At 41.3% G+C, this 72,089-nt stretch overlaps 6 protein-coding genes across 6 annotated transcripts; 5 read left to right on the top strand and 1 right to left on the bottom strand.

Annotated features, from left to right (window-relative positions):
* Positions 1-2,739: 2,739 nt before the first annotated feature.
* MELLADRAFT_109962 (uncharacterized protein) lies at positions 2,740-4,324 on the bottom strand (the record flags this gene model as incomplete). The annotated part of the gene is made up of 5 exons (XM_007413968.1): positions 2,740-2,811; positions 2,913-2,928; positions 3,029-3,555; positions 3,728-4,042; positions 4,118-4,324. The coding sequence occupies 5 exons, from the start codon at positions 4,322-4,324 to the stop codon at positions 2,740-2,742; spliced, it is 1,137 nt and encodes a 378-aa protein (XP_007414030.1).
* A 10,969-nt stretch (positions 4,325-15,293) lies between these two features.
* Positions 15,294-17,608, top strand: MELLADRAFT_57105 (uncharacterized protein; the record flags this gene model as incomplete). The annotated part of the gene is made up of 2 exons (XM_007414029.1): positions 15,294-15,516; positions 16,913-17,608. One exon carries the CDS (start codon positions 16,996-16,998, stop codon positions 17,212-17,214), a length of 219 nt encoding a protein of 72 aa, XP_007414091.1.
* Positions 17,609-28,299: 10,691 nt separating this feature from the next.
* MELLADRAFT_66188 (uncharacterized protein) lies at positions 28,300-30,989 on the top strand (the record flags this gene model as incomplete). The annotated part of the gene is made up of 6 exons (XM_007414030.1): positions 28,300-28,318; positions 28,388-28,567; positions 28,786-28,914; positions 28,993-29,237; positions 29,335-30,304; positions 30,373-30,989. 6 exons carry the CDS (start codon positions 28,300-28,302, stop codon positions 30,987-30,989), a joined length of 2,160 nt encoding a protein of 719 aa, XP_007414092.1.
* A 1,102-nt stretch (positions 30,990-32,091) lies between these two features.
* Positions 32,092-32,888, top strand: MELLADRAFT_38424 (uncharacterized protein; the record flags this gene model as incomplete). Its single annotated transcript, XM_007414031.1, has 3 exons — positions 32,092-32,363; positions 32,459-32,597; positions 32,670-32,888. The coding sequence occupies 3 exons, from the start codon at positions 32,092-32,094 to the stop codon at positions 32,886-32,888; spliced, it is 630 nt and encodes a 209-aa protein (XP_007414093.1).
* A 2,769-nt stretch (positions 32,889-35,657) lies between these two features.
* On the top strand, positions 35,658-38,623 carry MELLADRAFT_49754 (uncharacterized protein; the record flags this gene model as incomplete). The annotated part of the gene is made up of 9 exons (XM_007414032.1): positions 35,658-36,038; positions 36,154-36,222; positions 36,317-36,383; positions 36,445-36,655; positions 36,732-36,960; positions 37,035-37,337; positions 37,417-37,755; positions 37,847-38,238; positions 38,326-38,623. 9 exons carry the CDS (start codon positions 35,996-35,998, stop codon positions 38,338-38,340), a joined length of 1,668 nt encoding a protein of 555 aa, XP_007414094.1.
* A 31,008-nt stretch (positions 38,624-69,631) lies between these two features.
* MELLADRAFT_31902 (uncharacterized protein) lies at positions 69,632-69,787 on the top strand (the record flags this gene model as incomplete). The annotated part of the gene is made up of 1 exon (XM_007414033.1): positions 69,632-69,787. A coding segment is annotated over one exon (156 nt), but the record flags the coding sequence as incomplete, so codon positions are not given.
* Between the last annotated feature and the right edge of the window lie 2,302 nt (positions 69,788-72,089).

The raw sequence follows: 72,089 nt of genomic DNA, 5'->3' as shown, positions 1-72,089 counted from the left end.
GTGTTCGTCGTACCAACGATGTGCAGGAGGGGTAAGTTGAAGCGATTAGTCTTGTAGGTACAGTCCATGCCGATGACTGTTGGAAATCGACAAGCCAATTCTATACCACCGGGGCTAGCAAAGAATAAGGACTGTAGAGTCCCATCTGCTGAGGTCTTGGTACGAAATGCCCAATCGTTTTCGATAATTAAGTCAAATAATCCTTGAATCGGAGTCCTTCCACCTAGCCATACATCCCTTTGTCGATTGAGGGCATTCCGAATATCCCTGGCCAGAGGTTCTGAGCCAGGAGCAAAGTGTAGAAGCTCTCGGATCTGGCCTGCGCGGCAACCCGCTGAGGAGAGAAGTGCCATCTGCTGTAAGACATCGTCAGAAAATCGTCGATTGTTTGAGTAATTGTGGGGTTGATCGAATGGCTGGTGATTGTGATGATGTTTGGTGATCGTCTTTTTGTCTTGTTGGACTACCCATCTGTCGGAACGTGAATGGTAGTTGAGGGATACCTCAAATGGACACTTCGTCATTTTGGTCGACGTTTCGCGAACCTCGGCAACTGAGTTGACTGAGCGGCCAAGTGAGCACCTGAAATACACGCGAACCTTCTGGTGGTTTTCAGTTTTGTGACTTTTTATAGCTATACCGTATCCTTGGTGTCGTGCTACAGCATTGAGGTACATGATCCCGCTCGCAAGCGCCGAGAATTGTTTCCCATACATGGGAGGATCCATGAGGCGAACAGGTTCAGCACCTATAATATTCAAAGATTGATTTCAGATTCAATGAGCAAAATGGTTAGAAAAAGTGATATATGGGCTTACCGATAGGAGGCCAGGTATCATCGCGCTCTGCTTGAAGGTCGAAAAGCTCATCGTCATCCACAGAATCTTTGCCGGAGTCATTGGCATTAGGACTGGAAATAGCAAGTACTGCCTCATATGGATCTGGTTCGGGAAGAGCAGGAGCTGGTGTGATGACTGATTGATGATGGTTCTCTTCCGCTGGTATATCGACACTCAAATTCGAAGTGACAGTGACAGTATGAGGCAACTGAGTTGCCTTTTGATCAATCTCGGGTGTTGAAGTCGACGGTTCCATCAAGGGATTGGGGTTTGGTTGAGCAGGAGGTGCCGAAGTAGAAGTTTCAGACGGATGGTATGCGACATGTGGATGATTAGGTCGGGTATGTGAAGTTGAGGTTTCCGTGGAGCGAGAGTGATGAGTACGTTGAGGAGGAGGAGCAGTAAGTTGTTGAGGGTACTGTTGGTATGGGACATGAGGATAACTAGGTGGAGGATATGGATAAGGGGGAAAGTAAGGATATCGCCAGTACTGGTCCAAGGGCATCTGATTAGCAGTTGCATGATAACTTTCTGTAAGATGTGGGGGTGACAGGTAGTGAGCTTGAGCTGGAGGATAAATATATGGAGGGTAGGGGTACGAGTGGCCTGTTAGAGATGGTGGTGGTGGTATAGGTGGTCTTGGATGAGGTGGATTGGTGTGAACTAGTTGTGCAATAGTGTTTGCCAATCGTTTGGAAACGGTGCCTGATGAAGGTACTTGATTGGACATGGTTGAGGTTGAAACGGTCAATACAAAGGTCCGATTGTTGGTAAGATCAACAACTGAGATGGTAAGGAGCGACTAGAAGAGAAGAGCTTTGTCAGTCAGGTTGTTCTTTGTTTCGGAGGTAAAATGAGGGTAGAAACTACTAAGACAAGATAAGATAGGTGAAGGTGAACGACTTACCATCTTTGGATTCGGACGGATTGGGTTGGGAGGCGTTGCTTCTTTGGGTGAGTCCAATTGGGAATTGGAAGTTGTACTTAGGAAGGAAGTGTCGAAGCAGCTGAGAGAGAATGTGTCGAACGAATATAGGTAGAGAGAACACTACCTATACTGCCCGGTTTGATAAGGTACAGCCCGGTTTCATGAGTGACAGCCCGGTAAAAGGGTATTAGAGCCCGCTTTCTTGATATGACAGCCCGCTTTGTGATACAGCTGCGGCTGCGGCCAAATTTGGCCTGGAGGCACGGTTGATGTACCGAAAAAACCGGGCTTCGGGTAATTTGAAAGCGGGCGCCAAATAGCGCGATCCTTTACAAAATTAATACCGCTTATGAGATTATTGAACAAATAATGTGGTAAGATAATCCGTGTTTTTGGGCTACCAAACGTGAAAAAATAGTTGCAATTATTTTACTGTGGTATTGGCATAATCGCAGTAAAATGATCGCAACCAAACGGGCCCTAATTGTATTACATGATTGCAGAAAATTCAAGATATGTGATTCAACACATGACTATTTTTTGTACTTCCAATATTCTAAAATGTTCATCCTGAGTTTGGTCACTGTTATTGGTTCAAGTAAAGCTGTGTGCAACAAAATTGGAAGTGGTCAAGCGTTGGTTGAATTCATAGAGATTGTCAACTCAGACATAGACCTCATGTAGCTAAACTTCCACAAGCAATAGATTCAAAATCCAGTTGTAAGAATGATGGTCTATTTGTGTCTGAGGATGTCGAAGTGTTTGTGTGGACAGAAGGTCAGGCAGGGTGTCACTAGCATATGTAATGGAAAAATGAAAGCTGATATTGTACTCTTGGTAGAGATTGGCATACGCCAGACCCTGAAATCAACATCATGTCTTGCAAATTATTCTCGTACTTGGCCTCTATGCCATAGTCATGTTGTTGTACAGCGGTGTACACAAATAAGTGTTGTCAGTGAAGTTTGATTTTTAAACAGTTTCCCGACCCTCTCGAAGTGCCTTAATCAATCCCAATGCTTCCTGTGCCATACCATAACTTGACTGAAGGAAAAATGAGTGGCAATTGTTTCGCACCCACAAGCAGAAAAAATATGGTAAATTCGGAGGACAAAAGGGCCATGAAAGAGAGGGACATCTCTTACCTGAAACCCAGCACCACTGTAAGAAGCGATCAAGACATGGCTCAGCAGTAATTCACTTGAAGGGATGCATAGAAAGTGTATGGAAGCCTTGACCACTAAATAGACAAGGGACGTACCCAATTCCATAGCAATGTACAGCATGCTTGTTTTCCCCAGAAATGACGACTTTCTCTACCTCAAGTCGAGCTCCATCCTTTCTAGCAGGTCTAAGCGCTACAACCTCTTTCAATACATGTATTCCCTGTAGGGTACCATCACTACTTAGGTCTGGCCGTGTCTGGAAAGCCTCACACAGAATGTGATTAGTCAGATCGGGGTCAACTGAAAGGTCAAAATTATCAGCCTGGTAGCACCCTCCTAGTATTACTTCCTCGTCAATCTCCGGGTCAACGGAAGGACGAGAGATGATGTAAGTCTTCCTTGAAGAATCTCTTGTCGAGAAACATATTGGCTGAGGTGGTTTGACTAGAACTAGCTGGCCACGAATGGGATGTACAGATTTGTCTTCTACACCAAGTAAGGTAGCAGCCCCTAGACCTGACGCATTGATGACGATGTCAGCGCGCGGAATTTGAAGAGTGTTATTGCCTTCGAAGGCTTCCGCAAGCGAGTTCAAGCGATGGTGAACGATTCGAACGCCCATCTTGGATAATTGAGTATGCAGAAAAGTTAGATACATCATCGGATTGAGTGAGATCGTCTTGAATGAAATCCCTGCTTGTCGGGGGCGGGGCAGACTTGCAAGCTCTGATGAGGTTAGTCGTCGAAACTTGTGGTTGGGGATTGAGGGTAGTGGCCATTAGCTTTTTGTTTACCTGGCATAATTGAATCGCAAAGACTTTAGCCAACCTCTGGACACAAATCGGTGTACCAAGGTAACTCATGGTCACTAAGTTCTTCATCAAAATATTCGTGACAATCGGTTTGCTGGAATAGTGTTGAGATGTTTCAACGAACACATCCCTTGGGCTGAGAACTCCAAGAATCAAATATTTCACCATCACAATTGATTTGTCCGTCTCTGAGATTTTCCATAATTCTTTGAAGGAAGTTTTCTCCCAATCTTGTAATCTTTTTTCGTTGAACGTCTTAGGATCTCTAGTCGCTACAAATGATTGCCAATATGCGCCCTTGAAAGTTCAAGGCAAAACTTGAACGAAAGTTAGGCAGGAGTACAGATTTTGGTTCGATGAGGTTTACTCAACTGCCCAAGGTGAAGCAAAGTCCTCGGCGACTTTCTCAATTTTTGGTGGAGCCGATGGTGACCAAGTGGATGAATCGGCATCCGCAGTGATGATGGTTATAGTGTAACGTCCTTTTTCTTTCGCTATTTCTAGAGCGCAAGTGAGACCGAGGACTCCTGAACCGATGATATTCAAGTGCTCGCTCTTATGCTCTGGATTGAAGCTCATTGATACTATCACGCTTTCGAGCGATTCGACTAGAAAGAGTCAAGTGAAGTCAAGTAGTGTCAAGTGCCGACAGGCTGTAATGGTATGTCGCCCTGTATGCCACGGATGTCCAAAAGCACGACGACTTCCGAATGTTCCCCGGACCCCTGAGCTTGGGAGCGCGGATAACTCCCGTGAGCCGAAAAGTCGCAGACCCGAGTACCGGGCCGCTCAGATATTGGTTGGAAATCTCAATGCGCGCTTTTCGTATACCGCGTATCACAAGTTCCAGCACACACTCAATAGCTCTTAGAGAATCCACTATGGTAAGAGTGTTTGATCGTAAATTTTGCGTTCCTCAACGCAAAATTTGAACATGCATGTTTTACCTAAGTTGGTAACCACATGAAATCCACTATGGGTCATCTGCTTTACCTAGTTCCTACTATAAATCAAGTTGTAGGTGGTTGTAGATTTGAACACGCAGGGTGCAAGATTTGACAAAGTTGTATGGACCGCAGGTCTAAGTCAGGTCTAGAGTGGACCTGTCTGTATTTTAGCAGGAGACTGACCCTAAATCATGTTGTTAACACAACCATAGTGGGTGCTCTTGGAACACAAATCCTCAACTTTTTATATGCCCTCCCACCTTCCCCAGAGCCCTACTGGAGGAGAGCCTACTTTTGGGGGTAGTCTACAGCCAGATGCCCACCCCCAGACACATAACTGAACAACATGAAAGTAAACAGACTATCAGAAAAGAGACAAAACGCAGAAAATGAATTATTTGTTAGAGCTTTCAAATGCACTTCAAACAAATGAAAGCCACTACACATATCTCACACCATTCACATGGTTATCAAAGCGGAGACATCACACACAACTTGATCCTGAAAAGATTAACATCCTCAGATACCCACCCAACAGGTATTTTTGTCAAAAATGAACTACATCACCAGCCCAAACATCACCCAGGGACTATTCATAAAGCAGCCAACTACAACCAGCTCAAGTCACTTGCATCAGAAGGAACCAAAACAAAATGTGCCTACCTAATAGCACCATGGGCAAAGTGCATAGGTGAAATATTCAACAGAGCACAACAAAGAAGCAGCATCAAAGCACATCCCTGTAGAAATTGATGATGAAGAAAAGTATTGAAAGACAGTAATTATCTTCACTGAAGGCTCAGTTACTCAAGAGGAATGGGGTGCAGTGGTGGTAACCAAGATAATTAGCCCAGCCCAAGCAATTGTCTGTAACAACAGCCTTTCACACCATGAAACCAAGTTGCTTGGCCTACTATTAGCAGCCAATTGATCTAGCAATCTATTTGAAGTACTAAGACCAACTCCTACTGCCCTTTCCATTTTCAGTGATAATCAGGGTGTCATAATGATATGCCCAAATTAAATACAGTCCAGCGGATCCTAATCCAGATACACATTTGAAAATGTCTAAGAACACCAGTATCCACAGTTATTGGACACAAGGCCACAAAGGCATAGAACTGAATGAGCTGGCTTGTAAACCAAGTAGCAGGCAATACAGCAAAGGAACAGGACTTACCAATAGGGTGGTTCAAGAAGAGCTTTTACACCCCTTTTTAAATTTTATGTTTTGTTCGGGTGCTTTAAATTTTAAGTATAATTATAAGTTCGCGAACCACCTCTAGAGGTGGTTCACAGTTTTGCAATCACTCAATTTTGCTTAAATTTCTTATGACTGTCAGGTCCGAATGATGAAAAAAGATCATCTTCCATTTTTGTTTTGTTTTTTGGTGTACCTGGATGTGAGAGTTTTTTCTCATTAGCTATGGATTCTTTCGCGAAAAACTCCATAATTGACTGCTAAAACAAGCCGTTGAACTTCACCAAGGCAAGTAGAAACAGGGCAGAGGACTAAAGAAGAACCGTTGGGTGCAGAAAAAAAAGGAGGTATGAGCGTCGGAGTACGTTGGCCCTTTTTTTAAAAGGCCTTAAAACTTAGTTTTAGAGCGTTTGTGACTGAGTGATCAAGAATTTTAAGGAGTGAGCAACCTTAAAAAACTTGATTGCGACTCTGCGTCACGTTGCTCGCATTTCTCAACTTGAACCGCCCTAATGACACTGTCAAAAAATATAGGTTCTCTGAAAAGGTGTGCAAAAGGAAACCTTGACATTAAAACTTTTCCCTTCAATTTAGGTATAAACCCTTTCTTGACAAAGCCCAAGCAAATAGTGAAAGGACTAGCCAAACTCAAGAAAGCCAGTGCAACTGGTATCTTCCAACTGAGAGCAGGTTTGAGTCCTCTAAATGCTCATCTCTTCAACAGAAAACTAACACATTCACCACTATGTAGAAACTGTGGATTAATTGAAACCACCAATCATTTTTACTCTATTGCATACAATACTCAAAAGCTAGTGAAATAATGCAGACAAATCTGAAAGAAGAAGGAATATGAGTAAACTGGAATTATGCCAAAGAATTACCAGAAACTCCCAATTTTTTTCTTAGAACTAAACAATATGTACACAACTCTTCTTATTTACAGGGACTAGACCAAGGCACTTGGCCACCAAGAAGAGTAAAAGTTGTCAATCTATGAAAAAAGTACTTTGTGAATAGCTTTTAAATCCCTTGTAACAGGGTTCTGTTGAACAACATCAGCGGCAGCATACTGTTAGCTCTTGTTACAGATTCCAGAAGAGACTACCCTTGTTACAGTAATCAAGAATTGTTAAATTCTCATCATTGGGTTTGGGCAACACTACAAGTTCAATCAAGACAGATTCTTTGCCACTTCATATCTCAAATATCATATTTTATGGATACATCTGGAATCTTGGTACAGCGCACCACTGAACCCTACACCAAAAGCAACTGCCTTCCTCCCCTGTGACTTTGGTTTGCGCCAGGTTAGGGGGTTAGTGAGGGGGTTCAAGTGCCTTCTCAGCTCCATGGAGACCACAAGTAAAGACTTGCTATACAAATTGATCTCTACCAAATTCCTTAACTGGGTGTGTTTGCACAAAGGTGTGAAATATTAAAGATTCTTGAATCACAAAAGTTGTTTTTTTAAAGAAGTCAAGCAAGAACATCTTAGACTCAAAAGACAACAAAATCCTTTGCTTCAATTAGATGGCCAAAGTGTCCAAGTTACATTAGTCCCTACTTTTTTAACATCTTTAGACAGTGTTTCATGCAACAAAGCCTTTATGCACAAAAAAACACTCTGCCAACCAAGACACAAACATGAATAATTTGGTTGCTTTTGCTTGTTTTCCTATTTGATCATCACAGCCAGCATATTTGGCTTGGAGGCACAAATTCAAGGAGTCCTTGCATTTTGACTGTGAGGGAAGCTCCTTCTAAGGATCTTATCCAAGTAAATCTTGCCTCAGACTCAAGAGGCTGAGAATCTCAATGCTTGGTTTCATTTGGCAGCATTCATAGTAACATCATAAATGATATTTTTTCTCCACCCCCTGGGTGTCCTAACAGCTCATCAAATACAATCAGTCAGCCATGATAGATCATCTAATCTTGATGATTTTGGGATGTTCTTAGAGGAACCCTCTGTAAGGTTTTGATGAGAAACCTTCACTAGCGTCCGGATAAGGTTCCGGCTCGACTTCTTGAGAGAGCACAACGGGACAAGTAACTTGGAACTTCGATATATTAATTACGAACTGGTTCCAGAAAGTCCAGATAAAGGCTCTCAGAGGAGTCAGTGACCCGCTAAATGAAAGAGAAACATATGAAAACAATAAGAGAAATGCACACCTGGTTCCAGAAAGTCCACATAAAGGCTCTCAGAGGAGTGAAGACTTTCTAGAACCGGGCGTGGAGCTGGAAGATATAATCCTGCCTGTTTAATCCCATAATCTAAACCCCATAAGTAAAGTCTGTCCTTGTGTACTCCTTACACCCTTCCCTCCTAAAAATAAAAGTTTAACCGTCTTGAAGGTAATAATGATGAAAAAAATTAAAAAAAGGAAAAAATTGAAAATAATCCAAACAAAGTTGTTGGCATAACTCGCCCCTTAAAATGATGACCATAACTCGTCCCTGAGAAAAAGAAAAAAACTTAGTGAGAAAAGTAAAACTGAATTTTTTGAAAAAGAAAAAAAAACAAGAGAAGAAAGAGAAAAAATGATGTTTGGTTCTTGGTGAAGTCATAATGATTTGAGAAGAAAAGATTTTTATTGAAAGAAAAAATTGGATTGATGAGGTCTTGAATCTTGCGTCTTGAAGTAAGAGTAAGATATGTTCTTGAGTCTTGTATTTCGTGGCTTTGAATAATCGTTGCGCGTATCGTCGTTCGTTAAGTCTAATGACCTGTTATGTAGGAGATAATTTTGCTTGCTAGCCGTTTCATGAAGGCTGACTGAGAAAAAGTTGTAGCAAACTCACATTGCGGGGGTGTTATCGCATCGATCAGATGCACACCCCCTTGTCAATTGTCGTAGCATGCCCCAGTGGCTTCCGTGTTCGGTCCGAAAGGGGGTTTTTTCCGCCAATGACAAAACCAAGTTGTTGGCTGCAAGTGATCGTCCTTTCGGTTTGTCGAATAAGATCTTGCTGTCCTAATTTCGTATTGATTCTTAAGGTACTGTTATTTGGGAGATGTAACTGCTTGCCAATGTTTTCTTTAATACAAGGAGCGTAAGAAATAAAAGACTCACATTGCGGGGGTGCTAGCGCATCAAATTTGATACACACCCCCTTGTCACAGTTCGTAGCTTGCCCCATGGGCTCTCCTCAAGAATCTCCTGGGGTTGGTTCCGGTTGTGACGAGACCACTTGTATGGTCGCAACATCCGCGGTGTCGGTCTTGTCTTGGTGGTAGAGTTTGAGTTTGGAGATATGAAATACGGGGTAGGTGAGGTCGTTAGGATTTAGGCGTAGTCGGTAATCCCGACCTGCGTTCAAGACTTCAATCACCTCGTACGGTGTGGTGATCAATTTATGGGATCAATTAAAAAATTCACAATTACCAGTTTACCAGTTTATTAGCAGGATTCAGCAGGAAAGAAAATTCGAAATGGAGGTTTTTGATCAATTGAAGCTCTTGTAGGCTTATGTATTGGTCATTAGGTCAACATTACATCATTTTATTTCACATTATATATTAAGATCATTATAGTTTACTTACAAATTTATTACAAAAAGAAAGAAAGAAAAACATAAGAAAAATTCAAAATTATAGGTATAAAGGTTGGAAAATGGTTTTTAGGTTAGTAAAAATAAAGTTATGGGTATTATGAGGTTAGAATATGAAAGAACAACATTATATGATACTATGACAATTTTAATCTTCAAGGTTGATAAGTAGAAACAGAAGTTATTAGGAAAAAAGCACTTTTTCGAAGTTGGTAAACAAGAGGTACACGTGTAGTTTGGTTGTGTAATAGTGGTAGTGATGGAATTTAAGGTTGCCAAGAGGATTTTCCGGGATTTTTAAGGCTATAGATGATGATGTCATATTACATGAGCAAGAAAAAGATAGTAGTAGCTGTGAAAAGTGAAGAAAATGGGTGAAATTCGTGGAAAATGGAGGTTTTCAGCTAATTACATATGTCAAATGACGTCAGAATAGGTTGGTAGATGGCTCATTCAACGCAGAAGAGTGGATTACATAATGTACAAACTTTAAATCATTAGTAACGGAGGTGTGTGTAAAAAGTTATAAGGTAAATAAAGAATTGGTGTGAATCTCGAATTTACAGTCACAAGTCATATGTAACACTAAAAACCTTAACTTCACAACTCAATATCTTACTCATCACTCATCAGAAGTAGGTCATGTAGGTGTCAGAAATGATCAGTAACACGTGGGCTACAAGATGCACTTTAGTAATCAAAAATTGGAGCACATCTGAAAAAATTCGTAATCTCAAAAGTTGGTTTTCAGCTAGTTTACAAGGAAAAAATCACCTGTATTCATCATAAGAAGTGCTGTACATCATATTATTGCGTCATTGATCACTTTTAGCTGTGAAAATTACATCATTTATTAGTAACAAAACCATTACATTGCGTCATCATAGGGTTTTTAGGGAATTTTGGGCGGATTTGATTGGTTTTGAGGCTGTTGACCATTGTAAAAGTTCTAGTACATTGTTATATATACTTTGAGAGGGTTTTGGGACTGTTGTTCCCCTTTTTTTCTTTATCATTTACGCCATTATTATTTTGTTTATCATCATAAACTTATTTTAATAGTACCTGGTCACTTAAATACGCCCTTTATTACAGCTATAAAGAGAAATTTACTTTAGTTTTATAGTCATAAAGACTTATTGGGAATAATATCAATCAGATATTGCTTATTTCTTTAGTTATCAATTGGGAATAACACTATAGCAGTGTTGATAGTAATACAAAGTGTGCTTTTGAAGTTAAATTACGTGTGAAGTTATATTTCTCTGGTGCCTTATCAGTACTCAATACAACAGAGCTCTTTCTGATTGTGTTGTTTTAGAAGAGCAGTCCTTAGACAACTTCTACTAGTCATTTTATTAGTAGATTATCCTCTTCCAGCTCTGTATAACCCTTGTTGGGTTATAAGTTCTACAACGGGCCGTCGTAACGTGCTCGGAGCTTAGCGGTGCCTCTAGACTTCCCACCGACAATTTGCTGCCGGTCAGCACTGTCAATCATGACATGGTCTCCAGGTGTGAAAGGTTTCCCTTCCCTTCGTCAAAGGTTGTACTGCGACGCCTGCTCTACCCGGCTGTACCACACTCTATCTCTCCAACCTGCCCATTCTGTTTGCCGCCTTTCTATCCAATGCTTCACATCGTCTGCTTCATCTTCGAGAGGGGTCTGAATTGGGAAAAGACGCGGGATACGGCCATAGACGAAATGGAAAGGAGACACGCCCGTAGAGATGTTCACCGCTGAGTTGATGGCGAATTCCGCCGCCGGTAGAGACTGGAACCATTTACCATGTTTCTCCGCCGCGTAGTGGCGTAAAATTTGCCCCACTGTTTTATTCGTGCGTTCACTCCGTCTGTCAGCTTGTGGATGATAAGATGTTGACAAATTGACTTTGACTCCAAGTAATGCATGCAGGTGTTTCCAGAACCGTGAGGTCCATGCCTTATCTCGGTCCCCGATGATCGATTTGGGTAGGCCAAAGATGGATGACCATGCTGTATACAATCTGGTGGCTGTACGTTCGGCTGTGTCTCTTTGGGAAGTAGGAATTAGCCTAACAAAACCGGTTAGTCTGCATGTACATGACAATATCATGTCATACCCCGAAACTTTAGGAAATGGTCCTATGAAATCGATTGCTATTGATTCCATCGGACTCTCTGGTACATCAGTCACTTGAAGTTTGCCCGCTGAAGAAGTTGTCCTTGCCTTAATTCTTTGGCACGAGTCACATGATTTCAGTAGTGTTTCGGTTTCCTTCGCCATGTTCGGCCAAAAGAATGTGCTACGGAGTCGCACTAAGGTTTTTAAAAGGCCCAAGTGGCCTAGAGCTCTGTGTGCTTGTGAAATAAAATCGCGACGCAGACTACAGTGTTCCGGGACGACCAAGCGTCCATCAAGGTACAATAAGCCATCTTTTAAAACACAGTCTTCACGTAAAGGTACAACCTTCTGAAGCTTGAGGCAGAACTTGTCATCTTTATAACCATCTTGGATCATCCGAATTTCTTCTTCCCTGAGTGCTGCTCGTACTTCACACAAAGCTATATCATCTCGTCTTGAAAGTGCATCAGCTACAGAATTGTCCTGCCCTCGTAGATATTTAAAATCGAGATCAAACTGCGAGAGGGTCTCCAACCATCGTGCTTGTCGTCGGCTGAGGTTTCTCTGCGTCAGGAGGTTTGTCAAGGAGTGGTGGTCTGACATGACGTTGACCCGCATTCCTAGTAGCAGTAATTTCCACTTATTTAATGCGTTAATCACCGCAAGGAGCTCCTGCTCATGCACCAGATAGTTTTTCTCCGCGGGATTCATGGTCCGGCTTTTGTACGCCACTGGTGAGGCTGTGTCCCACTTAGTTCCTTGAAATAAGGCAGCGCCCAATCCATTTCCGCTAGCATCTGTGAATAGCCAAAGTGGTTCGTTGGAATCGTAGTCTAGGTTGCGAAGGACCGGGAGTGTTGTGATAAGCCGTTTGATGTTGTTGAAAGCAAACTCTTCAGCCTCTCCCCACTGGAAAGGTTTCCCTTTTAAGGAAGTACTTGTCAGCGGAGATAGTGTTCCAACGTAATGAGAAAGTCCATCGATGAACTTTTTCATCCACTGCACAGTACCTAGGAATTTCAGCAATTGCTTTGCATTAGTCGGGGAAGCCCATTTGGATATCTTTTCCACCTTCTCGTCGTCCGGACAGACTCCTGCTTCATTGATGATATGACCCAGGAATTTTATTTCACGTCTGAAAAGTTTACTCTTCTTCACTGAGCAGTACAATTTTCCTTGTCGTAGCCTTTAAAGAACTTGACGTAGGTGAATCTCATGTTCTTCAACCGTCTGAGAGAAAATCACAATGTCATCAAAATAAACTACACAAATTTTTCCTACTAATTCACCTAAAATTTCTTCATTTCGAGCCTGATGCGTCGCAGGTCCATTTGTCAGCCCCATTGGCATGACCACCCACTCATATAATCCCCAGGGAGTTTTCACCGCCGTCAGCGGGATGTCCTCCTCTCTCATTCTATCTTGAAAAAATGAATTTGTTTGGTCTACCACAGACCAAACTTTTCCAGTGGCCACCAATCTAACTGATTCGTCGACATTGGGCAAGGGTGCACAATCTTTAACAGTATACTTATTCAGTGTCCTGTAATCACACACCCACCAAGGTAATTCCGTTGGATCCTTCTTCGGAATGATCATTGACGGAGAGCCGTATTGGCTCTGGGATCGCCGTATACGTCCGGCACGCAGGTGTTGGTCCAGTAGTTTACGCCAAGACTCTCGATGCTTTTGAGGGTAACCATATTGTTTCTCATTGATCACCACATTGGGATCAGTGAGTATGATCTTATGGCGGACCTTCCTGCTCGCTTCCGGCAATCCCTCTGGAAAAGTTTCATCCGGCGGATCACCCTCCTCCACTGGAGGCAGTTCCGCCGGGAAAATATCTTCAAAATCCTTCAGCACAGACAACTCTCGTTCGCTCATATCACGAGCTTTGCTGATTTGTTCAAGGTTATGAATGGCACATAGGACACGATTCAATTCTGATTTCATGGCCTTTTCGTACAAAATCTTTCCAGTAGGAGTATGTAATACACATCGTCGGTGAAGAGAAATGTCAAGCTTGAATTTTGATAGGAACGGGGAACCTAAAATCATATCATAGCTTCCTCCTAATGGTGCCAACTTGAAAAAAACCGTTCCAAACCGAAGGCTGGGGTCGTCACACTTGAGATTAGCTATCGCAAACTCTTTCAGAATGAGAGGTTCGCCCTCGGTAGAGATCGCTAAGCGTACCTCAACCGGCGCCACCAACGGTCTCCGTACCACTCGTAACTGCTGTGCCATTTTGTTCGACAAGAGGTTCGTACCAGCTCCTGAATCGATTAGAGCGCGTACAGATTTTCCGTTACATATCAGCTCCAGAATAATCGGCGAAACAGATGCAGAGTTTACGCACCTTTCGGCACCCTCAGCGTCCTCCTCTATCATCCCCATTCGATGTCGATCCGCCTCCTCGTAAGCGGCAATGTCTTGGGTCAACATATCAGGGAAGGTGTCTATCGCGGCAACACGAGATTGAGACACAGTGGTGGATGGTCGGCCTGCTGGACGTTGCGTTGAAACTCCTGGTGGTCTGGTTTGTGTAGTCGGCGCTGACGTTTTTGTGGGTCGTGGTCCCGGGTTAAAGTCAGAGGGTACTGAGAGGAATCGGGTGTTCTTCTTAGTGCAGGCTGCGTTACCACACTTGTCTTTACAGACGGCACAGATACCCGAGGCACGGAGGTATTCGTGATACCTCCAGGCATTGTCGGCCTTTTCTTCATCTGAGCGAGTTCTAGGTTGAGTTAAGGTACAAGGTTGATATGGTGTCGTCAAACCCAAAACTGCAGGGGTTGCTGGTGCTTTAGCTCGTACTGAACCGTCCGCCAACAGTTTGCTATCCGTGAGGAATCGCCAGATACCATCAGCTGCGTCCTTGAAGATAGGAAATGAGAATGGTTCGACTCGTAGGTGTTTTTCTCGTTCCACCATATTCTTGAATAGTCGAGGCACTCCCCAGGTAATGTACTCAGCTAGATTTTTATCTGATACACCGCTTAACCTTTTTACCAAGCGATGCAATCCCTGAGCTCGAGTAACGTAAGCATCGAAAGATTCCGAAGGTTTCATTTGAAGTCGTCGCAGTGCTTCTTCTGTATCGGCCAACCAAGCGTGCGGTAAGGTCCCTTTTGCCATCATTTCCATAACGGTCTTCCAGGATTGTTGACGGAGAGAATCCTTGTTTGCTTGATACCAGGCTGACAACTCTTCATTATTAAGAAGAGATCCCAGAAGCTTTACACGTTCTTGATCGTCGGACAGATTCTTGACATCGAACGTTTCTTCTATCATATCCTGCCAGTGGAATAAGTCTGATGGATGACCGTATTTGCCGTTAAACTTAGGAAGGTCGCTCAGCTTGATGCGATCTGCTGTCATAGGTGGAGGTGCGACTGGATGTGGCTGGTATGGTGGAATCGGATAGTAGGCATGATGGTATGGTGTGTAACCAGCTGGTGGTAAGGGACCCGATACTGGCGTCGACGTCTGGTACCCTGCCGCAGCAGCTGCATTCGCGGCAGGTGGTGGGTTGGTTTCAGCGTATTGAGCGTCCTCTTCAGGTTGTTCGTTTCCTGATGTTGGTGCGTTGACAGGAACTGCTTCTGAGGCCACGGGACCGTGAGAATGTCTTGTAGACTCCCGAGGTAACGGACTAGGCGATATTGGACTTTGACCCAGGTATTGATTGAAGGTCTGACCCGTGCGACCCAAACCCAAGCCTTCACGTCCTACCAGGCCTGGACTAGTATAAGCTTGCGAACGCTCAGCCATCAAGTCCCGGACCATTCGCTGGAGGGAGAGCGTCTCTTGACGATTCTGAGCTAGAGTCTCATTCTGAATGCGCAGGCTGTCAACCTGCTGTCGTAGTGATTCGATCGTTTCCTGATCGTTGGACATGGTATTTGAGGGTTCCCCCGTCGCAGTACTCGCGTAGAGGGTGCTGTCAATCAGTTTAGCTCACTACAAAAAATGACATCTTTACCCAGGGGTATAGAATAGTAGTGTGGGCATAGAAAACTATTGGTAGGGTACTTTTCTATACCAATAAAAAATGCTTTTGATAAACCTATATAAGATATTTCAGATTGAGAAATTGAGTATTATCTTTGCCCTGACTCAGCTGTATGTATTGGGACCCAAAGGCAGTGCTACAGTGCGCAGACTCTCAATTTTCTGTTTTTTGATACTTTTATCCTAAAATACAATTCTATGGTGATAAAAGAGATCCTCAACCATGTTCAGCAATGTATGTGAGTATGTATGCACAATCTTACACAGATTGACAGACACTTTTTACATATGTACCACCCACTTTGGCAAAAAAAGTTGCATTAATAATTTAATGCAACTTTTACATCACGGTGAGAAAATTTCTCACCATGTATGTATATGTAAAACCACACAACAGTGTGCTTGTTAGAAAGGTTTGGTAACCAAATAAAAAGCAAAATCACCACGGTGATAATGAATCACAATGGTGTCTTTTACCATTTGGTAAACAAGGTCATTTGTTGATCGAGTTCAAAAACCAAAAAAAAACTTAATTGCTCTCATTGCTCTCAATATCATCTACCCGTTCAACTTCTGCAATTATTTTTTAAGCAATTTGATTGATGATAACATGGTCAATGACCAAGCTCTTCACTGTTGGCAGCAAAGTTGAATTGGTGGAAATGAAGTCTTTTGAGGAAGTTGGATTCGAGTCTGAATCAACACCACGATGAGATTGAATGGATTTGAGATTGAAAAGTTTAAGTAGAGAAAAAGGTTGAGGTGGTGATGATTTGAATGATGTGCAATTGAAGAGAAAAGGACTTGTAGAAAACAAAGAAAAAAATGGTGAGGTCCGAAATAACAGGTGGTGATGGCTTGAGAAGAGAGAACAATGAAAAGTTGCAGTCGCATTAATTTGAAAATATTTGACTTTGAGTTGTTTTCAAGAATGCGCACAATCTTTGCACATATGTGCAAAAATCCGTGTGTCTCTTTTGTTGCATTTTTGTTTACCGAACGAGATTTTCAGGTGACATATGCGACCGAAAATCACTGCACTTTTTTGGTGGTGCACAGTCGGTTGCATAGTTCACACACCGGTTGCTGAAGTGGGTGTACAATATGACTGATGGACCATGCTTTCCCATTGGACAAGGCTCAAGAAGGGCTTTGAGTCTAAATTTATATTCAGTCCCTGTGGTCATGTGGATATTTTCATCTGTGGGTATAGAGCAGAATGGTATGTCTAGGCAGAGAGGACACTATCTCTATGGGTATAGAAAAGTACTTCACCCATAGTTTTCTATGCCCGCACTACTTTTCTATACCCCTGGGTAAAGATGTCATTTGGTGTAGTGGCTCCTGGTGTTTCCGTTTCCAGATGTCCTGGAGGGTGTGGTGTCTGTAAGTTGTCTCCAAGCAGCTTCTGGAAATGTTTGTCGATGACCGTCTTTTCGGAAGCTGATGGTGAAATTGTAGGAGGCGAGAAATGTACAGTAGTCACCTCTGCTGGACTAGGTCGGCTTCTGGTTGCGTATAGTATTCGGTCCGTAGGAGCTGGCGATCCTGACACCAATGCTTCTGGCTTCCACTGGTACCTCGGCGCTGGTGGTGCTGGAGGTGATTCGACAGCAGCTGCCCTCTTTTCTTTCCGAGCTTGACGAAGTAGAGTCTCGGGATCGTCAAGGAAGTTTTCGGGGTTACGAGATGCTGCTCCACTCATTCGATGTGTCTGAGTATAGCGTAGTTGATTCGGTTTCGAAAGCAAGGGGTGAGATAACAGATCCGAACTGGGGGCTGATGACAGAATTGACAGATGACCGATATGACAGATTGACAGATATAAAACCGAAAGTGACTGAAGAGAAAGAAAAAAAATTGTAGCGACTAGGATTTGATTGAAAAGTAGAATCTTGTATATAACGTTGAAGTGATCAAGTTAAAAAAGTGTAAGGTTTCAATGAGAAACCTTCACTAGCGTCCGGATAAGGTTCCGGCTCGACTTCTCGAGAGAGCACAACGGGACAAGTAACTTGGAACTTCGATATATTAATTACGAACTGGTTCCAGAAAGTCCACATAAAGGCTCTCAGAGGAGTCAGTGACCCGCTAAATGAAAGAGAAACATATGAAAACAATAAGAGAAATGCTCACCTGGTTCCAGAAAGTCCACATAAAGGCTCTCAGAGGAGTGAAGACTTTCTAGAACCGGGCGTGGAGCTGGAAGATATAATCCTGCCTGTTTAATCCCATAATCTAAACCCCATAAGTAAAGTCTGTCCTTGTGTACTCCTTACACCCTCATTGACAGGGAAACATCTAAAATCAGATTTACAATTGCTAGAATGGCCTGATTTAAAATCATCAGGTTTGTACAACAAAATAAGAATTTTGCAGAGCTTGACCATGTCTTTCTGGACATTTGTTGAGAAATTCTGAAATGTGCAATGCTATCTCAAAAATATAGCTCTCTCATACACAACTCATGGGCATGGCAGCTAGTCACTCCACTCAGGGTTGGTACCAAGCCAACTTTTCTTGACTTTCAGACCCTTCTGATTCTTTTATAAACCTTTGGAAAAAAAATCAGTGACTGGTTCCAGAAAAATTTACAGATGTTGAAAAGCATTTACCTGATACTCAATGGAATAAGAGAGCTATGAGTTTGATTTCAGAATTCACTTCTGTTCATGATGACAAAGCACTACAGGCAGAGCTAGAATTCTACAGGCCTGATTGTAATTCAAGGAGGTCTTTATACAAGGACATTATCAAGGAATATGGGAATCACCATGTCCGGGTAGTGTTTGCTTGTTGACAAGCGCGCACGACTTCCCTTGCTGCCTCAAAGAGAGTTGGTGTGCGCTTGTCAACAAGCAAACCCTACACGGACATGGTGAATGGTCTTGTGGGGAATCCAGATGATGGTTTCCATACACCTCCTCAGTCAGTACCATATTCAGATCAAAATCAGTATCCAAAGTCCAAGGTGACTATTAATGTGGTCTTATAAATCCCTCTCATTTGTGTGCAAGAGAGATAGTAACTATAAGATTTTCTTCTGACCTCTATCTCTTTTTTTGGTGCTGTGGTTTGCAATCTATGAGTTTCCTGCTATTACTCATCCTATTTCAACAGAACAAAACAGAGTTTCACAACAGCAAAAATCAAATGTATACCACAGGGTGACTTTTACCTGGGATCAAGTGACATGAGAGCAAGGTATCGTCACAACAAAGAATTGTGTAAAATAAGGAGACAGTAGTGTGAGTATGGCTGAATGCCCCTCACCAACACCCAAGCCCCCCCTGCAAACTGTGGCAGCACAGAGGTAGCACGGGGGTCCCGCCGCGGACTCAGTTGACCAAAGTCACACTGGGGTGAAAACCGTGCTGGGACGCGGTTCTCACTGCGGTTCAACCTGCCGCTGTCCAATCGACAGTACCCCAGGGGGAGCCCTGGGGCCCAGTGGGGTGCTAATATTGAAACGAGTTCAGGCGGACTGAATGTCTACGCCAAAGATGGGATGTACCTGGACAGAACAGGTAGTTTGAGTTCTATGTGAACTCGTAAGGTAGGAAAGAAGGGCGGAAGGTTCGACGCCTCACCTGGACAGAACAGGTAGTTTGAGTTCTATGTGAACTCGTAAGGTAGGAAAGAAGGGCGGAAGGTTCGACGCCTCACCTGCGAATAGCAGGATGAAAAGAAAGTGGTAGGAAGATCTCGAGCTTCAGTTTCCACACGGTCGTAATTCATTCACACACATCAAGCAAAAATAAAGAAAGAAAAAGACTAGTTTAAGATAGACAAGAGAAATGAGTAATCACCTGGACAGAACAGGTAGTTTGAGTTCTATGTGAACTCGTAAGGTAGGAAAGAAGGGCGGAAGGTTCGACGCCTCACCTGCGAATAGCAGGATGAAAAGAAAGTGGTAGGAAGACTATCGTAGAGAATGAGTAACGCGCCAGAGTAAGACACACACATTAGTAGTAAGAGAAAAAGACTTACTCTCGAGCTTCAGTTTCCACACGGTGAGGGAGGAAACCAGAGCTCGAGAGAGACAGGGTATAAGAGGGAAAACCTGGCTACAAAAGTTTTTAACAACTAATCCCAAAGAGGAATACAAAACACGCACACAAAACAGTGTAATATAAAAAGCTACGAATTAGGAAATGTTTTAAACGTGACTCTGAATGTGAATTAGAAGAACTGCCTTCTTTGGGATTTCTAATTGTACTCGACCAGCTACCAAATCCTGAAACCATACCACTACTTTGAAATGAAATACCTTGAATCCTACACTACCTCCTTAACCTTCTAATCCAGATAACTACGTGATGTACTTGACCAATAATGCATCTTTTACCACAACACACCCCCTCAAGTTCATCACGAAATATTTCTTATACCCAAAAGCTTCCTTAATTTGACAAATTGAGCTGAGCCAAGAGGTTTGGTGAGCAGATCAGCAACCATGAGATGGGTCGGGCAGTGTTTCATGGAGATTTTGCCAGATTTTACCACTTCACGGATCCAATGATAGTGTATTTCAATGTGTTTAGTTCTGCTGTGAAAGATTGTCTTGTTAGTGAGATGAATGGCTCCCTTGTTGTCGCTTTCGAGTACAGTTGGATTGGGGTCGTCATAACCAAGCTTGGTCATCATGGTGCGTAACCACACGAGCTCTTGTCCTGCTTCCGTGATGGCTCTGTATTCAGCTTCGGTTGAGGAGAGAGCTACGGTTGGTTGGAGTCTACTACGCCAGGAGATTGCTCCATTGGCGAGAATGAAAACATAGCCTGTTGTCGATCTTCGAGTGTCCTTGTCGCCCGCCCAGTCAGCGTCGCAAAGAGCTTGAGGGCAGAGTTCACTTTTTAGACCCTTCAATGTCGTTGTGTTCGAATCTCTGGAGTAAACAATACCTATGTTGTAAGTTCCTTTGAGATACCGCAGAACATGACAGGCTGCGTCCCAGTGTTTAAAGCCGGGCCAGTCGAGGTGTTGTGAGAGAGTACCTACGGCATGAGCTAGGTCAGGACGCGTACATTGCGAAAGATACATGAGGGATCCCACAACGCTGCGATAAGGTAGGTTACGAGTTTTGAAGTCTTCAATTTCCTCAAGGTCAGGCTTGTAGAGTTTGAGCGAAGAAGGGAAGGGTGTACTCGCTGGTTTCACATCAGTAGATTCAAAACGCTCAAGAATTTTTAAAGCATAAGTTGATTGACATATCGAGTACATGAATTCAGATTCCCTCCTGATTTCGATTCCAACCACTGTAGACGCAATTCCGAGGTCCTCCATTTCCCAGCGGGTCGAGATCTCAAGCTTGAAGTTCAGAATGTCATTGCCGGTGATGGCAAGGTCATCGACATGGACGTAGACCACCGTGAAACTTACGTCGCGTCTACGAATGTAGATGCAATGATCCACCTCGCACTGAATGAAGCCTGACTGGATGAGAAACTCTTCAACATCGTCCTGCCAGTACTTTGGTGCTTGCTTGAGGCCGTAGAGAGACTTGAGTAGAAGGCAGACTTTGTCTTCTTCGCCGGGTTTCTTGAATCCCTCAGGCTGTTCGACATAGATGGTTTCAAACGGGTCACAGTTCAAGAAGGCGGTGACGGCGTCCATTTGGTGAACCTCCCAGCCGAAAATGGCGGCTAGTGCAATAATGATCCTTAGAGACGAAGGTTTTCCGGTGGGAGCGAACGTTTCGAAGTAGTCTTCGCCCTCAACTTGAGTGTTACCCATAGCTACAAATCTCGCCTTGAATTTGATTGGATTTTCTGCATCAGATGTCGGTTTCTTTCTGAACAGCCACAGTCCTCGGATAATATTTGATTTTGATGGGCGGTCAACCAACCTCCACACCTTCTTGTCGTGCATCGCCTGAATCTCTTTCTTGCACGCTTTCAGCCAGCTATCTCCTTCAGGTCCTTTGACGGCTTTTGAGTAAGATTTGGGAACGTCGTGAGTGGTGGACACCATATTGCTGACAGGAATGTCAAGGTCGAATCGGAATGCTGATTCCCAGGCAGCTGTTATGAGTGAATCAATGAGTCCATCACATACAGCTACAGCTGAGTATTTGATCGTCCCTTTTGTCCTGCCAGACCGTCTGAGTGAATCTTTTGGATCATTCGGAATCGTGACAGCAGGAGTGATGACAGGGTCTGGGCATGCAGGTAGAGAGGGCGCCGCTGGGGTCGAAGTCGAAGGCAATTCAGAGGTCACTTCTGTTTCATCTTCACTGTCATCATCAAAGAAACGTGTGTTGACAGTGGATTTGTCAGAGATCAGTTTGGTGTCTGGAGAGTTGTTGGATATGATATTCTGAAACGGAAAGACTTCTTCGTTGAAAGTTGCATTATGAGTAATGTTAATCTTTTGGGAGTTGATGTCAAAGATGTGATAGTTGAAGTTATCTTCCTCGAACCCCATCAAAACACCCCGTGAGCTCACAGGATTAAACTTAGATCCCCTAACTTCCTTGCGAATAAGAGAGTATGACAGGCATCCGAACACCCTAAGATGATCAACTGAAGGTTTCCGAAAGTGCCAGGCCTCAAACGGAGTTCTGTTGTTCTCAAGGGCGGCAGTGATTGTCCGATTTGTTAGGAATACGGCGGTGTTGCACGCCTGAACCCAGAACCTGAGAGGAGTGTGAGATTCTAGCATGATGGATCTGGCTTTAGTGCTAATAGTTCTATTGCCTCGTTCGGAAACTCCGTTCTCTTCAGGTGAGTGAGCAGCGGTAAGATGAAGAGTGATACCATGCTTCTTAAGTTCAGTGCCGAGAAGTTCGTTCACAAATTCTCCTCCTCTGTCAAGGGTGAATTGTTTGAGCATCTTGCAGGTCTGTCTCTCCGCAAGAGCAATGTATGTCATGAACACTTCATACACTTCTTCTTTCGATTTGCTTTTCATGAAGTAGATGTGACGGTATGAGGAAAAGTCATCACAGAATAGCGCATAGTACATTTCATTCTTTAATCCTTTAGTTCTGATGATACCACTGAGATCTACATGCACATTCTCTAGATGTCGAGATGCTCTTGGTCTAGTGGATGAATGAGGGATCTTATGATTTTTAGACATAGAGCAAGTATCACAAAAATCAAGTTGAATAATGTCCTTTGTCAATCCTTCTACGCTATCACTAACACCCATGGTTTTCAGGTACCTGCAGTTTAAGTGCCCTAAACGCCGGTGTTGCAAACGAGTTAAATCTTCAGCAGTTGTCGAGTGAGCAGTAGAGTCCAAATTGAGACTCACCGGTTCGAGGGCAACATACATCAAGTTGTTTGAGGCAAACACTCCGTTGAATAGTGCTTCTCCTTTGAGAACGAGAGAGAAACAATTGGCGTCATTTGGGTGAATCAAGATTTGGACACCTTTTCGAAGCATGGCCCCTCCAGCAAGTAAGTTTTGAGACAGATCCGGAACATAGAGACTGTTATTTAATTCAAACATCTTGCCAGAACCCGATTTGAGCTTCACAGTTCCAGTGGAATGTACAGCTAGAGACACCTCACCACCAGCAAGTTTCAGTCTCTTTGATGAGTCCTCGACCTTGTTGAGAGAGTCGTCGGAGAACAGAGCGTTGGATTTGAACATGTGATGACTAGCCCCTGTATCATAAAGAGCCCACTGGCCTCCGCTTTCACTGACTACATTGGCCGCCGGTGTTTCCTCGTCAAATACAGTATGAGATGATTCAAAAAGGGAGTCGACCGATACCGATGCAGTAATGCTGTCAAGATTGGTTTCATCTAGATATACATGAAGAGAAGCAAAAGGATTGTCCGAAGCAATCGAAACGTTGGCAGTTGGCAGAGTAAGTTGACGAAGACCAGAGACATTCGAGGATTGGGCAGAGGGTTGAGATCTGTAATTTTGGGTTCCATTTCTCTTCGCTTCCATCTGAGCGATCCATTTGTCACGAGCAGCTTTGTTTTGAGGTTTTGCAAAGCATTTGTCGGCAGAGTGAGTTGTGGAGATGCAGTTGTTCTCGGAACACTTAGGCCTGTTGCGTCGATCGCGATGATTTCCACCCCCTGAGTACGCAGCCGCGGTAGAAAAACTAGCTTGACTGGCCTCTATGAGAGCGGGTGTGGAGAAACCTCCGTTACGAGCCTCGTAGTCGATGAGATATTGTACAACTCCCTCACGAGTCAAAGGCGAGACGTGGGCATAGATGTTCTCAGATACGTTATCGTTGATTCTTGTTTTCACGGTTTTGATAAGCTTTCGAGCAGCTCTGGAAGAAGAGATTTTACCCCTGTACTTGACATAATCAGCTATGAGATTGTTGAACTTGTCGCAGTGAACCTTGAAAGAGTCTCCGGGTAGAATTTTCATATCATTGATGGCATCTTCAATGGTTTGTAAACCTGCCTCAGAGATCTTTTGATGATGATTCTTAAGGTGAGTCCAAATCATGGCCGGTTCATACGCGATGTCGTCGTCTTCGTCGGAGTCATCATTGTTGATTTCATCATCGTCATCGTCGTCCTTGCAGGCTCGGAGTTTCAGCATAGTCTGGCATCGAATCTTGTTAGGCGGGTCCATAAGACCCATCATCCAAATCGAAACAACCAGTTTCACCTTGAGATGTTGATCGTCAGATAATCCAGGGTACTTGTAATCATTCTTGATAAGGTACTTGTCGTAATCGAGAACCTTTAGGACCTGTCGAATTTCAAGTGACCACTGGGGAAAATTACCGTCGGTAAGTTTAGTATCCACGTCGTACTTGGCGATGGCCGAGTTGAGCTTCTGCACAAACTGCTGCAAAGGAGTTCCAAAGACTTTGGACTCCTCTTTATCAGCCATAGGTGGGACGGTGATCTGAGATTTTGATTGCTCTTCAGGTTTCTCGGTACGTGAATCGGAGGCTGCTTCTGAGACTGAATCTGAGTAGGTATCGGTGTCTTCTGAATCAGTAAGGCTAGGATCGGGCGATGACATGCAATTGCGATTTCAAGCAAAGGTTGACTGAGTTCGGTGTCGGATCTTAAACTCTCGCTACCATGAAACGAGTTCAGGCGGACTGAATGTCTACGCCAAAGATGGGATGTACCTGGACAGAACAGGTAGTTTGAGTTCTATGTGAACTCGTAAGGTAGGAAAGAAGGGCGGAAGGTTCGACGCCTCACCTGGACAGAACAGGTAGTTTGAGTTCTATGTGAACTCGTAAGGTAGGAAAGAAGGGCGGAAGGTTCGACGCCTCACCTGCGAATAGCAGGATGAAAAGAAAGTGGTAGGAAGATCTCGAGCTTCAGTTTCCACACGGTCGTAATTCATTCACACACATCAAGCAAAAATAAAGAAAGAAAAAGACTAGTTTAAGATAGACAAGAGAAATGAGTAATCACCTGGACAGAACAGGTAGTTTGAGTTCTATGTGAACTCGTAAGGTAGGAAAGAAGGGCGGAAGGTTCGACGCCTCACCTGCGAATAGCAGGATGAAAAGAAAGTGGTAGGAAGACTATCGTAGAGAATGAGTAACGCGCCAGAGTAAGACACACACATTAGTAGTAAGAGAAAAAGACTTACTCTCGAGCTTCAGTTTCCACACGGTGAGGGAGGAAACCAGAGCTCGAGAGAGACAGGGTATAAGAGGGAAAACCTGGCTACAAAAGTTTTTAACAACTAATCCCAAAGAGGAATACAAAACACGCACACAAAACAGTGTAATATAAAAAGCTACGAATTAGGAAATGTTTTAAACGTGACTCTGAATGTGAATTAGAAGAACTGCCTTCTTTGGGATTTCTAATTGTACTCGACCAGCTACCAAATCCTGAAACCATACCACTACTTTGAAATGAAATACCTTGAATCCTACACTACCTCCTTAACCTTCTAATCCAGATAACTACGTGATGTACTTGACCAATAATGCATCTTTTACCACAACAAATATAGCCTGCACACCCCTTGACATCCTTGATCAGCTTTGATCACGTCCTCTCATTCAATCTTACCCCAGAATTTCCAAGCATCCTTCCAGATTGGGACTAGTATCATGTCAGAAGTCAAAACGTATAGATCTAGGATGACCGCAAGTAGTTGTTTTACATCATTTTTTTCATTGATTTGGTTCAGGGCATGCCCCATGGTTGTAACTTGTCACCCATTCTACACATGCGCAGCATTCTCACATTGGTGTAACATGATGTACCAGCCAATCAGCAGGTGGGATGGGCTGTGCAAGTGCAATCTTCCAGCCAGGTGCTCAGCGTCCAAGTCAGCTTGGATGAGAGACATATTTGATAGCAAATCAGGACCCTGGACAGCTCCTATGGAGCATACCAACAAAACCCCCTAAAAATTTTGGTCCTTCATACCTGATTTTGACTCTGAGGGTCTAGGAGGCCAAGAATACCTATTTTGTTGGCAACATTCAAAATGTCTTTTAATGAAATTATCAAGAAATCCCTTACAAGTCCCTTTAACATTCAAAAGCACCATTTTTTCATCTTTCATGACAACAAAAAGTTGTATTTTTTTAAAACAATGAAGATTTTTGAGACACAAAAAGTACATCTATGTACAAGTCTATTTGGAAAAGCTACAACACATTTACTCTGTTGGACCCGACTGATGTGTTGTATCTTTTCCAAATAGACTTGTACAGCAATTCTTCTCAGTTTTTTTTCTTGCTCTTTGCTGTGGTAAGCTCTGCCTCTACGTAAGCAATGTAAGGAGCCTTAACCATTGATTGAAGCAATGGTCTTGAGAATTGGTTTCTTCCCAGATCCATCAACAAGATGACAGATCACAGGGCACATCTGGGAAACCCTAACCCTAACCCTAACCCTAACCCTTACTCCACTATAGGAAATAGGCAAAAAAATCATGGCCCAGCTGTGGAAACATCAGGCCACCAAGAAGCATCAAACCATTGTAGTATTTAGTGCAGAGCAAGCCACATCAACAGTAGACATTTAAAACATGTAAATCTTCATAAAACAAAAGAAGCAGCTCTACAAAAACAATTTTTCAATGAGCCTGCTCAAATTTCACTGAGGGTTCAAAATCTGATATGCCCCCATTCTCATGAAGACACAAAGTTACTTGTTTTTTTCTGATATGCTTGTGTAGCTTGAAGAGACCTGTATGAATATTGTAAGGTGATCCAGCCTCATAATCCACTTGTAAATTATCCCATTTTACCTGAAAAGAGGATACCTCCCAATCAAACTGATGTGAAATTGATTTGGTGGTGCCAAGCTGAAGTAGACTTGGTTTTTCAGAAAGTCATGAGAGGGAATATGGAATCTTTGAGCAATCAATTTGGTCCAGAGGGGTCTTTTTCCTTCAAGAAAGTTTCAAAACTATATCTGATCTTGACAGAGCTGTTGGATTGACAGCTGAAGAGTTCAAGATACAAGAACATACACATGCACTTCATATATATTCATTAGAGTTTCTCACCTAATAACCCATATGAAAAAGACTTTCATAACGCTGGTAACCCCACAAAATATAAAAGCTCTACAAAAATATCAAACTGACCACAATATAAATATTTCTCAGGAATGGTACAGTATTTGACCTAATGTTTGCTTTATTCAAGCACAGAGCAAATGAATTGCATGGAATAATATCTGTTCAAAAACGTAGACTTCAGATGGCAGTGTTCAGGAAAATGTGTGAAGAAAAGAGGCTCTCTTGACTACCTCACTGTATTTGTATCAGGAATCAGATCCACAGGATTTGGATTATCAAACAGCTTTTCATGAAAAAATAACCATCAGAGCTTTCCATTTCTTAAACTGGTGAAGAGTGCTGCAATGTGAAATTTTGGGAGAAGTAAGATATTCTTTGATAGCTATCTGAGTTTTGGAATGAAGCCGAGTTGTCTCCAGTACATAGAATTCAGAAGTCTTCTAGCTGTAAGAATGAACACTTGAAACCAATTGCTTTCTATCTTCTCATCTACAGTGTTTCAAACTGCTCAGATTCAATCATTGATTGTAACATAAACCAATCTGCATGCAAGGATTGAATGTCACAGAGATTAGGACCACATTCAAATTATGCACTGTTTCAAAAGAAGTTTGATCTTTTGGAATGATTATATTGAAATTTTCAAACATTGATCAGCTTCATCATTTTCTCTATTGTGATCGGTCATTATAATTGTGTTTCACTAAGATTATTGAAACAATTATACCCATTTTGTACAAGAAGATATTTTCAATATAAGAAGTAGTAGTACATTCACAATACGCCCTCTGTAGATTAAAATTGGGGATAATTGGACTCTTCTGCAGTCCAATGAAGGACTTCATTGATCATACCTTGTTGTTACAGAGTGGCTCACTGTACAAGGAGGATTACAAGTAAATTGACATCAGATGGATATACTAAACTTCACACATGTCTCCAATCCAAATTGAGCAACAAAATCAGTCGGTGATTTACACCCCAGCTTAAATTTTGGTCCCTGAATATTATCCCTCATCTTTTGATGTCCTAGTAGGAAAATGAAACTTTGCTCACATTTCTTGATTTCAATCTTGATAAGTTTTCCTCTTAGTAAACAGATAGTGAAATGTGGCTCTATTCATCACTTAGTCTCAGACAATCCATTCTCTTCCTGTGTCTCTGAACAAACACTACAAACACAAGCCATTCATAGACCACCAGAATCTTTTGAGCAGGGAGACAAGGTTGATCAAATTCACAAATATGGCAGGACAGCTTCATCATTCAATAAAAATCAATGTGCAATGACTTCAACAGATAATGGTGAGTGGATGTGTTTTGAATCATGAGATACTTTTGAAAGTGACTCAAAAAAATAATTCCACCATACAGCATACAACTTGCAAATTCTTCCTGCATCTGGTGGGCTTCCTCCAGAACCCAATGATTTGATTTATGTAGGATCAAGCAATAGTTTTCAACACCATGTTCAAGCAGGCAATAAGTTTAAGAGAAAGCTTGATCAAACCTCACTGGACAATGATCTCTCAGGCAGATCTTTTCATGAAAATGGTTTGTAAAGACAGTTTGATGTGACACAATAATTTGACATATGCTAAGTCTGTGATTTTTTCTTGCATGTAAAATACATATTTATGTTCCAAACCTTCAAAGAAACCAGACATCTTCAAGCAAGTTGGGGTGAGGATAGCAACATTTTCCAAATTTGAATTTGGTGGCAATTGAAAGGGAAATACTAAATGCTATTGTTTATTTGAATACATCAACAGGTCAATCAAGTAACTCAGTAAGGACAAGTGGAGAGATCTCTCCTCATGGAGATTTTGGAAAATTTGCAGAAGTATCTCCATGGAATGCGGAAACCCTGGAAGTAAATTTGGGATTGATTGAACCACATTGTTTGTGACAGAGACAGTTTCCTTTTGCTTTAGTTTGCAATATTGAATGAGATGCAACCTTTTGGGACACATTTACAGGCCCTCCATCTGATCTCCAAGGTGATCCTAGAGTTGTGGGTTCAATTCCAAATTATACTTCTGTTCTGGATGAGGAAGCACTCCAGGCAGAGTTAGAATTCTTCAGGGATGATTGGAGCTTAGGGGGGTCTCTGTATGAGGGGAATGTCAAGGATTTTGGTGTTTTGGGGGATTCTTACAATTGTAACCACAGACCGCATTGGATCAACCCAGATCCAGATCCAAAGGAATACCCCCAGTACAAGGTAACTTGATTTTACTCTGTTAATTCCTCTCATTATAGGAAAGGGACCATAGCTCCTGGAGGATTTTTCTCTAACTCTTATCTTTCTTTTTATTCAGCTGCACAACCACATATATCCTGGTTTCAGTCAAACTTATGCATCAGAACAACATAAACTTCCACTGCATCAGAAATCAATTGTTGAAAACAGACTGGTTCCACCAGAACCCTCACTTCTTCTTGGCTACAAACAGGAATCTACTCCATTGCAGATCCATCCTCATAGGTCGGAGAAGAGTCTCAGACAAAGTGATCATTATATTGTAAATAAATCAGAAGGAATTGAGCTGAATGGTATTCATGACATTCAATTGGAGGGGCAACAAGACAAATCCAGAAGCAAATTGATCTATAGTAGTTCTGGAGAGATTCAGAGCAGCTGTCTCTCCAACCAGAACTCTGATCTTACAGAGAGTTTTAATCAACTCTTGCCTTTGGAACACTGTGCCTTAGGAGTAAATCAAAATCAATATCCACCACCCAATTCTTTGTCTCACAAGTCAATTGAGGAGAGCCAAGATAACTTCATCAGAATGCCACATCACATTTCTAGTCTTACCTATTCATCTAAATCAGCCAGCTCAAGAACTCCAACCCCATCATCCATCTGGAATATGGCTATGCCATCTGACAGCTCAGACAATGAAGCCTCATCCTGTAGCTCTAACAATCTTCTCCAAAATAATCATTTGTACCAAAAAAAGTTACAATCAGAGATTTTGAACAAGGACAAGCTGCCCTCAAGTAACACCAATCAATTTGATTGCAGGGAAAAAATTGAGATAAGGTTTCCTTCTCACATCCCAATCAGCTCCTCTACCATGCAAGATGAACAAACATATCCCAAAGATCAAACACCGGTCTTCCAAATGGCACCAGAACATGGTGAATTTGAGGATAGATCAAGCATCAGTAAAAGTAGCATATTTAGACTCGGAAATCATGATCAACACAAATCTTTTATTCCACCACAGCCCTATTCACCTGAACATACTCAGATTGATGAGAGAGGTGTAAAATCTGAACCAAGTATGCTCCTATTTCCATGATGCTTCAAAATGCCTTGGAATTCTCTGATACGTTGATACCCTTCACAGATATGCACCTGCATGAATATCACAAGGCAATTGAGATTCAGGATCCACCTAGAAATTTCCCCTTTTGTCATGACAAGAGGTTGTCCCTAAATAAAAACGAGGAAGGATCAACTTGGTGGCTTAAAGCTGAAAAAGATTTGGAAATTCAAAAGTTAATGAATGGGAATATGAAGTCTTCACTCAATCTATTTGGTCCAGAAGGTTCATTCACCTCCAAGAAAGTTTTACATTTATATCTTGATCTTTGGAGAGCTGTGGGTTTGACAGCTGAAGATCTGAAGATTCCAGAACATACATGCAGGGCCCTTCAAACACAATCATTTGAGTATCTCACTGCTTTACTTCATTTGAGAGGCTTTCATAGAGCAAGTAATCCCAAAACATACCAAGAGATTAATGGGAAAGAAAGTGTTAATCAATATGTAAAGCTGTATAAAACTATAACACTAACCACTGGATACATGTTTAACAGGAACAATATAGTATTTGACATCATGTTTGCTTTCTTCAAGCACAGAGCTGAAGATTTGTATGAAAGAATGATTTTTCAAAGAGCTAGAATTCAGGCCTTGGTTTTCAAGAAAATGTCTGAAGAAAAGAGGCGCCCAGTTTTTTAACTACTTGACCATCTGTTCAGATGTTTGTATCCACCAGATCTATATACTCCCTTATTATTTTATGATCCAAAATCATGTGATTTAAGTCTTTCCATGTATCTCCTGTCAGACAAACAACCATACCTGTTACATCCAATCTATCCTTATTTCTGCCAATTAGTATCTCAACCCAAATGTCTCCTTTTGAACTACCAAACATTTGTGATTCCATCAGCACAAATGATGTCCTCTGAAGTACCATTGAAATGGTCTTGAAGCGCTTGCTGGGACAGCTCATGGGTTTACAGCTGACTTCAAATAAGTTTTGTGATCAAGGATTCGAGATTCGAGAGAAAGGCCGATATTGTCGTACAAGAAGGGGATCCAACAGGTCATTGAGATCTGATATGGTGGATATGATCATATGTGTTCTCAGGATCAAATTCCCTTCCGAGATGATTGTTCTTTCTTTCGATGGTTAGAAAGGGTGTTGTCTCTGGCGTGACCAGGGCCATATGTCACATTTACCATGGTGGGGAAATGGCAAAATGTAGGCAAAATTCCTCATGTTCTGGCCGCACTGCCAACATAGATGCCTTGGGTTGAGAAATCCGAGGCATCATCGGAGGCAAATCCTCGGACAAACCTTGTCCGAGGTATTTGCCCGAGGTATTTTTTTGCCCTGAGAATTACCTCGGATCAAAACCTCGGGAAGCTTCTGTCCGAGGTTTTGCATCCGAGGATACCTCGGATTACAAAATCCGAGGTAAATATGTTGATGGTGCCGTCGCACAAAGCTTGTGACATCTATCACCTAGTAGATGTCACAAAGATGTGATACTATCTACAACACACGCCGCCAGGGTTGGAACTTGGGTAGTTTGGCGAATTGCTCGTTCTCTCGTTGGGTCAAGGCCACTCTACGCGCGGCATATCTTGGAGCCGTCACCTCTCCGCGCGAAGAAATTACTCTCATATCGGTGCCAACTGGGTAACATAACGGCGAACCCAAGTATCACAATCCAGATCGATTTTCAATGGCTCACGTGAGACACCCTTCGTTTGTCCAACTCGAGCTGGGCTCATCAAGTAGAACAAAAAATTGACTAAAAACATATATTTGATGATTTGCGCGCCCGAATCTTTTCTTTACGATCATCAGGTTTGCCAAAACTTAGACTCCTACTCGTCTTATCGTGACTCTCGTTCGTCATTATCATATACCGAGCAACAATCCGAATTATCCAAATCATCAACGGTCTATGTTGGAAATCTATCCTTCTTTACAACTGAAGAGCAAATCTTTGAACTTTTCTCTAAGATTGCTCCGATCAAACGAATCATCATGGGTTTAGATCGAAATTCAAAAACACCTTGCGGATTTTGTTTTGTTGAGTCAGCAGCGCCGAACAAAAACGTTCAAGAAAAACTTTGGTTGATTTTTATCTTTTCATTCAACTAATCAATTTTTCTGCCCTTGGTTCTACTAGATATTATGAACCGATTGAGGCACTTGGCTGCTTACGTTACATCTCTGGCACTAAGCTCGATGAAAGGATAATCCGAGCTGACCTTGATCCAGGCTACAAAGACGGAAGACAGTATGGTAGAGGCAAAAGTGGTGGTCAGGTAAAAAACAATCTTTGACATCACGTCAGTCAATTTAGATTCTTACTTCATCTATGTTTCTACGTACTACAGGTCAGAGACGAATATCGAGAAGATTATGATGTAGGGCGTGGTGGATGGGGGCATCTGAAACAACGGCAAGAAGAGAGAGAAAGACAACTTCAACAAGATGCTGTTTATCGTGATGATCATGATGTTGGTGGAAACCGAGATGTTCCGGATGGAATGGGAGAAAGAGTAAGTTTTGAGATATTCAACAGCCAAGGCAGACTAAAAAGATTTTTTAATTGATTCCATCCTTTTGATTCGACACTTGATATATTCTGTCACCTCTTGAACACAGGGACCACGATTTCGAGAAGATCGAATGGACGAAGACGCAGAATAAATTCACTTTGTCGACTAGCAAACCGGATGATGCCGAGCAAAACAAACTCCTTCAACTCCTAAACCCTTGTATACACATAAACTTATCATCGATCTTCATCCACCCATTAACGATAAGTAGATATATGGCTCTCCGCGCACAATCTTGTAGCTAACATGCTGGAGACTGTACATTATACACATCCTCCTGAAGATCTCTTCGATAGCTATGTGCAGGCAGTACTCCGAATCTAGCACCCGGATCACTCACAAGGATGTCGTGATAATCGCATGTGGCTGCAGTGCCAAGCATCCAAAGGATAAACTTACAATGACTGTGTCAAACTTTGCTGGTGTAATAATCTCCTTTGTTTGAATGAAACTCTGAAGGTGGAATGCAGACAAGGAGTGCTCAGCACCAGACTTAAGTGCGACCTGAGTTCTGTCGCTTTATGTAAATTGTCGAATTTGTATCGCACATGAGATGGAAGATATATGCATCACGATTCACAGTGATCATCCAAAGAATCTCCCCATATGACGGGCCGAAGACCCGCCTAATCAAAACTTTGTACTTTTCTATGTGTCCCACATAAACACCACATATCATCCAACTTGACCAAGTCACTCGAGAGTCGATGCCTTCGACAGCTGTCATTCAACGAGTGCGTATAGTGCGTGGAGGCAAGAGCTTGGCATTGATGGCAATTCGAAATCGAGTAAATACTCGATAAATTGCCCTTTTGGCCCCGTCAGCTCAAATTTCAGAACCTTCAATCAGGTTGGATTCTGAAGTTTTCATCCTACGAGCATCCACAGTGGTGGGCTCCAAATCGGGGCTATCGCCAAATTTGGTGACTGAGCCCCGATTTTTTGGTGCAATGGCAGTCCCCATCGCCAAATTTTTTTGTAGCCGGCTTCAAATTTCGAGCTTTGGGCTACATATTTGGCAACAAAAAGCCGGGCTCCAAATTCCCGCACTTGTTCAATCGCATACCTCACACATGTAAGCCCACGCATTTGAAGAAAATGCATTTGTGGGTCGTGGTGTAAAAGCGAAGTGAAAAAACACCCACCAAAAGGTGGCTATTAGTCACGCAACGATTGAAATTTGAATTCGCTCGATTTGGAGCCCCGATTTGGAGCCCACCACTGTGGATGCTCTACGTTCATTGCTCATTCAACTCGAGCCCGGTTCACTGTTGCACATCCACGAGCCCTTGGGCTACACGTTGTGCTTCTCCTCAACTTGCCATGACCAAAATTTATGTAGATAAGATACAATTGGTAGAAAAAAAGAAAAGAACAACAAATGATTGTTTTTCTCTAAAAAGATATGCAGAGATTGCTCTCGATGAGAGCATTCCAAAACTCCAAAAAAAACTTGAAAAATTTGATGGCTTGGTATGGCTTTGTTGTTTTGAAAAAAACAACAAAAAAGATATGCATGGAATCCTCTCGGTGAGAGCATTCCAGAACTTTGATCGGCTGGTGAATACGACAAGTTTTGTGGTCTAGCCATTGTTTCGGGCCTTGGTTTCAAATTGACAACGATTTGCCTCCACACACTATAGAAGCTGCTGGTGATCTCATGGATACGTGGCTCGTGGTTTGATATGTTATTATGGAGACTTTGTCTTCACCAAGGGTTCTGACTACATACATTTCTCTCAATCACCAACCAATATTGGAATAAAATGGTTCAACTCAGCATTAAATGATCGTGCATATATAATAGAGGCGAGAAAAAAGGCGTTGAAGTGCACAATCGACATAAGATGTGAAGAGAAATTAGCTGTTTCGAGACTCTAAGAAATCCACAAAGGAAAACAAAATGTAGGTGCAATGCTCTTTCAATCTCATTAACGCTTGCCTACTTGAACAAGAAGCCTGGGGATCTATGTAACAGTAGAAAGCTCAGATCAGACCTCAAGATTTTGGGGACTTTGCCGACCTCAATCAAATGCATGTCCCAGGTAGGGAAGGATCAATTTATCGAAAAAAGGTGGTGGGAAGACCCCAGACTCGACAACTTCGGACTATTAAATACAATCGGACTCTCAAGCAACGCATTGAGCTTGACTAATCCCCTTCCCCTCACGCGGCCTCGTCCGCGTCCTCTAGGCTCTGGTGAACAATTTCAACTTATCAGATTGTAAATTATGTACTGTCCAGTGTCGATTGCACAAAGCTTGCCAAAGTTTCCAGATCAAAGTTTCAGCACCAATCGACTGGAGGTATGCGGGAAAACCTGTTCAGAATTGGACAACTTTTTTGAAATTGAGTACATCAAACGGGGTCAACAGGAGATCTGATGACGTCATTTTGGTGTGATCGAATTATGAATGATCTGGATGATGGCAGTTGACTTGGAAAGCTCACATGACACACTTTATAGCTCGGATATTACTAAAGACATCTTAAAGCAGGGTCAAGAGTATCCTCAAGTATCACCCTTATTCGCCCGAGGAAACCATGCATCGGTCGGGCAATGCTTTTGACAGCCCAAATAGGAAGTTGAATGGCAAGAGATTCAGAGCTGTAAATTAAAGAATGACAATGATCGATGGATAGAGTCAAAGACTTGGTCATGATCCTTCTTTTGAAGGATGTCAGTCGATGTTGAAATTGTCAGTCAGACCAACCAGAATTCTGTACCGTGTTTCCATTTCTTTCCATTTCCAAATTCGGTCAGCCTTTTTGTAATTTTACCTTAAAGTGTGAATTTACATACTATTTTCGATTGATTGATTTCATTGTTCACCATTTGATCTTGTCCTGCTTCTTTTTAATCGACTTGCCATTTCAAGTTTCCAAACCTTTATCAATCCCATTCCCAGCATTCAAATCAATCTTAAATCGATTGCCCTCTTTACCTCCTCAATCTACAAATCAAAATCTAATTTGATTCTCCATCCATCCATCCATCCTTGATCGATCACATCAATCGAACCTTCTAACTTTCTCCAATCACTCGATAGTCTCTTCTAGCTCAATCAAACTTTTGCTCAACTTAATCTAAGAATCTGATCATGAGTGGTATTCTGAAGAAACCTCCGGCCACAATCAAAAAAGGTCAGTTTGGGCAGGACCTTTTTACCGCGGCGCATACTATGATCGTGTGGCGTTATTGGCTGTTCCGTCGATCCCCATTCTTCCTTGAGCTAATTGACCTTCTTCCATTCCATAGGTTCTGGCTCTGCTGAACATGCTGATCAGCCTCAACATCATGAGACTGACATTCTCATCGACCGTTTCCGTCAGTTTTGAATCACACTCTTGTTGACCACCTTCTTTTATTTTTCATCGACTTCAATTGACATGTCTCTCTACAAATCCTTGCTGACCGTTAGTCGAATACAAAAGTATCACCAAGGGCCTTACCGCTTACTATGAGGACATATCGAAGCTCGAGACTCAGTAAGAATATTCTCTACATTGTACGATGGAATGACTCTGATAAGTCTAACTTTGTCCACAGCACGGCCACAGAGCTCCAGCGAATCGGTGGTCATTTGCCGGTCCCTCTAAGAGAAGGCAATCAATTTCTCCCCGAGGGCGGCTGGCAAACCATCCTTTACGGTACTCGAGAACGCACTCGAGCCATTGCTGAACACCACAGCACTTTCTCTCATGCCATCTCCTCGACTGTCGTTCACGCACTATTGAGAACCAAAACTGACATCAAGAACGTACGTATTTTAGTCTCGATCAAGTTATTTGGTTCCACCTTACTAAACGTGTCCTGCTTCTACTTTTCCCCTACAGTTTATTGCCGAGCTAGAAGCTGAACCAAGCAGAATCGCCACTGAGGTCGGCAAACACCGAGCCGAATCCACGAAGTTGATTTCTCAGCTTGCTCTTGGCATCGCCAACGCTAAAAGCAACCCGCACGCTTTGACTTCCAAGGATGATCCCGTGTTGACGCATCGTCAAGTCGAAACCCAGCTCAAGGCTCAGCTTGCTGAAGAAAATTCACTCACTCGCTCAATCATTAGTCAGTATTTTAACTCTCTTTTTTCGTCGATGTCACGTTTTGGTTGCATTTTCACTGACATCTCTCCTTTGCAGTCTATCAAAAGAAAGCGGCTGAGCTCGAGAGTAGAATCAACAAAGACATTCAGACTGCAACCAACGAGTTCCACACTGCTCAAGTTATCTCGCAAGAGGCCATTGCTAAAGAGTGGAAGTTGATCCACAGTGGAATCACCGAACTTGACCCAGATATTGAGTGGAACGAATTCGCCAAACGTAGTGGACATTTAATTCCGGAGGATATTGCCATGCGCGATCCCGAGAAAATCACCTTCCCCGGTCAAGACGACGAAACGACTAAACCTGTGAAGTCTGGCCTTCTTGAGCGAAAGAAGCGATGTGAGTTAGGGATATACTAATAGCTTTGGCTACCGATCGAGTCTTCATGTGTGTTGACAAGACTTGTCCTTTGTCACAGTCACCAAGAACTATAAGGAAGGATTCTACGTCCTTACACCGTCTGGGTATCTTCATGAACACAAATCTTCCGATCCTACCAAGCACAGCGAACCGGAAATGTCGATCTTTCTACCAAACTGTGTTCTTGGTGCTACCTCAGCTGAAGGGGCCAAGTCCTTCAAATGGCACGTTGAGGGTAAGAAGAACAGTAGCAGTGGCCATCACACTGGCAGTTTGAACAAAGTCAAAAACACTTTACGAATCGGCAAGAAGGACATTGCTTTCAGTTTCAAGGCTCGCACTCACGCTGAAATGATGGACTGGTGGACTTTAATGCAGCACCCGGCAAAGGCATCGTGTAAGCTATCTTTGAACAACTTTTATCGGCTTGCCGTCTGTGAACGTCTTCCTGACATAATTTGTACTAATCATTTGCACATTTTTCTAAGTCACAGCTGCTACTGTGAAATCGAGCTTGCCGGAAGGTGCGGCTGTTGCAGCTGTTAATGGAGTTGGCTTGGTAACTGACGCATCGAATGCAGATCATCATGAACCGGCTACAGTGACCCACAGGGAAGCAGAGGATGCTGCAGATGAAGAAGCTGGTGGTTCTTCAGAAGAGGAAGAAACTCCTCTCAGCCCTGACGAACTCTCGACTGCGCCCACCACCCCGGCTGGGCTCCATACGGCAAATCCACACTCTGATCATGCTCACGATGAGGAGGCCGAGCACTCCAACGCCGAAGTTTTACCGGTCTACAAAGGAACTGGAACCCACGAAGCTGCGTTGGCTGACTTGAAGGAAAAGCCTGACCTTCCAGGTGCCAACCATAATGTGGCTGTGAGCTGATTTGTCTCCACCGTCGTTAAACACTTTCTCTAGCTGACAACGCTTTGCATTTCTTATCTACACTGATCGTGCGAACAGAGCACTTCCCATTGATTTTCGTCCCGATTATCTTTTGAGACTACCGTGATCATTAATCAGACCTTTTAATCCGCTTTCTGTATCGTTTTTGATGTGGTACGTGCAGGCTCATAAATCAACAAATTGAAGTTTCGTCCAGTTGTTGGATGTCTCGAAGTTTTCTATCATGGCTCAGGCACATCCTTTTCATTTTTGTAACTTTATGCATGAATGTTATCCTTTTATCTCTGAATATCTTATCACACATGGACTCGTAATCAACATTTAAATTATCAGTCACACCTTGTGCATTTGCCTCTGAGACCTAAGCAGGTTGTTAAATGCAAGTTCTTTGATACCTCGTATCAACTTATAGCCTTGGTGAGAGAGAACAAGTTTGCAACCAGATCCTTGAAAACAAGATGGACAAAGGGATGAATGCTGTCTCAAGTTGTGCGTTTGACTTGGATGCCGGCATTGAATAGCAAAGCAGTAGTCTGGGATATCTTACACAGGATGAATCAAATTATTCATGATATGTACCAGAGTCTCGAGGCACACCCAATCTGTAGTAAGGTGGTATTTCCGACGAATGATATCCACCTACCTAGTTCTTGGAGTATAAGAACAAAAGATGAGAGAAGGACCGTAAAAGGGTATGGCCACTGTGATCAGATATGCCAAATAAGTAGACAACTATATCCAATTTAAGTCCCTGCTTGAATCTGAGACTATCTGAGAAGCGTCAATTCCGGTGGGGTCCTCAACACTCCATATCTGAACTATCCAGCTTGAATTGATCGAACAATCATCCCATCACCAGAGTTCAGCCATGTCAGGCATTTTGATGATTCTTACAGCCAATGGGTACTCCATTCATCATGAACTTCATCAAGAATTCCATCATCAGATGTTGCCTATACATGGTGCAAGAAGCCAAGACAATAGCCAAATCCCTTGCAGGCCTGGGTTCACTGCTTAAGCCTAAGGGGAGTATGCTATGGTGATGAAGAAAGTCACATCATACGTCAAGGATGGTGGAACTGTAATCATGTGTCTTCACTTCACATCATCCTTGGAATACGGGACAATTACGGGATACAAAGTAGAATCCCGGCACGTGCCCGGCTTTCTGCCCAGATTTTTTTTGGCAGTAGATTTGAATTCTGGGCCGCGGCTTTTGTCCAGAAAATCAAAATTTACTGCCAAAATAATTCCGGGCACGTGCCCGGATTCTACTACTTTGTATCCCCTAAATGAAATAGATTTTTCAAAAATTCTTCAGCCTTCCATGGAAGTTTGGATCCTTGGTTATGGAAGGTTATACTCTGAATAAGATGTTCAGAAATATCTTTAAACCCCCTTTGTCATCTGCTTAAAATGCAAAATCCCTCTGTGGCAATCGATTTATAGGGTTGATCAAGAGCAATTGAAAAATTATTGCATCAGCAGTTAATTTGGTAGTTTTAGTGTAAAATCTGTGTCTCTCATATTTTTGATTATAGTATTTCAGTTTGAATATAAATCTTTCTTACTTAATCATCATTTATTTACATTAAATTTATTCAATTTGATTTGTAAGATCATACTCAGAAAGAAGGAAGATAAGAAAATCTGTAAAAAAGCCAAATATTAGGGGATACAAAGTTAAAACTGGGAGTTTTTTCCCAGTTTCCCAGTTTCCTAAATACCACCAAAAACACAAACTGGGAAACTGGGAGAACGTGGGAAAGTTCCAAACACAGCCAAAAACAAAAACTGGGAAACTGGGAAAAAAATCCCAGTTTACTTTGTATCCCCTAAATGTAGGTGTATCAAGTTGTAAATGGTTTTCAGGGTATTGGTACTTGGTCTAAATGCTCAGGAAGGTTGTGTTATGAAAGAGCATGATCATATTAGTCATCAAAAACTTTAATCATGAGGATTGATAAGAGAGGAGTGAAGTTATTCAAGAAAGAGAGAAATTTGAGGATGGTAAACAAGGATACTACGGGATTGATACATATGTACTGATGTGATTGAGGAACTTAATGGTGCCAAGAGCTTTTAAAGTGATTTGTAAGGTTATTCTTATGAATGGATTGATCAACTGTGATCTTCATGATGTAGAAGAAATCAATATCAGATGTCAAAAGAAGTGAAAAGGTGTGACAATTGTCAAAACTTAAAGTGAAGGTTTTCAGCTAATTACATATGTCAAACCTTCTCTGATCAAGATGAGTAATAGCTCAATCAACCCAAAATGTTCCATTTCATATTAGGGGGTTTCAACTCAAATTATTTTTGTGAAAATCGTAAAAAAACGGACAAATTTTTTATAACAATGGATTTTTAAAAATTTGTCCGATCTCATAAAAGATGCTGTAAAATATATGAGCGTAAAAGGAGCAAACTTGTCCGTTTCACTATCCGGACAGCGCTGCACCAGATCATCTGTGATGGGTCAAGCCAATTTGACTTCAAACCTTTGGTTTCCTTCTTTACCACATCAATCAATCACAATCCATCTCAATTTATTTCATCAATCATATCTTCAACACATCAAATAAGATGGTCCGCACATCTCAACGGAAAAAGACACTGGCTGAGGTTGAAAACTTTTGTGAAATGATGGATATTGATGAAGATGACAATTGGTTAGCAGAGCAGGTCTTGGGCGAAAAGATATTTCCTTCGGTCGGCGACATACTTTTTGAAGACGATCCAGACACCGGTGACCTTATTGACATCTTGTTCAACGAAGCTGGCGAGGCTCGAGAGTTGTTAGTAATCTTAGAAGGCTTACGGTACCACGATGGTCGATGGAAGATGCCTTACGAGATGGAGTTCAGTCTCAATGACCTTCTCCGAGATCGAGAGGTCGAGTTTCAACAGTGCATGCGAACCTCACATGCTGGCTTCTACGCCGTTCTCGATCGGATCTCTGCTCATCCCATCTTCATATCCAACAGTAATAACCCACAGCCTCCAGTGGTCATTCAACTAGCCCTTGCCCTTGAACGCCTCGGCAGTAACGGAAATGGTTGTGCGGTGCGTCGGATGGGAAGAGACTACAAGAGATCGATGGGCGCTATTATCAAATGTACCCGACGAGTAATTCACGCCATCATCAGCACAAGTAGTCACTATATACAGTGGCCTGGACCGGAAAGACAAGAAGAAATCTCCGCGGTGATGGCATTAGAGGGCTTTCCAGGATGTGTGGGTTTTGTTGATGGAACCAACATCCCTCTCTACCAACGGCCAGGTCTTGATGGCGAGACCTTTTTCGATCGAAAAAAACGTTACTCGATCAATTGTCAAGTCGTCTGTGACTGTGATCGCCGTATCACAGCTTTCTACACTGGATGGCCTGGATCCTGTCACGATTACAAGTGCTTTTCAATGATGACACTTTGTACTGAACCAGAACGTTGGTTTTCAGAAGGTGAGTTCAACCTATGTGTTCAATTTTGAACAAGTCTCATTGACAAACCTTTGACTCATTGTTGATCATAGGTGAATACATATTAGGCAATTCTGCCTACAAAATCAGCAACACCGTGGTTTCTACATTTAAAGGTCAAGCAGCCAATCTCGTGGAAAACAAAGCCTTCAACACACTTGTTGCCCAAGCTCGTATACGTAACGAACATACCATCGGGATCTCGAAGTGCCGTTGGGCCTCACTTCAATGCTTACGGCTTCGACTTGACAAGCCCAAGCACATGAAGTCAATCCTTCGATGGATACATGCCTCTTTTATCCTACACAACCTACTCGCTGCCCTGGGAGATCAATGGGACGATGAATATGCTGATGACTATGCAAATGACATGTATCAAGGCGTGGATAACTTGATTTTGGCAATAAATGAAATTGGGGATAATGAGGTCGGTCGTCTACGCAGAGAGCTAGTGCAAGACTTTGCTTTAGATTTTGCTCAAGAAGACGCATAGGTTCTTCTTTGCTTTAAATACATGATTTAATTGTTTTTTACAAATTTTTCCTTTTTTTTGGTTGTAAGAAAGAAATCAAGAAACCTTGAAAAACGGGAAAATTCTGGGTTCCTTTCATGTAACAGAACAGAGTTGAAATTACACATAAGCTGATCAAAACAAAGTACTCGACATTTTGGTTAATAAGATACTTGGAATTTTGGTTAATAAGATATTTGACATTTTGGTTAATAAGACACTTGACAATTTGAATAGAAAGGAATTTTCATTCATTAAAAACTATCTTCAAGTACGCTGAGATTTCATCTACAGACATGCCATCCCTTCGACAGGTCTCCATAACATCTAAACGAGTTCTCAATGCTAAAGTACTCGCTTCTGCCTGTTTGCTTGCAGCTGCTTGAGAGGTTTCTAAATTGAACTTCTCACGAGCCCAGAGTATTTCTCTCTCATTCTTATCAGCTTCTACCTGCACTCGTCTCTCTTCGATAAGTGTCCGTTTTGATTCAGTGTCCATACTTCTCTCTTCACGACGTTTCATATTCTCATCGTCACGCTCATACTTGGTCTTGTCCCAGGTCAGTGATTCTTTAGCTCGTTGATTTTCAGAGTCGAGTTTTTTCAAATCATTCTCATTCTTGGCTTGAAACTTTGAATCTAGGAACGCATACTTCTTATCGTCGCGGTCGTCCATAAGAAAGCTTGCTGGTCCTTTGCGGCGTTTTTGATTAGATTCATCAATTGATGCCAAAGGTTTGGCAGGTTGATCGTCAGTGGCTGCATTTGAAGGCTTGCGTTTTTTGTTTGTCGAAGAGGTTTGATTGGGTTCAATTGGGGTATTGTCAATTTTGGGTAGAGTAATTGGAGAAGGGAGTGGTGGAAACTCGGGGGAGTTTTCAGTATCGTCTAGGATTGGATTGACTAGACTCTCAGCTAACCCGTTGTCACTGAGATCTTGCAAGTATTCATTTGAATCGATTTCAATATTGATTTGTTTGTTGGCGTCAGAAATCAAGGCCGACCAATCGACATCATCACCAGCAAGTGAGTTGAGAATAGGATCAATCACGTCATCTTCAACCTGATTAGCTGCTTGTGTACCTTCAATAACAACCAAATCTTCATCTGAATCGTTTTCTGAATCCGTCTCGATATTGCCTTCGACTCGATTCATGCTATCCAAAAGGGCGTGTGGGTTGACGTTGGCTTTGTGTCCATAGAGTTTGTCTAGAAGTTCATAGCAAGGACATATTTTTTCTGCCTTTTTTTTGAGGGTGTCCATTTCATCACCTGCTTCAAGACCTTCACCTGTACTTTTGAAAAGTTTCTTTGCTGCCATATATCTCTCTTTTATCGCCCTCCACCTTTTCATTAAATCAGTCCCTTTCAATTTCATTTGTTCATTAGAGCTTTTTGTTGATGTGCGATTGTTATCGTTGTGAAAGACATTCATCATACTTGCAATTGTAGTCCATGCCCCATTTTGACTGAGGCCAAGGCTTGGCTTGCTTCCCGATCCAAAAAGGGCATTTTTGACTTTAGGCTTACTAATCTCCTTGATTAAACGCTCCAAATCCTTGTGATCAAAGCGAGGATTGTGGTAAGGTTTCTCGGCTGTTTTTTCATAGTCTTCGACAGGTTCAGGTAATTTGGACGCTTTTTTGGAAGTAGTCGCTTTAGGAAGAGTAGAAGAAACCCCGGCTGGCTGTTTGGCCACGGTCCTCTTAGCAGGTACAGGAGTTTTTGATATAGCTGGCTTGGCAGGAGTCGGCTTGGATTTAGTTGGCTTAGATGTAGTTGGCTGGGCAGGAGTAGAGCCTGATCCGATCTCTTTGCGCGTCTCTTTTGACTTTCGGATCTGAGCTGGAGTCGGGATGGCGTTTGGAGGCAGATTCAAGAGAGCGACATCCTCCTTAACCTGTATATTTGACCTTCGAACCATTCTGACAACAATCCAAAGTGTCAGCAAGCACACTCCAAATCTGAATCATTCTCTATAAATTCAGAAAAACAAACCTTCTAATTGTTTTAGTGGGTTAAACTTCTACCACCGGTGTTATCTACACCCTAAATCAATCCGGGCTGGCTGAAGAGTGGAAACCGAACATGGAATATGGTAATTTAGTCAAATGTATACCTCTATGAATCAAAATGCTGTGTGTCTCACCTTTGAATTGATGATTGCAATTCGAAGCCGAAGGTAAAGAACTAAAGATTAGATTTGAAAGATCGAATTCAAACGGAATCTTGCGGATAAACTTGATGAGAGATGATCGAGGTAAAGAAATGATAATTTGATTGAAAAGAAATAAACTTGAGGAAGAAAACTAATGATCTGATTCAATGAGGGAGATCAAAGTCAAGATACAGAGAACGAGGTAAAGAGGTAAAGAGATGATCTTGACTTGTGTTTTCAAATCGGTCAGCTGTAAAAACTACCACAAAAGTGCGTCATCTTGTCCGGATTGTTGAATTTTTACGCAAATATACGGTTTTATGAATTCGGACCACCTAAAAAGGTGTCCCGGATTTTTAAATTTTACGGTAAATTTTATGGTCTCAGACAACTTACCGGACTGCAAAATACTGTAAATAATTTGAGTTGAAACCCCCTATTGTACAACCCTTAAACCAGCAGTAACAGAGGGTTTATGGCAATTTTATTAGGCATCAAAGAGAATGGTGTGAATTTTGACTTTAGCGCTTACACACACATGCAGCAACATTTACATGACAAAAAGCTTATTTTATCATTCTCTACAGCTCAATAACTTATTCATCAAGTGTCAGAATTAGGGCATATTGGGGGAATTATTGATCAGCATGAAGAGAGCTATAAAATGAGCTATAGTAATTCAAAATCAGACAACTTTACAAAAAAGTGGTAATTCTCAAAATAGATTTCAGCTGTGAGTACAGTAAAACCCTTCTAAAGATGTACCTGTGTAAATCTATGGCCCACCTATAGCCATGGTTTTTGGGTTCCCAAGTTGGGCGGGGCCAAAAAGTGATAAACTCCCATAGTTCTGCCTATCACAGTAACCCATACCCCGATTTCAAATAAAAACCTATCTTTCCAGCGTACAGCCATAGAAAAAAGGGTCAGTAGCAAGGTAGGAATGCTGAGAATTTTTTCTGCAAGGTCAGCTGACAGCCCAAGCTATATACATAAAGACATAGTTACTATGGCTATACTTGCAAAACCCTTTACAGCCATGTTTTCTATGTCTTTAGAGGGTATCACATGTAGGGCTGTGACCCGGACCCGGCCCTGCCCGGCCGACTCTGCCCGACGTCTTTCACAGAGCTGACGGTACGCGCCCCGGGGCATCCAGATCCTGCTCGATGACAGCTGAATATGGCCCCGTGGGCGCTTCAGGCGGCTCGGGCGCCTGACCTGGCCGGGGTTCCGACCCTTTTTTTGCCAAAAAAACGCCTTCACACCAGTCTCTTACCGGCCCTGATTGGCCCTGAGCAGTTTGCAGAGGTCATCAGGCTCACTCAGGGCTGAGTTTGGCCCTGGGGCCGGCCCTGAACTCTTTGGGTTGGGTCACAGCCCTAATCACATGTATAGCCATGGATGTATGCATGTAGAAGGGCTCCCCAACAAAGACATAACCCCTCTATAGCCATACATTTCCCTTCCCACCAAGGGGTATGGATTTAGAGGGGTTTGACTCTATTAGGAAAAAATCGCCTGTATTCATCATAAGGAGATCTTTCCATCATTTATAAACATCAATTGATCAATTTCACAGCTTAAGGGCCCGTTTGGTTGCAATTATCTTACTGTGATTATGCCAATACCACAGTAAGATAATTGCAGCATCATTTTCACTGTTTGGTAGCCGAGATATATGGATTATCATACAACAGTATTTGTTGGATGATCTCATAATCTGAGTTATTTCCAACAACCCCTTTTTCCATTTATTCCAATTATAATCAGAATAATTATGTATGTGAGACAGGGACTTGTTGATATTTTGACTTTTTCCTTCTTCCTCTCTCATTACCTCCCCTTTCCTTTGACTCCGACTTGTGCCATCTTTTTTTCAACTTCTCCTTTTTTGACTTTGACATTTCTTCTCCTCCCTTCAAATCCAACTCACCTCATTACCTTTCACGAGTTCCCTTCTACATGGCTTCAATCTCATCTTGTCCTATCTCCACTTCTTCAATTTGGTCTTCTTCTCTTCCATCCAGTCTTCTTCTGTTCGATCCGGTCTTCTTCTTCCAACAGCTGAAGCACTCTGCTTTCAAGCAATTTTTTTGGAGCGGGACAATGTTCCGCTATCACAGCCCCCAATCACAAGTCACTGGCAGACCAGTGCATCCCACTGACCCTAGCAAGTTTTGAGAAAGTTATGAAATGGATACCACACGGATAACATCCATTGATTGAGAGTTTGTTGAGAAGTGGTTGGGATACCACCAAAATTGAGATGATGTCATACAGTATCATAAATCTGTACAAACCTGCTCCTGCAGCTCCCCACCAAGAATACATTGTTTATCAAGGGCCCGTTTGGCTGGAACCCAAAAACGGTTTTGGCCAAAAACACCACCAAAGACAAAAACTGTTTCTTGGTCAAAACAGCTTTTGATCTTCATCAAAAACACTGGCATTTGATAACTTTGTTTGATCAAAAACTTGTCCATTTTGAAAAACAGCCTTGAGGCTGTTTTTGAGACCAAAAAGACTTTTTGCCCTTATTTGCCGCTGTATTTCAAATTTTTGATGAGCTCTGGGGTTGAGTATTTGGTAATTGCAAAACCAAATTTCAAGTTTTTCAGCCCACCCCATGAAAAAGGGGCAAATTGAAAAAGCGTTTTTGTGTAACACTTTTTGGCTAAACCAGCCGAACGTGCCCTAGCCTTTGTGATGTAAATTGGCTGAGTTATTGAGGTTTGAAAAAAAAATCATGGACAAAAAATACTATTTTTGTACTATACATAAGGATTGATTCTGGAATATCTTACAGCTTTATGAACATACATAAAAAATTGATATTCCTTTTGAAAATATGTTTCTCCACATTTTTGTCCCCTAAAGCCTTCCTGTATGGGCAGTATTTCTACATGTAATTCCTGAATGTGTCCACAAGTTTGATTCTCTGAAGTTCTTTGCCCCAAGACAAATTTTGAGGGAACATATTGCCAAAATCATTCTGAATTGAATTGATATACATGTAAATGGTATTTTACAAAGATTTCTGCCATAAACTCTGCCATATTCTGCCTAGAATCAAAGAAACAATCAAAATGTTGACTGCTCATGTACACACCACAATTACATATAGAAATACTGCCCATACATGAAGGGTTTAGAGGACAAAAATGTGGAGAAACATATTTTCAAAAGGAATATCAACTCCTTTGTGTACATATATTGATAATTCTGGAAGATATTCCAGAATCAATTCTTATGTATCGTACAAAGATATTATTTTTTGTCTGTGATTTTTTTTTCAAACCTGAATAACTTGGTCAATTTACGTCACAAAGCAATGCCGGGCCGCTGCGCTGCATAACAGCAACGGGGGGTTGCGCAGCAGCGCAACCCATTGGTTCTTAAGTCATAATGGGCAGCACAGTTGGCAACCGCGCTGCCTGTTGTGTTGCTGTTGCGCAACTGGGGAATAGGTGAATGTGGATAGCAGTATGATACAAAGTTGTTATCTACAATATCTCCTACTTGTTTAAATGACTTGTCTGAATGAAATGAATAGGTTTGTTGTAGCCTGCTTATAGGTTTAAAAATGAAATAGGAAATACTTTGATTAATATGATTAGACATCTTGATTTTAAGATCTCAAGCTCAATAGCAAGGGTGAGGAACACAAGCTGCCCACATAGACATTGCCATTCAATCTCTATCATCGGCAGCTTGTGTTTGAGGACCAGCAGATGCTACTTGATAAGCATCAACTCGTTGATTTGGCCATTGCTGAGCCTCTTCTTCTGCCTCATCCAAAAATGAATCCGTGCCTCCCTTCTTAACTATAATACTATGCAATACACACATTGCATTAACTAAATTAGACTGTAATTGACTTGAGAACAAGTGCATATTGGAAAGCATCTCAACTCTTGTTTTATTACTCCAAACAAGTCTGGCTCGCCGCGCAGAAAGTAACGTGCGGCGCGGCGTAGCGCAGCGCGCGGCGCTGCCGCGTCCCTACCCGGGACTTCCAGGATCTGGGCGTTACGCCCTGCGCTGACATCTTTGGGACCGGGTTTCTTTGCGCCACACTTTTCTCTACTTATCAGCCACCACCATACATACTTACGCTACCTTCGATTTACCCATTTCATTTATCGATTCTTCCATCAAGCCTCTCCTTTCCACCCAATATCAAAGTATCTTTCGGAGTGTGTGGAAGTGGTGCCGGATCCCAACAAAGAAATGTTGGGATAGTCCTGCATGACTTTTAATTCTTTATGTAAAAGTCCTGTGAGACTAACCCATGATACGTAGAATCTAAGTGTGTGCTCAACAAACATATTACATCATGTGAAAACCGTTATGTAAAAGTTTCACTATATAAATCCTACTGGAGCAGTCAAGGAAAGGTGCTTCTTCTTCACCTTTCCTTTGTCTCTTTCTCTGACTGTTCCAGGTAGGATTTCTCTCTGTTTTCTGTTTCTCTGTTTTTTGTCTGATTTAGGCCGTGAAATTTACAAACCTTTCCTTTGTCTCTTTCTCTGACTGTTCCAGAGCTCAAGAGGTTATGAGCCCAGCGTCTACCGACTGAATTAAAACCATATCTCAATTCCTAGTTCTTCGAACGACTCAATTAGCTTCTTGAATCTACTTTCTAAAACTCTAATCATCATCGCACATCTGCTTCAATCTTCTCTCGTCTGTATCCTTCGTTTCGGAAAGGTCCGAAGGAACAATGACCGACAGTACAGATAAGACAATCAAACTATCTGGGATTACTCCACTCCGTCCCCCCGGTGACGACTCCAATTATCTCGATTGGGAGTTTAAAATCGAACTTGCTCTTGAAGATGCCAAGCTCTCGTACGTCCTACAGCCCATCGTAGCGAAGGACCGTCCATCAGGTTGGGATGTCGACAACACCAAAGCCTGTACCTTGATCTCGAGGTCTATCGAAGACGGTAACCTCAAATACATCAAGCCGCATCGAAGAGATGCAGCAGGGATGTGGGGTTCACTACGTCTTGCGCATGAGGACTCCACGTCTGGAGGCCGCATGCATCTCCTTCACCGTCTCATCACTACCCGAATGGATGGTGACGATGTCATTTCTCACATCGACAAGCTCCACACCGTCTATGAACGTCTCGACTCTCTGATCACGAGCGAATCTCCTCTCACCGTCGATGAAATCTTCACCACGTCTATTTTAACCTCTCTTCCGGTTGACTGGCTGCCCGTCGTGACTCCACTTATGCAACGCACCACCGTCAACTCAGCTACCGTCATCCGAGCCATCAAAAATGAAGTGACCCGACGTAAGACCTCGCTTGATCAATCATCTGAAACTGTTGCAGCAAGAGCAAACGCAACTCGAGCTTCCGGTTTTCGACCTCAGTCTGGTCCATCACGTAATACTAAGTTCTGCACTTACTGTAAGAGACGTAATCATGAGGTTGCGAACTGTTGGATAAAAGAAACGGATGAAGGTTGACCGTCCTCCACTTCTTCTCGAAGGGGTGTATCATCTCGAGCGTCAAACAACTCCTCTCGTTTCACTACCAAAGCTGGTAAGACTTCGGTGCTTACTCTTGACTTTAGCGATGATGAAGAAGAATCAGTCAACGAAGAAAACTTCGTTCAAGTCAAATCCGCTAAAGTTGTCTCCGCCAAAGCTGTGAACGTGTCCGATTGGAATATTGACTCAGGTTGTTCGCTTTCAATGACGCCACATGAATCATCTATCACCGGTCTTGAAAACTCGAAGAAAGTCATCCAATTAGCCGACTCATCATCTATTAAAGCTACTCACTCTGGAACAACTGTCTTACCTATGAATGGAAATGATCACCATCACCGTACTCTACTTGTTCCAGCGCTTCAAGAACCGCTTCTCTCAGTTTCTTCAATCTGCGATGATGGTTTCATACTCGTGTTCAACAAATCCTCTTGCTCATTCTATCGAGCTGACGATGTATCCATCACCTCAGCACCGGTCAGCACTGGTTACCAAAGAGGCAACTTGTACTACTTGGCTGCTAAGGTAGATGAACCATGTTCAAATTTGGCTTCGGATAAATTTTCTGATTCCACTCTTCTTCACTGGCATCGAAAACTAGGTCATATAGGACTCAAATCGCTGAAGAAACTTCTATCAACATCCGGGATCAAGCCTGATATCATGAATGAGATAGATGTTCAAAGGTGTCCTGTGTGTGTCAAGTCCAAGATGGCAAGAAGCTCCTTTAAATCTCGCTCAGACCACAGATCCACGTCTGTAGGTGCTCTAATTCACTCCGATGTGTGTAGTTTTGAGGTGTCATCGCGAGAAGGATATAAATATTTTGTAACTTTCATCGACGATTACTCAAAGTTTACTATCATGTATCCCATGAAATCTAAGAGTGATGTCTTTTCTTGCTTCAAAGCTTTTCGATCCAAGTTTGAGCTACACCTATCCGCCTCCATCAAGAAACTGCGAACAGATAATGGAGGGGAGTATCTATCAAAGGAGTTTTCATCCTACTTAACGGACTGTGGCATTGAGCATTTTCCCGGTCCTCCTCATTCTCCTCAACTAAATGGCGTGTCTGAAAGGGCAAATCGCACTATCAACAATCACATCCGATGCTCCCTTCTCAGTTCAGGTCTTCCCAAAAGCTTTTGGGTTGATGCCTTACGCTTTCTTGCTCATTCTCTCAACTCTATCCCCTGTTTCACTCCTTCGGGTTTTAAGTCTCCTTGTTCTCTTGTCTCTACTTCCCCAGTTGACCTGTCCAAACTTCATGCTTTTGGTTGTGAGGTCTACTTTAAAGTCCCTGAAGCAAATCGTCTCAAACTCGATCCCAAAGCCAGGCGTGCTGTTCTTCTGTCATACCTTCCTGATGGAAATGGTTACAACTTATGGGACATCACCAATAAGAAGGTGGTCAAATCTAGAGATGTCATCTTTAATGATGATGTCTTTCCATCGCTCGAAAAATCTCCTCCCTCTCCGTCCTGTAATCCACAAGTAGAAATACCGTGGCCTTCATCTGAAAAGCATCCTCCGTCTCAGAGACATAGACGTCTGTCAACATCCATCCATAATCCATCTCGTAAACCACTCAGCCCATCCTCGTTCTCAGTCTTACCAAAGACTCCTCCTTGTCAAACTCAAAACACAGATCTTAATACCTCTACCATTTCTCCTCCTATTGTGTCTTCTTCCTTGTCTCCCTCTGTTGTGGTACGCACTCCTTCAATTGACATACCTACTCGTACGAGGCCATCGCCACCAAACAGTGTAATCCCTACTAGGCGTCCATCTACTCCCCCACGAAGAAACCCCTCTCGCTCGAAGAAGATCTGCAATGTTACCTCACCACCTCGACTGTCTCCTGATCATGCTCCTCAACCATCCTCCTCTCCTCGAAATGAATCTCCGTCTCCGCAAGCCAAACCTCCATCATCTACGGTCCCAGGCCATTCAAAACCTCAACCACAAGAAGTCACCAAAGTGCTGAGTGAGGCTGCCCCATTACCACCGAGAAGGTCCATTCGCGCTCGCAACCAACCTCAACGACTTGGCAACTTTGTGAACTCAGCATCCTTGACTGAAGACGCATGCGATACACCGAAGACGTGGAAACAGCTACTGCGTTCGCCAAACAAAGACCGATGGCTCAAGGCAGCTGACGCGGAGTACTCCTCACTAATTGGAATGGGTACGTGGCGTTTAGTTCCTCGTCCGGAAAAACGTAAAATCATCAAATCCAAATGGGTATTTAAGGTGAAACTTCGGGTCGATAATACCATCATCAAATTGAAAGCTCGTCTGGTGGCAATGGGGTATGCTCAAGTCGAAGGAATTGACTATACAGAAGTCTTTGCTCCGACCACTAAGTTGGAGACTCTCCGCCTAGCTCTCTCCCTCATGGCATCGAAGAGGTGGTCTGGACGACAAGTTGACATCAAGACAGCTTTTCTGAACGGGCATCTTGATGAACCCGTTTATATGTCTCAACCGCCAGGTTACGAAGATCCCAATAATCCGGATTGGGTTTGTGAAGTTATCCGATCAATCTACGGTTTGAAGCAATCTCCGAGGCAGTGGAATCGGGAGTTGCATGCTGTTCTCATCACGTTGGGTCTTCAACAATCATCCTATGACCCCACTCTCTACTTTCGTCTCAAGGACAAGAAACTGGTTGGAATGGTCACCGTTCACGTCGATGACCTTTCGGTTTTAGGTCCCGATGACTTTGTCAACTCCTTCATCACCGATCTCTCCTCTCGTTTCGAAATCTCATCAAACGAAGAACTTCATCATTTCTTATCTCTCGACATACGACGAGATGTGGATAAGAAACTGGTGTTTCTAAATCAAGCACATTACATCAAAGAGTTAGGTGAAAAGTTCTTGCCATCAACTCATGTCTCGATTCACACACCTACCGACTCCAATTTCAAAGATCTCATGCCTCGACGGGAAGATGAGCCAAAGTCGAGTGGCCACTACCAAAGTCTGATTGGCGCCCTTCTATGGGTGGCTCAATGCACAAGAGCCAACATTTCATTCGCTATCAGTCGACTATCACAGTTCCTGCGTGATCCTTCGGAGTCTCACTGGCTTGCAGCAGTACGAGTGTTAAATTATCTTCTAACAACATCTCATCTCAGGCTCACTCTCGGAGGTACACCAACTATCTCTGGTTACTCTGACTCGGACTGGGCCGAGGACAGGCACGATCGTAAATCAACATCTGGCTACACCTATCGTTGGGGCCAAGGAGCGGTCTCGTGGAAGTCTCGCAAGCAATCGACGGTCTCTCTCTCAAGTACAGAGGCCGAATATAAAGCGCTATCAGATTCAAGTCGTGAGGGTATCTGGCTAAAGAACCTATTGTCTGAACTCCACATCAATGCGCCGTCAGCTATCCCTCTTCATGTGGACAATGAAGGAGCGGAAGCACTGGCAAAGAACCCTCAGCATCATTCAAGAACAAAACATATACACACAAGGTATCACTATGTTAGAGAATGTGTTCAAAACGGGTCAATTCAAGTGAAGCATGTAGCTTCAAAGGACATGTTAGCTGATATGCTGACAAAACCTTTAGGACGTGTAATGCTACAGTCTCATCGAACATTATTTGGCATTGTGTGATTTTCTTTCTTTCTCTTTTCTTATTTAACATTATGTTGATTTTTTTTTTCTTTTTCTCTCTTTCTTTCTTTATCTTAAATTTTTTTTTCTCTCTTTCCTCCTTCAAACATTATTGATGTACATGTTGTACGCAAGGGGGGGTGTTGGGATAGTCCTGCATGACTTTTAATTCTTTATGTAAAAGTCCTGTGAGACTAACCCATGATACGTAGAATCTAAGTGTGTGCTCAACAAACATATTACATCATGTGAAAACCGTTATGTAAAAGTTTCACTATATAAATCCTACTGGAGCAGTCAAGGAAAGGTGCTTCTTCTTCACCTTTCCTTTGTCTCTTTCTCTGACTGTTCCAGGTAGGATTTCTCTCTGTTTTCTGTTTCTCTGTTTTTTGTCTGATTTAGTCCGTGAAATTTACAAACCTTTCCTTTGTCTCTTTCTCTGACTGTTCCAGAGCTCAAGAAGAAACAGCCTCAGTTTTGAATATGTGGACATATACTGACCATCTTTTTGACTCATGGATGTATCGACTTTGGGTTAGGGGTAAAAAGGTCAGTCTCTCTCTTTCTACTTCCCTTCCTCATTGACTACATATACTGTTGTTGTTGACTTACCTTTGTCTTACCCCATTTTCCATTGATCAATCATTAAATTAAATTAGACACTCGATTTGCTTCAAATCACATCCACTCAATTTCCTAACTCTGAATCTTATCAATCATCGTTAAATTTCATCATGCCTAACTTACCCAAGCAACCGACTCTTGATTCATTTGTCTCTTCTGGATACGAGACCAACAATGGTCTTCCAGTCCCTCGACGTTCATCTCGCATAGTTACTCCAGCACGACAGGCCCCAGGGATGATTGTCCCATCCTCGGACTCTCGCCGTGGTCTTTTCGATGGGGTCCGGGATGTGAGAGACGCGCATGTTCACCGAAGACGTGAGCGATCCGCCTCTTTACCAGGGAACAAAGTACCTCGTGAACCAACGGTTTCACGTCCTTCCACTAGAGTGAGCTGTCCTACTACTTATTCCAGATCTTCATGTTGCAAATCGTCTTATCTTTCTTTATTTATTTCAATGTATCTCAGGCTGGAGGTACCCACCGAGCTCGCTCCCTTTCTGTATCAGATGCCGATATTGAAGAACCGACAGGAAAAGCTCCAGGTCCTCCTGTTGTGGATCTTTGCCAAGATTCAGATGAAGAAAACTCACGACTCCAAAAACGCAAAAGAAACCAACCGGTCGAAGAGTTTGATGATGCATTCGATTACTTTGGACCACCCACCCATTCCAATAATGATGTAAGCTGTTTCATTATGTTTTTCCATTCTGTTTCTCTCTTGATTACTGACATCATTCAATCAAACGTACTCATGTAGCCATGTGACCAGCCCGGACTATCTTATCCGTGCCTCTGGTGCAGCAAGGTCGTTCGGGTGAGTGCTAGCTCTCGTCGTTCTAACCTCAAGATCCATCGAGATGGATCCAAGCAGGCTGGGAAGTCTGGTGCTGGATGTCCTCGACGTAACCAGGCCATCACGGCTGGCGCTAAGCTACCTCCAACCGAAACCAAATTACGTCGTCAACGTCTCCAGCAAGATCATCAAAACTCGCTAGCGGCTTTTTTAACTTCAGCACCTAAGTTCTCAGCTAAAACTTTGAACCAATGCCTCGCCGTGTGGCAAGTATCACAGGCATTACCGTTCAAAAGGATTGAAGATCCAATTCTTAAGTCAGTCATGTATTGGCTGTGTCCAGATGCCCGAGTCTTTGGTCGAAAGTGGTCGGCCGAGGAGGCCAAAAGATTGTATATCTCACTCAGAGATTTAGTTATCGAGAAAGAGCTCAAGGTAACTAAATCTCTCGTCTTTCAATATCTCTAAATTCTATTCAGTGGTACATGTAGATTGATCTGAACATCGCTTTTTGTTTTTAGGAGTTAGACAGCAAGTTCTGTTTAATCCAGGATGTTTGGACCGTGAAAGGAAATCTTCACGGTTTTATTGGTGCATCTGTGTCGTTCATCAAGAAGGACTGGACGTATGTAGTGCGACATCTAAGTTTCAAACTAGTCGCATGGTATCATAAGGGTCACTTACTGGCCGAGCCCATGGTGACAGTCTTGAAGAAGAACGATTTGTATCAAAAGATGAGTTTTTTAATACAAATCGTCTATCTTTTGTTTTGTTTTGCTTTGTTTTATTTTCTCTTGATTGGTTCTTACAGTTCCATCTTTCAATTCTTTCTTCTTAACTTATTTCATGTGCTGATAATCTTTTTTTTTATTTTACATGCTAGCGGGTGTATCTGATTCAGGAAGCAACAACATCACCCTTGGCCGCGAAATGCAACAGCAGCTCCGGGCTGAGGGCCTGACAACCGGCTTTGATTTCAAATGGAACCCAAAGTCGCAATCGATTCGATGCTTTTGCCATAAAATGGGTTTGATCGTAAAAGCTGGGCTCGATGCGCTTGGATTGAAGCCCATGCGCATTCGGCATAGTGGTTTGGGTCGATTTCCGCCAGTGGGAGTTTTAGCGGTAATTAAGGAGGACAATGAGTTGGGAGAAGACGTTATCACTGGATCTGACGAAGATGATGACGATAGTCAACCCGATGAAGATTACAATAGCAACAACTCCAGCACCAAATCGGATTCAGATTCAGATTCAGATTCAGATTCGGACTCCGACTCTGAAGAAGAAGATCGGGAACAAGAAGACGAACCTACCTCCCATCGAAAACGCAAGACTGCATACTTGCTGGGTGACACTTATATGAAACAGCTATGTAAAGACGTGAGTAGTGTTTCCTTTGCAGTTTTGGTTCACTTTCTCTCGCTGATTTCAGTGGTTGTGTTGTGTTCTATTACTAGATGGACACAGTGAACAAAAAGCTCACTCGATCTAGTGGCCACCGTGCCGACTTTAATCGACGACGTGAACGAGAGAACGAAGAACGGAAAAAAGATAAGTTACCATCCTTGAAGGCTCTCTTATCTGGCCATGGGATACGATGGGGTATCCGTGCTGAGCAATGGGAACGAATGTGGCAAGCTCAAGATGTAAGTCTTTCATCAATACCCATCAAAAACTCCCTCTTAAGACAAAAAGTGCTAACCAAGCATTTCATAGTTGATTGATGGAGTGATGAAAGAGGATTTAGCTGACGTCCATTCCAAGAGGCGCCGTTCAAGAAAGGACGGTAAAAAGCATGGATACTTTGAAGAAGTTATCTTTTCAGTTGCAGATTGGCAAGCATTGAGGGATATGTTAGATATACTCACCGTAAGTGTTCCAACATTTCAATACTTTGAAGTATATACTGACTCCTTGCCATCTACCTGATAGCCGTACAAGATCTTAACTCGTGAGATGGAAGGCAATATACCTACAGGTTGCATGGTGCTGGTGAAATATGTCCAGCTTAAGTCTTCCATGGAAGATCGATTGAAGGACATGCACTTGAACGATCCTTTGTACCCGATGGTTGACATCATGCTAGAGAAGATCAAGCTCTATCTTGAAGAAGCACTTGCCTGCGATACCTTGGTTCTCGCGGCTGTTTTTCACCCCGGGTTACGTTTACGATTCTTCTCTCGTGCGTTTGGAGAGGGTTCTCCTGAACACGACCAAGCCGAAGCCTTACTACAAGTAGCATTTACTTCTGAGTGTGAACGTCAAGCAACTGAAACTCAAGAATCAAACGAATCTGAACTAGTCACTAACTCTTCAGTCCAAGATTCCCCTCCCAGCATCTTTTCTCCTTCTTTCCTCGATTTTTACAATGAAGTTTGAACCGAAAATAACCTCAACGAGCTTGACCGATACCTCCAAGGAATTGATCCGATGAAGTCTCCAAACGTGAACAATCCACAACATGCTTTGGATTGGTGGAGGGTAAGTCCAACTCGTATTTGACTTTCTATCATTGTCATTTTAGCTTTACCTTACTGATCATCCATGTTTTACAGTGTCATTTTGGCAAGTACCCTGTACTATCTGTCTTAGCTCGGGACTACCTCGCAACCCCAGCAGCTTCATCACCCCCGGAGCGATCGTTCTCAGTGGCCGGCCGGATCTGCACTGACGAGCGAGGTGGATTAAAGCCTCGAATGACCGAGAGGTTGGTCTGTAGTACATTGTGGATGGGTGAAGGTATCCCTCTCACTGGGAGTTTCGCCGAGGTTGGCAAGGTAATTGAGTTTGCCAAGAAAGCAATCATGAAGAAACCCAGAAAAACTCATTTTTGAGTTTTAGTGTGTCTCGTTCTCGTTTTCTGATCGAGCTCTTGTTTTCTTTTTTTCACTTATCACACTTATTCATTTCATTACAATCGTTTACCAAATTGACTTACCTTTTCATGACCCTCCTTTACATCAATTATTGTCTTTTTCTTTTTTTTTGAATTATGTTCGTAAATTTTTTTTTTCGCTTGTAGCGCTGAGAGGCGCTGCGAATATCAACTACGCTGTTAGCTACTACTTTTGCCCAAAAAAAATTCCCAGCTACCGCTAAAGCTACCTAGCTTAGCAGGCTTTTTCTCGCGCCACGCTACCACTTTACTGGCTCGTAGCGCTGGGTAGCGCTGCGAGCCAGACTTGCTCCAAAAATTTGTTCAACGGTGTTTCTTAAAATTGAATGCCTTAGATTGAACAGTTCTTTATAATCCTTCAGTCCATTATTTCAAATGATATCTGACCCCGCGAACAGGAGCTAGAAAGCCCGGCTTGTTTGCATAACCTGCATTGACAAGGCAGAACCGGCCTAATAAAAAAGAAATATAGTTGATATTGGGATGCAGATATAGGAAAAGGAGACTATGTGATGTACCTGCTGGGACCACAAATCTACCCTATTGCCAAGCCACCTCCAATACTCTGGCATTGGCAGCAGAACCGTTGAAACCAGCCAGAACAAAGTTGAACATCAAGTTGAATGAACACCCAGCCAGTACGTTCTGGCTCAAGAACCCTTTTTGATTCCGGTAAAGTTCACGTTTTCTATTCCAAACAACAGCTCCAATGTGGGTGCCATCAATGGCACCTATATAATCCTTAAACCAGGGCTGTTGCTTGGGATCCAATGCAATTTCAGGTGGACAAGCAGTTAGGGACTGGGTTGACAGAGAAATATATCCAAGACACACTCTAGTGCATGTGCCACAATATGGAAATAGCAGCTTGTGGTTTCTTTTGAATGTTGGAACCTTTTGGAGGTCATTTGATTTGAGGTGTGATTCCCAATTGTGTGTAGGATCATCATGACCTGTTCTTGTGTATCAATGTGGATTGAAGATGTCAACCCTGGGTACATACACACGTACCCAAAGACTAACTTGTAAACATAAATATTACTCATAAAACCCAAGTACATGTACATATATCTTAGAAACATATGTAACATGTAATAAAATATGTCTAAAACACTAGTTACATATATACGTAATCAAGAACTAATATGTAACATGTAAGATTACATACAAAAACAATAATAACATCTCATAACTCAGTATCAAGAGTTAAAAATGCTTATATAGCATAAAACACTTAATGATTACTGAACATAACATTAAGTGTAAGTAAGTATAAAAATAATAAAAATAATAATTATAAACCTAATATTGTAACACTTGTGTATATCACAATATTAGGTTTAGAGAGCTGAATATATAAACCAAACCTCAGTTCATCCTCAGAGAAGAAACCAAATTTATACATACCACTTTCTAAAGAACCATCAAGAGTTCAATTAGAATAAAAATAAAGAGTATTACAAATAGTAATACTAGTGATTCATTCTATCTACTTTGATATTTCCTGACTAGATCCTAGTAAGTTATAACACTTCACTTCTAGATCCTCTACTTCCCCTAAGTACTTTATATACTAGGTTGGTGACCTCCAAGTTGATAACCAATAGGTTGGTGACCTCCAAGTTAATAACCAATTAGGTTGGTGACCTCTAAGAGATAACCAAGATAGTGATCTTCATAATCACTCTTTATCCTGTTACTGAAAGGATACTGGAGAACCTTGGGATCCAGTTCTCATTATTATATTAAATTATAAATTGAAACCTCTTCTTTAAGAGTCAACTAACTGTAGTCTGCCAGGATTTGTCCCAGCAGACTCTTAGTTGTTAACCTTCCACCCTATCTTCCCCTTTCTCATTATCCTCTTCTCCCTTGTACCTAGTTCAGCAATTGAAATATAATAATCATTATTATACTTCATATTAAACTGCTCTCAGTACCACCTTTTAGTGAGTGTAGCCTCTCTCAAAAGAGTCACTACCCTCACAGAAGACGTGAGGTGTTCATCTAAAACCTCCATGAGGGCAATGAAAGTGGTCTTGTCCATCCAAAAGACCTTGTGGAATCAAACCTGACTACCCTCAAACACCTCTTTAGCGTACTCGTGTCCTCTGAGGTGAGCGGTAAGGCAGGGAGTGTTGGGGGATATCTCCGCGGCAAGGAGCGCTTGAGCTAGGATAATATTATTCTCAATCTGCTGTGGGAGAATTTCTTCACTACCATCTGGTTTGAATAAGTCTTCACTTTGAATTGTGAGGATAGAATCAAGGCTATCAATGGAGGTAGTTGGAGATAGATAATCCTACATGGTGGTTTACCATCAATTGTTTCAATTGTTAATCATTTGGTTTTGAAGTACCACACAATCTTTCCTGAAAACCACACATTACCCCACATCCCCCAATTAATTGAGAGTTGAAATTTTTACGGTGGTTTCAGGTCACTTAATGCAGTACACTTTTACACCACCAACATATTTACCTCGGATTAAAAAATCCGAGGTATCCTTGGATGCAAAACCTCGGATAGAAGCTTCCCGAGGTTTTGATCCGAGGTAATTCTCAGGGCAAAAAAATACCTTGGGCAAAAACCTCGGACAAGGTCTGTCCGAGGATTTGCCTCCAACGATGCCTTGGATTTCTCAACCCGAGGCATCTATGCTGGCAGTGTTACTTTATTATACAATAATCTTTGGCAACCAAACAGGCCCTAAATAACATCAGAGGGGTTTTGGGGGATTTTTGACCGGTTTTGTTGGTTTTTGAGGCTGTTGACCATTGTAGTAGTGGTGGTTTTTTGCTGTTGTTCCCCTTTTTTATTCATCATTTTCTTGATCATTATAAATTCATTTCAAGGCCTTGCTATTTGCAGTCCGCAAGAAAACCATGTAGGCCCTGACAAAACAGGGCCTACATGGGTGTTTCCCACAAAAAAGCACCTACAGTGGGTAGTGTCTAAAAGCATGGGATGTCGGGCTGGCCAAGAAGCTGATTTATTACAAACTCCATTTTATGAAAAGAACTTTCTCTACTATAATCATTGTTAAAAACAATATGTTCAATACAATTTTGGACTGCTATCAATGTGAGGATTCCAAATCTGCCCTTGGCTTCAAAATTGGATCAATTTTGTGGATTTTATAAACTTTTTTCTCGAAATACCTGATTTCACACGTTTAGGGACTACCCACTATACATCATAAATGTAGGCACTCAAGACCATCCAAAATGACGCCTACATGCTAAAAAAAAATTTGGTTACGCCTACATTCAGAATTTCAGAATGTTGGCGCAATTTTTGAGCACCTACATATCTGATTTGGAATGCAGGCACTATTTTTGAGTGACTACACGGGAAATCCAATGTAGGAACTGGAAAATGAGTGCCTACAATCAATTTTCAGCTCAAATAAGCACCTACATGCAGTCTTGCATATGTGGGCACTACAACTCCAGACTGGTCTGACGGGGAATGAAGAACAATTTTCAAGTCAAAATGAGAGTATTTGTGGGATACAAAGTTAAAACTGAGATTTTTTTCCCAGTTTCCCAGTTTTTGTTTTTGGCTGTGTTGGGAACTTTCCCATGTTCTCCCAGTTTCCCAGTTTGCGTTTTTGGCGGTATTTGGGAAACTGGGAAACTGGGAAAAAACTCCCAGTTTTAACTTTGTATCCCCTAATTGGAGAACAAAAAAAGCAGTTCAAAGTTGAGATGAGTGTATCAGAAGATGAGAAAAGTATTTTGGAGTCAAAATGTGTGTATCAGGACACAGAAAAAGCAGTTCGGAGTTGAAATGAGTGTTTTGGAAGACGGAAAAAGCAGTTGAGCATTTTGGAAGATGATGAATACACTCTTTTTGACTCCAAATTGAGCGTATCAGAAGGCGTAAATAGCTATTCGGAGTTGAAATAATTTACTGCCTTTTCCGGCTTCTGATACACTCATTTTGACTCCAAACTGCTTTTTCCGTCTTCTGATACTGTCAATAAGGAATCTTATTGAGAAAGGAAATAACCGTGTAGTAGTTGATATAGAACTGTTACAGGTTCATGACATATGATTTACATATGTAGGACAGCAGTTGACAATGGTAATCAAGAGAGAAATAGCAGGTTAAAGGCCAGATACGTGCATACTAACACTAAAAGGGCTTATAAGAGACTTGTAAGGGATTTTTGAGGTTGTTATAGACATATTGATCGGTTTATGAAGCTTGGTAAACTTGATCGGTTATTGTAAAGGATGAGAAACAAAAGAAATAAGACAAAAGCAAGGGTTTATATACCTGTCAGAACAAGCAGAAAGTGCACGGCAACATAAGAAAATACAAACAAGGAGGCTAATGTGAACATCGGCTGTTAACAACTGATCAATGATTGGTAGATGATCACATATGATTATTACAACAAGATCTGTGTGTGTAATGATCTACTTTTTGGTATTACTGATCTTTAATTCCCATGATCCCTGATTCACCCTTGTAATTCATTCTATTACAACCCTTCTTTTTAGCACGAGAGCCCTAGACATAATTGCAAGTTGGCTATCAGACTGAAGAGTGCTAATATTAGCTAATGAAAGAGATGACAATCTCTGTGACCGATGAGAGCAGAAGGTTACCTGAAGAGTGCTAATATTAGCTAATGAAAGAGATGACAATCTCTGTGACCGATGAGAGCAGAAGGTTACCTGCTCGAAGTAAAGGTAAAAATCGGTTTAGGATGATATTAAGCAAAACAAGCAATGCAAAGGAAGTAAAATATAATAACCTGAAGAGTGCTAATATTAGCTAATGAAAGAGATGAAAATCTCTGTGACCGATGAGAGCAGAAGGTTACCTGCTCGAAGTAAAGGTAAAAATCAGTGAAGAGAAGGAAAACAAGATAGAGGATATCGACACCTATTTATACCTGAGATACGGTCAACAAGAACACAGCAAATATAGCACACACAAACAATGATATCATAACATTAGTAAGAAGGTGATGTCATCGATATGAAAAGAATAGAGAATAAGAAAAGAATCAATCTAAGATTAGATAACCCAAATATTACTACTTCAATTGACATCCCTTCTTGGCAGCCATCACATTCCAATTAGATCAGTTTTAGATGAACAGCTACTAAGTTGGGTTCCCAATCCAACTTAGTTGCTGGAACTAGGACTACATGTGGTCATTAGAAAGATCATCATAAAACAAAGCACACAGGATCATCTTTCAAATTGATCTGTGTGTCATTTATTTGTTTGAATGATGTGTATCTTTTTGAATATTGTGTAAAAAGAGAAACAATAGAAATGAAGTAAATAGAAATGATTAATGAACATGAAATGAGAGAGAAGATAGACAGTTTGTGCGCTTATGCATGTAATTAGTGATGACATGTATTTATTTGTATGTAATTAAGTAGTACATGTTTGTTTTTACGGTTACTACATGTAATTGGTTAATGCCATGTAGTTTGTTGATATGTAATGAATTTATTGTAAGGAAGGTGATATGCCATTGAGGCGGCTTATGCCCTTTCTGACAGATACACTCATTTCAACTCTGAAATGCCTTTTCATCTTCCGATACACACATTTTGATTCAAAACTGCCTTTTTCCAACTTTCAACACTCTCATTTTGACTTGGAAGTTGTTCTTCATTACCCCTCAGACCAGTTTGGAGTTGTAGGTGCTGGATTTGTAGCACCTACATATGCAAGACTGCATGTAGGCACTATTTGAGCTGAAAATATAATGTAGGCGCTCATTTCCCTGAGCCTACATGTAGAAAATGGAATGTAGGTGCTCAAAAATACCGCCTACATTTCCTTTCTTGAATGCAGGTGTAACAAAATGACGCCTACCTGGTTTTTTCAACCTGTAGGCGTCATTTTGGATGGTTTCCAGCCCCTACATCATAAATGTAGGCGCTTTTTCATGGGAAACACCCATGTAGGCATGATTTGGCTGGCGCCTACATGGTTTTCTTGCAGGCTGCAAATAGTAACGGCCGCGCCTACATTGGATTTCCCATGTAAGCGCTTGAAAATGACGCCTACATTTCAAATCAGATATGTAGGCGCTTGAAAATTATGCCTACATTCTGAAATTTTGAATGTAGGTGTAACCAAATAACACCTACATGGGTTTTTAATGTGTAGGCGTCATTTTGGATTGGTCTGAGCACCTACATCATAAATATAGGCGCTTTTTTGGCAGCACCTGCATGGTTTTTTTGCGGGCTGCAGATAGCAACGGCCAATAAAAAAAGTGAAGAAATATGAGATCAAAAACAATGATTGAAGTTGAGACTTGAGGAACAGGGTTGATGTTGAGTTGAACTTGTATTTTTTTTGAAGGATTCCATTGTCAGGTTGAGTATCTGAGGGTGAGTAATTGAGTCCGGATTGGGGTAAGGGGCTGCTGTTCCAGGCTATGATTACATTGAAGCAAGGGGTCAATGATAGATTTGGGATCCTTTGGAACTGCAAGGGATGCCAAGTAAGTACAGATTAAAGCTTGAGGAGCTACCCAAACCCGTCCGTTTCTGTGCTGCGTTGCTGGTACCAGCTTCACAACACATCAAAACATCAGAAAAATCTGGCCCAAATGGGGCAACACACACTGGAAAAATAATGTATCTTTACAAGGTGAAAAATGATTGAGTTTAATGCACAGAATGATTAATAATGCAGAATTAATGCAGAAAAATGCAGACTTAATGCATTTTTAATCATTTTGTGTGAAAGATGTAATCATTTTTCACCTTGGAAAAATACATTATATTTGCAGTGATATTGGACAATGATCCAATCCAATGTGTTGCCCTGTGTTGCCCTCACATGGTTGTTGCTTTGTGTTGCCCAATGTTGCTCTTTGAGAGCAAAGCAGCGGCCCAATGTTGCTGAAGATTCCTTTGTGATCACAATATGGTGCCTGTTCAGCCTCAAGAACAATGGCTTGAATGCGTGTTCTGTCAATATCTAACTCCAACACATCCTTGAAACCATGGATAGAGTACTGGAGTACTGCAGATTGATTGTGGGATTGGGCTGGTTGATCAAGCAAGCCTCTAGATCCTGATGATCAAGAGCTAAGAAGACTTTATTGTAGTATCTCCAAATCATCTAGCCAGAATGTTGAAGTCTTTCTGAGGCAGGAGAATTTGATCAAGTGTTTCTGACAACAAAAAGAAAGATTATGATTTGTTCTATGACAGCAACATTTTTGTATCCTCGAGGTATTTTTTAAGTTGTATCATTAAGCAATGGAAATCCACTTTATTCATTCTACATCATCCTTGGAAGTGTGGCCCCTGGGCTTCTTTTGTAAACTTGGTGTGCATACATGGCGCCTGTAAGTGCCAATGATTGACACAAAACCTTTGGACGATTGGATAGCTCAATATGGTTTACAGCGGAACTATCAATGAGGAGATCCACGAGTTCTTCATACTGCTGTCTCATGAACCTGATCACAAGGAGACAAGGAGGTCAATTGATCTTTGTGAGATGAAAAATCAGGGTCTGATATGGTTCTGGGATAAAGGTGTTAAGTTTAGGATGACAGTTAACTATATAGATTATGATGATTAATTTTATCAAAAATGAATTGCATGATCTATGAAAGTAGATTAATTAGAAAAACAAAACAAAAAGGAGAAAAATTGAATTGTGGGATTTTGTGGCAACAAAATGCACTTCACTGACTTTCATGAAAGTACATCAAAGTAATCCAGCCTAGATAAATGTAGCCTAAGTTTTGATGGATATGTATAATATGATCTGAGAAAAAAAATGTGAATATGTAAAAAACACATGGTGACTTGTTTTGTTGATCAGTTTATTGAAAAAAAAGAGTGTGTTTGATTACAAAACTCTTGTTGTGGTTTTAACACACACACAGAGTACACACAGACTTGTTTGAAGACGTATATGTATATGAGATATGATATGATTTTTCATCTTTATGATCACGGAGTTAAGGGACCCAAAAAGAATCAATTGATCGATCAAAACATCGTTACAATTTATGAATCATGAGAGATCCTTGATTCAGATATGTACATAATCAAATTCCGATACTTACATCACGATCGTGAATCGGGAAATGTAATTTGTAGATCATTTATTTGATTTTTTTCTTTCGTATGAATAGGGTTTTGTTTGTAAAGAGATCATCATTTTTAAAGTTTTTAAAAGATCGTCGAGGTTATGGGTTTCTTTATCTTCTTTCCTTCTTACTTTTTGAAAATCTAAAGGAAGAAATGATTTCGATTATGAAAGACTTTATCTTTTCAAATTAGGTTATAAGAAAAATGATTTGATTTACAAGTTATGTTTTGTAGAAATTTCATCATCATCATCATCAAAAAAAAAGTTTCGGAGTTTTTTTTTTGTATGTACATCTCTTGGGTTCGAACTTCGGACCTCGAACTTCAAACTCCGAGCTTCGATTACATAAACTTGATGGGAAAAAAACTCGGTTAAATAGTTTATGAAGATCAGTTTACAGTTCACGGGAGAGTTCCTTGAGATACAACACATCAAGATCGTCATAAGTGTTATTCATAAGGTTCGAATCTCTTCAGATCCATTTCTTGTGTTCCCCGATCAAACACATGACGAGCGGAAGTCTCGAAGTTCCAAGTTCGAACCGAAGGCTTTTTGAGTTGTGTAGTACGGTGTTGGTTGTTGTATAATACTTAACGAGTCAATGGTTTTTGAACTGGATTGAATGGAACATCGACTTGAGTTGATTACATAAAACATACTCTATGATCTGTTGAAAAGTTTAAAAGGAGTTTTGATTTCTTTGATGTACAAGCTTGTACAACCATCTGTAGTATGTACACCTTAGTGCAATTCTCACCACATGGCAGCATGGCAGCATGAAGCCATGTGATGGAAGTTGAACGCTTTGAAGTCTGGAGTTGACAACAGGTCTTATCAAACAATACTCTTGAGTTTAACTTGAACTTGAATCCTCGATCAATAGTTTTAGATTTGAATGGTTGTAGTCTAGAATTCATAATTGTTGGTTGTTTTAGTATGTGTGTGTCTTCTCTACAAGATGAATTACTTTACTACACTTACTTAGATTTGTTTTTTTTCATCTTCTTTTTGTTACAACAACCATTGATTGACTTTACACACCACCTGATTTTGACACTCACTACATAAGTCTATCTACTTACATCACTCTGTCAAGTTTCAATTGTTGTTTATTTTTGGATCGGATCAAATTGAATGGTGGTGGAATTGAGTTGATTATTTTTAATGATTTGAAATTGAAATTTTACACTAATCATTAAAAAAACGACGAGGAGGAGGACGACGACGATTAGAATTGGTTTATAAACGAATTTAATTGGTGGTTTTGGAAACTTTGAACTTCATACTTACCTTCAAGTTGGTGTTTTGTTTTGTTCTTGTTCAGTAATTCTTCTTCTTCTTCTTCTTCTTGAACTTCATTTCAATTTTCAATACATCTTTAAGATCTTTAAAAGACTTGCAAAAAGCATTTTTACAAACATAAATCATCATTTATACATAAATCATACACTTTTAGTCTCAAGATCTGATTAGTCTTTTTTTCTTTCTTTGATTTCAGTTTACATTTACTTTTAGGATTCACTCTAATCTAGTGTTTTCTTGTTTTAATTTTAATTCCTAGATTCATATCATCTTGTTAACTTTATAATTCTTTGGATTGGGTTGGGATCATAATAAATACACTTTTATTTTTTTCATTTTTTTTTTTTGATAAAATCCATTCAAAGATAATTAATTAATAGATCAAAAGTTAATTTTTTTTAAGGGGGGGAGCAGATTAGAAGAAAGCAGAACATCAGATTTTATAATTTTATTAAGAAGGGTTTTTCCTTGGAATATATTGATTAAATTTTGAAGATTCAGTTTGATTCTATCAAGTATCAATTAATCCTTAAGATCAGATTGATTGATTGATCTTCAAGTTGACAAGTTTGTTTGTGTGAGTAAAAGTTTTGATTAAACTTGAATGTAGATCAGCTAGTGAATCCAAAATTGAAAGATTGATGATCTGATTTTCTGATTTGGTTTGGTTTGATTAGATAAGTGTGATCGGCTCAATAGTTTAGCATTACAGCAGAGTTGAGTTGACTTGCTGGTCTTCTCTTAAACTTTTTTGAATTTTATAGTTTGATTTTGATTTTTTGATCGATTGTTGTTAATCCAATCCAACTCATCAAACCATCAAATCATCAAACCAGAACTGATGAGTAGTAAAATGGCAGGACCCATCTTAAGCAGTCAATCTAATTCACATTCAAATCAATCTTCAATCTTACTTTCAAATTCAATCGATCCTTCAAATCATCAATCTTCATCTGCTTCATCATCAGCTTATCATCATCATCAAACTCAAGATTCAATTCATCATCCTATCATCTCAAAACCTACCTTACCTGGTATCGCTAGCATTCTTGCTTTTGCCGGTCAAGGTCAGTTTCTTAATCTCTGACTTTTCTTTCGATGGATGGATGATCATTAACCATCATTCTGATCTTTAGATCCTCATCTCTCAAGACATTCTACTACTTCCGATCCAACTGCTCATCTCCTACCGCTCTCGGCTTCTCATCTATCTCCAACAAGTGGTCAACTACAGCAATCACTCAGTAGGACTTCAAGAATCAAAGATGCTCATCATCTACTTCATCAATCTTCTTCTTCTTCATCCTCTTCTTCTTCTTCATCACCTTCATCCTCATCTGCACTTCAACCGAATACGATTGCTATCCTAAATGAAACCGAACGAGAGCATCATAGGAATCCAAACCAATCTACTCATGAGACTCGATTGGAATTTGCTCATTCTCCTCATCCACTCAGGTCTTCAACATCAAGTTTACCTTCAGTTCAACCCACTCATTCACCTATTCAATTTCTTACCACTGATCATCACCATGATCGGACATCATCATATCTCATCAGTCCTACATCCACCATCACTAGTTCACCTCATCATTCAAGAATAGATCAAATCATCCATCATCATGATCATCCAAGCTGTCATTCTCCATTCCAACATCATTCAAGGAAACTCAGTAATGGGTCTTCAGCTTCATCTACCTCGTTTCCAAGTGATTATGATCCGTTACCTAATGAGTTTGATCATTCGCTTTCACTGAGTTCTTCTAATCCTACTTCTTCAAACCTACCTCATTCCTTTCGTTCGACTTCTCAATCACATCTCTTACATTCGACTTCACATCAATCTTTAAGAAATCCACATGAACTTCGTCCTAGGATCGAGATCAATTCATCATTACCTATCCCATCCACTTCATCATCATCTACATCTACCATCAAACCCAACAGCACCGCCACCTCCACCTCAAGTACTACCAGACGACCGATTCAGTATCATGAAGACTCTCAACTCTTGCCCACAGATACATTACTTTCATCTACTTCAATCCAAAGTTCAGGTTCGTATTATGATGATACACCAGAGCCACGTCGAACAGATCTACCAACACCTCCAACACCTAGAATGAAGAGGTTTCAAGAAAGTATAGAAACCAGAAGACCCGAACCCGAAGCTTGTTCAATAAGTCTTGGACCCAAAGGATCATATCATCTCTTACACCATACTACTCAACCTTCTTCTGCCGCTTCTTCTTCTTCTCAATCACAAAACACATCAACAACAGAGCTTTGTCAACCGACACTGACAGGAACGGTGGCCTCTAGTCCGTTTACCTTTGCTTCTTCTTCGGGTACCAATCGGTATCAGTGTAATGAGACGGGATGTGGAAAGACTTTCTCGAGACCATCTTCTTTGAAGATTCATTCTTATTCACATACAGGACAGAAACCGTTTAAGTGTTTTAGATGTGATCGAGCGTTTTCGGTTCAAAGTAATTTAAAACGTCATCAAAGTAAGTCTTTCTTTTTAATTTGGATTTCGGATTTGATTTTTGACGGGTTTTTTTTTTTGGTTTTGTAGAAGTACATGAAAGGAGAAATGGAAGAGGATGTAGTCTTGGAAGTGGGAGTGGTAGTAGAAGAGAATCGGAATCGTCTTTGACTCATTTATCGAACCTTTCTCCTCATCATCATCAGTTACTTCATTCTTCGAATCTGGTAGCTAGTGGATCTGGATCTGGGAATGGGAATGGAAGTGTGGGTGGAGGTGGTGATAGTGAGGAAATGGAGGAGGATTGAAGTTGGGGAAGGTTTTTTTTGGAAACGGATTGGGAAAAGGTTTGGGGGATGGGTGTTTGGTGGAAGTGGATTTGGTGGAAGAAGATTTAAATTGAAGAAGATTCATTAGAAGAAGATTTAAATAATGGAAGAAGATTCAATGTTAGAGGATTTATTGGAAAAAAGTTCATCTTGGGATCCTGATCAATACCATCATTTCATTTTTTTTTACTTTGCGGTTACGGTTATAATTTGATATATAATTTTTTTTTGTAAATGTGAATGTGAATGTGTTCTTTGTTTAAGTGTTCTTTGTTAATGTGTTCTTTATTGAAATGTTTGTGTTTTGTGTTTTGTGTTTGTTTTGGAATGTTTTTGTGGTTGTTTTTGGAATGTTTTTTGGAATGTTTTTCTTTTTTTTTTCTTTTTTGGAATTGTGTTTGTTTAATTGATTTAATGGTTTAATTGTTAATTGTTAAATGTTAGAATTACTGTGATTGTTTGTAGCTTTTTTTTTTTTTGGAAAACCTTTACCCTTTTTTTAATGGTTTCTTTTTGTTTCTACATTTTTTACTTTACTTTGGTTTGATTTTGATTTGATTTTGATTTTATAATCTATTCTATACTATTCTATTCCACTTCCATCTTCAATCATTTCATTCCATTTCATTTCATATCATTCCATATCATTCCACTCTATTCCATTCTCTTTCATCCTATTCCATTCTATTCTATTTGATTTGATTTTATTCACTTCATTCAAAGATATCTAGATTCATTTTGTTCTTTTTTTTTATTTTGGATAACTTGGATTCTTTTGTTTATAATAGAAAAAGGAAGGAAGGAAGGAAATCATCACATATAATATAAAATTTTAATTAATTTTTTTTTACATTTTTTGTTCCTTGTGGGAACTTTTTGTTTGATTTGGGAGTTTGAGTTTGAGTTTGAGTGTGAGAGAATGGAAGAGCAAGGAAGAGGTGTGTATGTAGGGTTTTGAAAGTTTTTTTCTTGGATTTTGTTTTATTCCATTCACTGGGATTATTGGGATCAACGGATAATGATCATCAGATGTGTCAGTGAGGAATAAATGAAGCTCTGCTACCTTGACTGTGGTTCTGATGATCTGTCTTAGTTCTACTAGCTAGGTACAAATGAGTCTGATAAATTTGGTGTATAGATTGATACTGATTTGATTGATGTGTTCTCTTTTGGCCAGTGATCATGAGATCATGAGTGACTACCACTGGTGAGTTTGGATGACAAATCCTTTTGAGGTATTACTTGTATTGTTCAAATGCACATTAATCTAAGATTTGTATTTGATGATGCAGATGTTGAAAGATTGAAGAAGTGATCTAAAAGCTTGGTTTTTCCTTTTTCTCTTGAAGGCTTTTTGGAGTCAATTATCTTCTGTATTGGATATCTTCAAAAGAGAGAATGATCAAAGGGATTTGTGTTGGTTTGAAAAATCTAGATGATAGTGAAATTTTGAAGTTCCTTATGACCAGATCACAAACCTACTGGTAACTGACCTTTGAGATTTTTTTTTGCTAGAGTAAATGTGTTTGGTAAATGATTTATTGGGTTGATCTTTACTTTTTGTTGCTTCAAAATGATTTGTTGATTTTCTATTTTCCACTTTTGTAATGAAGCTACACTCATTCAGCAGTTTGAAAATTACTGTGTGATGAGTAGTTTCCATCAAATAACTAATTTCAGTATTTTCAAACAAACGTTTTTCTGGTTGGGTGACTGTTTCTTGTTGTTTTCTGTAAGTTTGACATATGGGTTTTGGGATTATTTTTGCTACTTAATTTATTTGAATCATTTTGAATTTTGATCCTGAATTTGAATCTGAATTTTGGAAGATTGTGATCCTGAAAGTTTTAATAGAATTTACCCTATTCTTGGTAATCTTGGTTTAGTGGATTCTTTATGTAAATGAATCTTCTCAGTTTCAGTACTTCAAAAAAGACATGCAAGGTTGTGTAGTATGTATAGATTTTTGACTTAGGTTTCTTTACAATTAC

This window comes from Melampsora larici-populina (genome assembly GCF_000204055.1).
Source record: "Melampsora larici-populina 98AG31 unplaced genomic scaffold MELLAscaffold_40, whole genome shotgun sequence".
Classification (NCBI taxonomy): Eukaryota; Fungi; Basidiomycota; class Pucciniomycetes; order Pucciniales; family Melampsoraceae; genus Melampsora; species Melampsora laricis-populina.
The sequence above is the reverse complement of the archived record's forward strand: the minus strand, read 5'-3'. Positions and strand labels throughout refer to the sequence as shown.